The sequence below is a fragment of the Lottia gigantea genome, assembly GCF_000327385.1.
Source record: "Lottia gigantea unplaced genomic scaffold LOTGIsca_12, whole genome shotgun sequence".
Taxonomy (NCBI): Eukaryota; Metazoa; Mollusca; class Gastropoda; family Lottiidae; genus Lottia; species Lottia gigantea.
In genome coordinates this window covers 2,127,730-2,199,818 of record NW_008707225.1, presented here as the reverse complement: position 1 = coordinate 2,199,818, position 72,089 = coordinate 2,127,730, and the positions used below count along the sequence as shown (strand labels likewise).

At 30.5% G+C, this 72,089-nt stretch overlaps 7 protein-coding genes across 7 annotated transcripts; 2 read left to right on the top strand and 5 right to left on the bottom strand.

Moving 5' to 3' along the window:
• Window positions 1-18,595: 18,595 nt before the first annotated feature.
• Window positions 18,596-21,595, bottom strand: LOTGIDRAFT_110690 (hypothetical protein; the record flags this gene model as incomplete). Its single annotated transcript, XM_009048157.1, has 3 exons — window positions 18,596-19,188; window positions 20,617-20,811; window positions 21,118-21,595. The coding sequence occupies 3 exons, from the start codon at window positions 21,593-21,595 to the stop codon at window positions 18,596-18,598; spliced, it is 1,266 nt and encodes a 421-aa protein (XP_009046405.1).
• An 892-nt stretch (window positions 21,596-22,487) lies between these two features.
• On the bottom strand, window positions 22,488-24,079 carry LOTGIDRAFT_110834 (hypothetical protein; the record flags this gene model as incomplete). Its single annotated transcript, XM_009048156.1, has 5 exons — window positions 22,488-22,536; window positions 22,790-22,884; window positions 23,281-23,368; window positions 23,523-23,595; window positions 23,941-24,079. Coding segments are annotated over 5 exons (444 nt in total), but the record flags the coding sequence as incomplete, so codon positions are not given.
• A 2,460-nt stretch (window positions 24,080-26,539) lies between these two features.
• On the bottom strand, window positions 26,540-32,299 carry LOTGIDRAFT_212469 (hypothetical protein). The gene is made up of 10 exons (XM_009048155.1): window positions 32,250-32,299; window positions 31,530-31,637; window positions 31,114-31,262; window positions 30,627-30,764; window positions 30,300-30,389; window positions 29,935-30,063; window positions 29,562-29,756; window positions 28,763-29,141; window positions 28,312-28,436; window positions 26,540-28,107 (listed from the first exon to the last, which is right to left on the bottom strand). The coding sequence occupies exons 2-10, from the start codon at window positions 31,612-31,614 to the stop codon at window positions 27,316-27,318; spliced, it is 2,082 nt and encodes a 693-aa protein (XP_009046403.1). The 5' UTR covers window positions 31,615-31,637; window positions 32,250-32,299; the 3' UTR covers window positions 26,540-27,315.
• Window positions 32,300-34,915: 2,616 nt separating this feature from the next.
• On the top strand, window positions 34,916-40,810 carry LOTGIDRAFT_110878 (hypothetical protein; the record flags this gene model as incomplete). Its single annotated transcript, XM_009048154.1, has 13 exons — window positions 34,916-35,050; window positions 35,237-35,750; window positions 36,157-36,240; window positions 36,369-36,541; window positions 36,747-36,864; window positions 37,339-37,480; window positions 37,718-37,826; window positions 38,013-38,142; window positions 38,526-38,681; window positions 38,834-38,982; window positions 39,270-39,396; window positions 40,006-40,193; window positions 40,511-40,810. 13 exons carry the CDS (start codon window positions 34,916-34,918, stop codon window positions 40,808-40,810), a joined length of 2,325 nt encoding a protein of 774 aa, XP_009046402.1.
• Window positions 40,811-41,538: 728 nt separating this feature from the next.
• Window positions 41,539-47,294, bottom strand: LOTGIDRAFT_206064 (hypothetical protein). Its single transcript, XM_009048153.1, has 15 exons — window positions 47,229-47,294; window positions 46,729-46,883; window positions 46,402-46,450; window positions 45,508-45,669; window positions 45,149-45,255; window positions 44,740-44,796; window positions 44,427-44,495; window positions 44,097-44,220; window positions 43,860-43,925; window positions 43,614-43,669; window positions 43,452-43,528; window positions 43,119-43,176; window positions 42,859-42,923; window positions 42,522-42,588; window positions 41,539-42,014 (listed from the first exon to the last, which is right to left on the bottom strand). Exons 2-15 carry the CDS (start codon window positions 46,750-46,752, stop codon window positions 41,886-41,888), a joined length of 1,110 nt encoding a protein of 369 aa, XP_009046401.1. The 5' UTR covers window positions 46,753-46,883; window positions 47,229-47,294; the 3' UTR covers window positions 41,539-41,885.
• A 1,138-nt stretch (window positions 47,295-48,432) lies between these two features.
• Window positions 48,433-56,985, bottom strand: LOTGIDRAFT_185711 (hypothetical protein). Its single transcript, XM_009048152.1, has 19 exons — window positions 56,902-56,985; window positions 55,749-55,976; window positions 55,448-55,505; window positions 55,204-55,290; window positions 54,898-54,975; window positions 54,549-54,799; window positions 54,206-54,350; window positions 53,628-53,786; window positions 53,388-53,503; window positions 53,061-53,184; window positions 52,726-52,896; window positions 52,312-52,418; window positions 51,797-52,102; window positions 51,526-51,613; window positions 51,246-51,332; window positions 50,931-51,086; window positions 50,557-50,622; window positions 50,053-50,070; window positions 48,433-48,939 (listed from the first exon to the last, which is right to left on the bottom strand). The coding sequence occupies exons 2-19, from the start codon at window positions 55,967-55,969 to the stop codon at window positions 48,850-48,852; spliced, it is 2,328 nt and encodes a 775-aa protein (XP_009046400.1). The 5' UTR covers window positions 55,970-55,976; window positions 56,902-56,985; the 3' UTR covers window positions 48,433-48,849.
• Window positions 56,986-61,374: 4,389 nt separating this feature from the next.
• Window positions 61,375-62,253, top strand: LOTGIDRAFT_111068 (hypothetical protein; the record flags this gene model as incomplete). The annotated part of the gene is made up of 3 exons (XM_009048151.1): window positions 61,375-61,416; window positions 61,629-61,727; window positions 62,107-62,253. Coding segments are annotated over 3 exons (288 nt in total), but the record flags the coding sequence as incomplete, so codon positions are not given.
• Window positions 62,254-72,089: the final 9,836 nt, after the last annotated feature.

The following is a 72,089-nucleotide window of genomic DNA, read 5'->3' as shown; positions in this document are numbered from 1 at the left end:
ACGATGAGACGTAAAGTTTTTATACACCTTCAGGCAATTTGAAATATCACATTTATCACATCATATTTTTTCTTTCTTTACAATTTTATTGAAGTATGATAATTTGTCGACCCCTAGTCTCTTACCTATTGTACATAAACAAATCATGTCTCAAATATAATAATGCTTTTTTAATTATGAAATGCATGGTATGGTTTCATACTGATGTGTTATGAAATTAATGTTATTGATAGAAAACAGATCAGAAAAAAAAGAATTTATTTGCGGTTCTTTAAAGGTTTTGCATTTTGAAAATAAAACATGGAATTTTTATTAATAATGAGTATTGCAATTGGAATTTGAAATGAAAAATTCACTGCGTTTATGTTGGCTACAAGACAAGTGTTTTAATTCGTAGAAAGCCTTCTCAATAAGAACAAGATTAAAATTATGTCATAACTATAGGTAAAAGATATAAGATATCAGAGTAAGTGAGGTAGAAAATTGACATGACAAGTGATAAGTAATTGGGTGTAATTTGTTTATATTTAATGACTGACAGACTGGGTAGTATGTAATTATACTGATATATAATACTGATGTTACTAGTTACTATTCAGTAGACTACTGTATACCTATTTATTGATACAGTTGGTTACAAATAGAATCATATTACATAGGGTTACTCGTTACATTACATTGATACTTTCAACTACATCTAATTACATTGAACAATATTTTCTTAGCACACAGAAATCAGTATGTGATGCTAGTATAGAGACCTATTGATAGTTTCAGTTGATCTAGTCTAATTAGAGAATTTAAATATTCCAAGCCTATCAAATTCGTTTGGTTTTCTTGGTCTATTTTCACAGTAGTGATTTTTCTGGTAATTTTAGGCCAGACACAATGAATTCTTGCTATGTTACTTAAAATGATACTAAGTCTTAGAATTAACATAAAATTTAAGAATTTTAAACTTGGCGAATAAGAGCCAGTAGATATACCTGGTGTCATAAATAACATAACAGGATCCTTATATTACTCGATAAATCCAAAAAAAACTTACTAATTATCCGTAAATATGAAATTTACTATTCAAAAACGCTTAATATCAAGATTAAGCGTTTTTCATTAATTACTTAGTTTTATGAATTTTCCAATTTTACAGATTTTTCAGGGATTCTGTTGTAACTTTATGATACCAGGTAAGCTAACTGATGAATATATACTCATATTGACCTTTTCGAGAACTTAAATTTTATGTTCATTCTAAGACGTAGTATCCCTTTATAGGGATATACTCCTCCAAAGTTTTGCTTTCACCTAAAATACGCATGCAAATATGTTAGAATATAGCATACTTCCATTGGTTAGAGCAGATAATCTTCATTTACATATTATGAACCCTATTCGGGAGACAGTTTTGCTTCATTCAGTGTATTCCAACAGAAGGTATAATTATAGGTGAAAGATATTAGATTTTAAGATGTTTAAATCGTTTTCTTACAGACGTGTGTTATGCCCGATCCTTAATAATTAGTTATACAGTACATTCAATGTATGATTGAATGAACACGTCGTTATTATTTTACATCAACCGATCTATGAAGCATTTGGACACGAAAACAACATAAAGACAAATCATCATTAATTATTGGATATTTTACTCAATTATAGACTTTTAGACGGTAGATTGTTGTTAATTTTACGCTTACCGGATACTAATTTGAAATTAGACATGCGTAATGATCTCTCCGAGTAGCAGATCCTGTCCTTATGACGTGACAATCTTTTTTAACCCTCCTGTAATATGACGCCCCCTAGTGTTAGAATCAAAGATATAGCAATCTGGAACATAAAGAGGTATAATTACGTATAGTTTGGTTATAAATTGATCAATAGCAAATCTGTCTGGACATTTCAATACGCAGCACGACCATCCTTGTATCACACGGACAACCAAACTCACATGATTACTTTCAATAATATTAGAACCACTATCCCTTACGTCATTGTAGGGAGTTCTCTGAATTCGTATAAATTGACCATGGTTCACCCTATGGATATCATTATTTAGAGGGAGTAAATTAGGCTTCTCGATACACGGACCAATGGAGCAGAAAGGACAGAAGAGACAGTACTGGCAATGTCAAGAGGTAAAGAACAAGAAGAATTTGTTAGTCCCACTGTGAAAGTAATGATAGCCTAAACATACGGTTAGTGTTGTATTAACACGGGTTGTTTCACTAACAACAACCTGTCAACTTGAAACTAGAATTTATTTGTAATACCTAGCAGGGGTTGTTTGAACATTATTATTACAACATTGAAAAGAAGTCTGATACAGGAGCCAGTATACCGTAGTCCACCGTGAGAAGTCCTCTATTATCAAGTCTTATTTACTCAAACAATATATACATGTTATCATTGCCATGAATAGAAAGTAATTGCTTATATTATTCTCTATGTTTATAGGTATTCATTGAAACCTTTCCTACTGTTAGTTACTATCATTAATAACAAATACACAGATGCTTACAAAACAGGGCTAGGAATCATGTATTAACAGTTTTAAATTCAGAGTATAGTTATATGTATACGTCCACGTGAAAATGTGGTCGTAAATTGCAGTGGCCTATGCCTGGTGGTCCGTCCGTACGCCCTTCCGTCCGTTTACATTTGTTGTGGGCACAATAGAGACTTCAGTTTTCATCTGATTTCGATGAAACTTGGTGAGCATTGGTATTGATAAGATGACGATTTGTCAATGAACGGATTCTGAGTTATTGCCCTCGAATTAATAATTCGCGTCAAGTTTTCGTTTGTGGACACTATAGAAACTACAATTTTCAATGGATTTTGATGAAACTTGGTGCGAGCATTGGGATTTATAAGAATTTATGGAGTTTTTGTTGAACGGTTAAACAGATGAGTTGTTGCCCTTGACTGAGTCAAAACGTATCAAAAGCACACAAAGGTTTGTGTGATCAGATATATATTTTATGTATTGGAAAAGCTTGCATTTGACTAAAAGTTTTTGAGTTATTGCCCTTGACTTAAACATGTCAAATTTATTTATACGCTAGAGTCCATTTTTCATTCTATTTGAAACTTTGTGGGATCATAGGAATTAATAATGTCTTGAATAAGGAGGAGTTGATTACTTATCTGAGTATTGCATAGAAACTTCACAAATTAATCATATGGTTCATGTTGCTCCTTATTGAGTCTAAAAATTTAACAAAGCTGCTGTGTGGCGTATGTCTACCTTGCCTGGCAAGCGATCTTAAAACTGTATAAGAAAGATCGTAACTCTGTCATATCTACCAGTGTTGAATTAAGGATATAGCCTTCGAAATATTTACTTTTACATCTGATAGAGCTCAAATTTAGTTGAACAGGAAAAAGCTTTTGGAAACAAACGTATGCTTGGTGTGGCGTGGGCTTTTTATGCTACAAGGAAACAGGTTTTCAGAGTCCGAAACTCTTGCGATTATCGGAACCATTTATTTGCATCATTCCAATTTGCAGATATCTGTGATTTCTGTAACCGTATTTGACGTCACTAACACAAGCGCTGCTAATTATAGCTAACCATTCAAAGGGTCTTTGCGATAGCTATGTCAGAAAAGCAGGTTCCACACACGTCTACATTTACGTAAATTTGAAAGTTAAAATCAATGATATCAGTATCTCCCATAAACATCAAAAGTTTAGAAAACATCTTTAAGTTCAGAAGTGGTTAAAACATTACCTACTGATAATATTTCAAAAATTTACCAAATTGGAATAGTTAAAATTAAATCTTCTTCAAATGAGTAATCACGTGACTGAAGAGTATTATTTATAGTGATGGGTACCCATATATACAGGTAAATTATATTGAATATGAGTAGATTATTTAATTATAATTAATACATTCTACCTTGTGAAATATAACTCTCTATAATGGTCCACGTGTTTCTTATATCCATGTCTCTTCTATAATACAATTTGATTAAAAAACGTGACAAAACGCGGAGAAGACATCGTGGAATACATTATACTCTTTGATTAATATCAATAGATATAGTTATAGTTATATGATATTTATTTATTTAATAGTAACATATTGCTTATAGACTTGTATTTCAATATTTTACCAATTTGTTCATTAATATAACAATATCTAACGTTTATTTGTAACAAAAGAAAGAGTATTTGCTGATCGTATTAAGAATATTTAATATCATATTTGGTTTAAGAGTTCATGTACACTAATATGAATTAAGGTGGGATACTTTTACAAATAGGCAATTTGGACTGGATTACAGTGGATGCATAAAATTAATAATGGAATACGTATTTTTTGACATGAACACTCAATAAGTGTATATGGTGATATATTAATTAGAAAAGATGTCATAGGTCAGCCACATGATAAATTTGTAGCAGTCAACAATTCTTAACAGGTATCCTTAGATGTATTTCGTGTCGACATTTTTGTATCCACCACATTCGTTTGCCATATTATACCCCACATTGCGGTGAATTAATGCAAAGTTTATTTTTCTTGCATACTTAAATTATATTTTAATCTGCATAGAAAAAAATGAAATGTGTTCTGTGGGAGATGAATTTTTCTGTTGCCCCACAATTAAGTTAATATATATATATAATAATTGTCTAGAATGAAATATGAATGATCTTTAAAATCATGAGGAATATTCTGAATATATATCAGTTAATTGTTCAAAATTAATGCTTTTTGTCAGTTTATATTGAAGAAACCACTAACTTATAATTTCCTTTAAAAAACATTAACCTCAACCAGTTATTAAAGATGAAAAACAATTCATCATATAAAGATTACTAGTAATTAGATCTCAATTAGAGGTTTCCTAGCGAACATGCCACCCGCATCCTTTTCAAATGCAAATCTCTGTTCATTGACATTTCACATAGAAACAATATAGAATTCACGTTAGCATTGTTTTATTATACCGGCTTTTAGTGATGAAAAATGATTTTTATTTTTTGAAAGGAACACTACCTCTTAGAATGGATATCAAATTTCAAGTCTCAAATTTGGTCAATGAGAGTATGTATTTATTAGTTGGACTTATCAGGTACTATGACTAAAGAACAGTCATTATATAGGACTATATTTCCACTAAATAATTATTGAAGAACGCTTCAAAGCACTTTTTAAAATTACTTCGTTTAATGAATTTTTACTGGATTAATTGGATTTTAGAGAGATTCTGTTGTATAGTTATGACATCAGGTAAGTCCACTGATAAGAAACTAGAAATTTTGTGTCGTTCTTACAAAGCAGACACGAACTTAATTGACTACCATTGAACTCGCTTTATCAGACAAAATCGTGAGTTTATTGAAAAAGTTATTGATATTATAACTCATCGTTATTCACTAATAACTAATCATTATTCACAATAAACTAATCATTATTCACCAATAACTAATCAAATTTTAAATTTTTTAAGGCGCTCAAAAATTTTTAAGAAGGAAATTTAGAGGATATTTTTTTTCAATTTGTTGGCGGTCAACTTAGTTCCAGATCTGATGCTGGTAATGAGGTCAGGTGCGTAGTTGTCTGTAAACTGTTGTTTACAGGATGCAGGTGAAATATTTAATAAATATCAAGCGGATGATGTTTTTTTTAAGAAAACAATACGTTTATTACTTGTAAATGATTATATTTGTATATAGAATGAATATTAGGAAGTGCATTGGAAAAAGTTATAACTAAAGGTATACTCTGTTGTTTTCTTTCTTTGTGTTGTATTTCAAAAGATCGTCCCTGTTTAATATGTCGACTTTTTTCAATTGATCTTTAGTTGACGAAGTATTATATCCTTTATTTGAGATATATATATATAAAGTTGAGGACTAGACAAAGATTTAAATAAATATGTGTGTATACATGTATGACTATAAAAACTGAGAACAATCAAGAAACATCTGTAAATTTATAATTGATAGTTATGTTTATCTGCCGACTCTTACCTCATATAGATAATATATGCAGTCATTCAATGTTGGAGAGTGGATACATATAAGTTTTGTCTAGTCCTCAACTCGCTGACCCTTACTTCTGATTGATAAATTGACAGTTATGGGTAATCGATGTTGGGGAGTGGATACATGTAAGTTATGTCTAGTCCCCCTCTTGCTAACTAATATCTCTGAGAGATAACATTGACAGTTATTGGTTATCGATGTTGGGGAGTGGATACATGTTAGTTATGTCTAGTCCCCCTCTTGCTAACTAATATCTCTGAGAGATAACATTGACAGTTATTGGTTATCGATGTTGGGGAGTGGATACATGTAAGTTATGTCTAGTCCTCCTCTTGCTAACTAATATCTCTGATAGATAATATTGACAGTTATTGGTTATCGATGTTGGGGAGTGGTTACGTGTAAGTTATGTCTAGTCCTCAACTTGCTAACTAATATCTCTGAGAGATAACATTGACAGTTATTGGTTATCGATGTTAGGGGAGTGGATACATGTAAGTCATGTCTAGTCCTCCTCTTGCTAACTAATATTTCTGATTGATAAATTGACAGTTATTGGTTATCGATGTTGGGGAGTGGATACATGTAAGTTATGTCTAGTCCTCCTCTTGCTAACTAATATCTCTGAGAGATAACATTGACAGTTATTGGTAATCGATGTTGGGGAGTGGATACATGTAAGTAATGTTTTGTCCTCAACTTGCTAACTAATATCTTTGAGAGATAACATTGACAGTTATTGGTTATCGATGTTAGGGGAGTGCATACATGTAAGTTATGTCTAGTCCCCAACTTGCTAACTAATATCTCGGATAGATAACATTGACAGTTATTGGTAATCGATGTTGGGGAGTGGATACATGTAAGTTATGTCTAGTCCTCCTCTTGCTAACTAATATCTCTGATAGATAACATTGACAGTTATTGGTTATCGATGTTGGGGAGTGGATACATTAAGTTATGTCTAGTCCTCCTCTTGCTAACTAATATCTCTGATAGATAATATTGACAGTTATTGGTTATCGATGTTGGGGAGTGGATACATGTAAGTTATGTCTAGTCCTCCTCTTGCTAACTAATATCTCTGAGAGATAACATTGACAGTTATTGGTAATCGATGTTGGGGAGTGGATACATGTAAGTTATGTCTAGTCCCAAACTTGCTAACTAATATCTCCGAGAGATAACATTGACAGTTTTTGGTTATCGATGTTGGGGAGTGGGTACATGTAAGTTATGTTTTGTCTTCAACTTGCTTACTAATATCTCTGATAGATAACATTGACAGTTATTGGTTATCGATGTTGGGGAGTGGATACATGTAAGTTATGTCTTGTCCTCAACTTGCTAACTGATATCTCTGATAGATTACATTGACAGTTATTGGTTATCGATGTTGGGGAGTGGATACATGTAAGTTATGTCTAGTCCCCAACTTGCTAACTGATATCTCGGATAGATAACATTGACAGTTATTGGTTATCGATGTTGGGGAGTGGATACGTGTAAGTTATGTCTAGTCCTCCTCTTGCCAACTAATATCTCTGATAGATAATATTGACAGTTATTGGTTATCGATGTTAGGGGAGTGGATACATGTAAGTTATGTCTAGTCCTCAACTTGCTAACTAATATCTCTGATAGATAATATTGACAGTTATTGGTTATCGATGTTGGGGAGTGGATACATGTAAGTTATGTCTTGTCCTCAACTTGCTAACTAATATCTCAGATAGATAACATTGACAGTTATTGGAGAGGATACATGTAAGTACAAGAAAACGTCTCGAAGCGTTTTGAATGTTTTGCGTCGGCAGATAGCCAATACCTTTTGTCGGTATTATTCAATTTTATGGTTATGAGAATTTTAAACAATGCTGTAGAAATACGTGGTAAGTCTTTAAATCCTTCAGAAAAAAACAAACAAAATATATCAAGGCCTTCCATGAATTGGACGTCGACACATCCACCCTAAACTGTCATATGGTAGAATCAGGGGGCACTTGAGATATGGCAGATCATTTTAACCATATATCAAATGATCCGATATTTCACCTGGTCGTACGGGTAAATTATAAAATCATTAGTAGAATCTTAGAAAGTTGCGAGTTTTGTTACCAAGCATCAACAATATCATGCAGATGTTAGAACCACAAATATCATAGATTAATTATTATTATATGGGTAGGGTAACGCACTCATTTTTGGTTTCGCAATTATATAAGACCAATTAGCGTGTACTAAAACCTGATTTCAATTTTGATCTGTTATTTTCTTGAATTCGTTTAAATTTAGTTACCGTGGGCCAACACAAACGATCAAAGCTTAATCACTGGTATAACTTTTGCAAGGTTGAATTTGTAATTGAATGGTTAATATTATAGACCAGGGATACCTTCATTCAAGTTTACCTCGAAGATGTAATTTTTTATTTGAACAATTACCTTGCCTTAATCTTGAACAACTGTCTAGCTTGGTTTATGTCCTGTTTTCTTTTTTGATGACATTTGCTGTTAATGTGTTGGTTCCTCGTGTCTTTATTTCATGTGTTCTAGCCCATCTAGGAATAGGCCCCTTCGCTGCCCTCTGTAAAATTTCATAGACTAAGAGCTAATATCTTTCGTTTTTATACTCTGCATTTTTGTGTTTTGTAATTTCATGTTCCTTTAACATTAATTTTGATTGGTCGAGAATTTAATTCTTGACCAATCAATATTCCTTTAAACAAAATTTTGCGGGAAAATGAATAAATAACCAGACGCAAATTTTAACTGCTACCCAATTTACTTTCTTTTAAATATCAACAGCCTTGATAGTTTTAAATCAATAATGAAAAAAAAATCAACATTTTTAACGAATATTATTCACATTTATTCGAAAAACAAAACAAGTACCACTAAACAAATGAGTTATGCCCCCTCTCAGTTCGTCATTACCAGGAAAACCTCCACCGAGAACTTTACAAAATGGTAGATGATTCGGTTTAGGGCAATGAACGTGAAAAGATTTCAGTTTTTACAGACAAAGCAGCATGTTTTGGAACTTTATGATGGAGTTTTCTTCTATTCTGTTGACTTTTTCTATACCATCTGTATAAACACCTTCTAGAGGTAAACTTTTTGTGTGGTCTCGCCTCAGTCTTGGTAAAAAATATCACCATTTTAGTTTGATGCGAAGCAAGTTGCCACAGTTCAATTCAGACTGAAAATTTTAATTTATCACACAATATGTTAGTTTTAGCTAATAAGTTAAATTTTGATTCGCATTTCATTAAAATTCGATAGCAATTTAAAATATACCAGTAGTAAACCTTCAAATATACAATTCTTCCATTTGAATCGCCAATCGCTGTGATGAATTCTAATTTCGGCTAATCGGGTCGCAAAAGGGGTGTTTTGAATCGCAAACTGTGACGCGATATCACATAGCTATGTCGTTTACTTTAAATTTAAACGATTCATAGAGCACCTACAGTATGGTGGTTAGGCTATATCTGCTCGTGTTAGTTACAGTTTGTTGGAAATGAGTTTGTTTTTAACATAACTATATATAATAGGTGTACAATATGATAGACCTCTGTGAACGGTACATTTATGAATATATACCGATTGATTTTCGACCTTATCAAAAGGATAGTGGTGCAATCTGATGACAAATTGACATCAGTCTTCAATGTTGTCGCATGCATGTCCATATTAGCTGAAGAGTTTACGAGACTTCACATATAAGTTGTTATCCCAATGTTGGTGTTAGTTTCTTTGCTCTCTCCAATCAGTGATAGATATATTCCAGCCCTATAGTGCAGTCAAATCACTTGAGACAATATTTAGATTTTAAACAACATTTGAAAAATTATAAGACGTGATTGCATTCGTTAAATTTTCACTATAATTTCATTGACTTTGTGTAGATTTAAACCATTTAGTTTATACAATAAGAAGAGTTGTTATAAACATGGTGGAACATTGGAAATAGATTTGTCAGATTTAACGACTACCAGAAACAAGTTTTAATATATTTACTATAAACCAATACGTCTGCTGCACATTTTGTTTATAATTTCCATTAAAACCAGACTTGGAAATAATCAGAATGAAATTGTTTTAATGCCATTAGATTGTTTTCTACAACATTCACCTCTATTCTGTAAATATATTTAATCAACATTTCAATCTTTATCAAATTCTTCCTTTCTTTGCCAAAACTTACTGTGAACATATTTTATAGGATTTCATTGCAAGTCTACAGACTTTGACCCTTCCGGGTTTTTCAAAAAGAAGACCTTTGTCTAACCAAAACACTGTAAAACGTTATGTTTCCGTATGATTTCTGCATTAGCCCATGCAAACTGTAGACGACGAAAGAACTTTTCCTGTCAATTTTTTTAAAATATGTTAACTATGAAACCAAACTTTTGCTGGTAATTTCAATAATTCAATGACCACAGTCCATCATTAATGGCTTGAATAGCAAGGGACGAAATATTAATTGGGTCAAGATTACAGACGCCTCAAACTGGATTCAGAATATTGTTTCAGTATGTGTTCTCAAGAATGGTGGGAACAGCTATATCAAATATACATTTATAAGCAGCAAATACAGAGATTTCATGTTTCCAAAGTAATCTTACGTCTTTTTGAAACTATAAGTAATTAACTGTTGTAAAAAATTTATGGTCGACATCATGTAATTTACATACATTACATAATTCACCTTGAATGTACTTTGAAGCTTTCATATTGTGAAATATAAGTTACATGTACTTTCCTTTATTATGTTAAGCGATCGCTCTGCCGGTCATTCTGCTTTTTCACTATCACTCATGATAATACAGTATTGTGTAATCATCAACTGGGCTAATTCAATTTCGAAGAAGAAATACAAGAAAAAAAATTGTTATATAAAACAAATAATTATTAAATTTATTTGATTGTTACAACATATTGCTGTAATCTTAATTTAATTGAAAAGAATGTTAAGCCAACGTCCCACTGCTTTGTCATCAATAAAACATCATTAGCAGAATATAAGTTAATAAGTTATAGAAATTGTAGGTGTAAGTCCTAAGTGTTTGTTTTTGTGATTAAAATAGCCATTTACCCGACAATTACATTTCCAAAGCCTACATATTTTGAAGTTTTCCCTTCCCACATAAAGGTAATAGTAAAATTAATTACAAACATGTTTATATTTTCATCCTCCTACAAAACAACGTGGAGGTTAATTTTCAATATCCATTGTAGTAAAGTTGTGGTCAGATAACTCTGAGAAAAAAAATATCTAAATTAAGAAAGAATCGACAAATAACTGGGAAGACTCGAGATTAGCCTTGAAAACATTTTAAAAGAGTTAATTTGAAAGAAAACATGGTTAATATAAGAAGAAATCAATGAAATGTGTGTAGTGTTATTTGTGTGGATGTTTACTGTTTTGTGTTCTAAATATGACAATTCCATTAATGTTTTCATTCTGACTGATCGTATCAAGCTATTTCTTGACAAGAGCTATTTTCTTAGCCGGTAACAAAGTTAATTAAATGTAAGAGACGTCAAGAAGTCGTGAAATATCTATAGAAGAAGACATTGTTTGTAAATGGTAGTGTAACGTGAGACATTACACTGTACAGTACAGGTGTGATATCCAGTAGAAATGATAGCATATCTCAACATTGATTGATACCAAATACAGATCAATACTACTTCCAACCTATCTCATTCCATTTCCGCTCATTAGGCGCAAAACACATCTTCTGCTTTCCTCATCTCTCCTGGGCGTCATGGCGGTCGTCTATTTTTACAACACGTGATACGGATATATTTCGCCTGACCGGTAACTGGATGCCTCTCCAGATTAAACAAAATGGCGGTGAGTGACGGCAGATGTAATTAGGAATCAATATAAAACGGAACCAATATGTTAGACGAGTCACAAAACTCTCTCGAGATTTCTTAAATTTACACAAACAGCGGAAATGTTTGAGTCTTGTTGTATGTGGCTGTTGGTAATGGAATGAAAACCGCTGTCAGGAAATGAACACAAAAAGATTAGTGACATGATGGCCTGCTAAAGAAGAATGAAAGAGTTGGTTATGTGCACAGAAACATGCAAGATCATAGAGTTGTGGAAATAACCTGATAATGAACGTAATCTACGATCTTTTTCTTACATCTTCCTTTGTTAACAGAAAAAAAGCTGTTAAATTTGGACTGACAATTAGACTTGTTTTTAAGTAAACAAAGCTTTTGTGAAACAGGGACATTGCTATCCTTATGGTGGGATATTTCAAGAAAGTCCAAGAAAATACGAAATGCAACAGTAATATTTCGGTGTGTGGTAATTAAATCATTGCACAGGCTATTTCAATTTGAATAATTGTGTGTCTCTGTAAATTTCTGTATCGCTCTACTGATGTATTAAGTACTATTGAAACAGTGAAAATATTTTATTATTGTAACTTCATTTAGAATGAGGAGTTTGTTCAGATCTACCACGAATCTCGTAGTAGATCTGAAATAGTTCTTCGTCAACTAGCAGTAAGCGTATATAATGTAGATCTATGCAATAAGTGATCCGACAGCATCATTATTTTTCTCAGAAGGGGCATGTTGCATACCAAATTGCAGTCGGTAATTTTGAAATTATGGAGCTGCCTAGATTTTCTTTCGGGTAGGCTGATGTCCGCTTCGGCGAGACATAAAACAATACCGCAGACGTTTTGTATTGAGCGACGTGCGTGCTCTCGGAGCTTCTTCTGAGTCTTGATTCTTCTTTTTGTCGAGTCCATCTAATTCTTTTGTAGAATTTTTCTTCTGAAGTTCTTCTTCTGTAGAGCTCTATCTGCGTCTTCTTCGTGACGATCTATCAGAGACTAGCTCCCCCAAAAAACAGAAGGTTATGCTTTCAGTCATTCCTTATTCATATATAAGGTAATAAACTGGCTGTCTACCTAATAAGTATTGGCAAGAAGTTTTATTGTGCATTTTAACTTCTTTTTTCTCTTATTGGGTGAGTGCTTCATCAGAAAACAAAAAGAATGCACATCAGTTCATTGTATTTTAATTATTGACATAACACTTTCAAGTTTTGATTTATCAATGCCGACCCCCTATTTTTACTCGACTTCACCTGAATACAACTTATAACTATTTATAAACTTAACAGTCATCACATTCATAATGGTGGAAATTAATTGGGGTCATTGGATTAATCTGGAAAACGTGATCTATTGATGGTAAAGGAAGTTGGAAGATATTTGAAACGGTGCGATCATATTGTTATTTTCTCGTAGGGTTTTATTCGATTGCTTGTTCACCACCCTTTATTGTTCGCTATGGTCTTCTTCAATAATATCACAAATTTTCTTCACAGCTCTTACATTTGATTAGAACATTCTGCCAATTTCATTGCGCACATTGAATACTTAAAACATTCATGGTAAAATAGTATCATAACGCCAACTTAAAAATAGCAAGAATTATTATTTTTATTCAGCGTAGGTGCCACTATTATAGTCAAACGTAGGCGTACAGGGGTCTAGTAGAACGATTACCGTTAATTAATGATTCGCAGGAAATCTATTTTTAAAGGACAATATTCCGGAAATTTCAACTTATTGAAAGTGAGAAAAATACATGTTTCTCATCACAAAAAACAATAACATCAATCAATGAAAATATTAGCGATAAACAAAACAATTCTTAGGTGGAAAAAAAAACAGTCTTAATTTCAGGATTATTCATGAAGTATCAAAGCTAAAATCATTATCTCATACATATATTAGACGCCTTTTCACCAAAAGAGATTCATAGGTTGAACCACTTTGAAACGGCAGCATGTTTAAAATCCTTATCAAAAATTTCAATGCCGATTTTGCAATGCCGAGTATTTTGGTAATTTCAGTTTAATTTAATTTCATCTTTAAATGAACAAATGGGCTACGTGACGACCATTTTCAGTAATTAATGCTCTTTCCATGCCAGAATAATTTTCAAGATTTTTTTCTCAACTTAAAATTCGCAAGTCCTGGATTGCAACCAGGAGATGGGTGAGGATAGGTCATTCATCTTTTCACATTAGATACTCCAAATTTCTGAATCCACAGATAATTTTGTCTTAGAAAGTGTTTATGGGCAGATTGTGTTGAAAATTGTTCTGATATTAACTCCACTTTTTGCCATCGATAGTTAGTGAAATGACAATGATAAATTTCGGCATTGAAATTTTTGACAAGGAATTTTAAACATGCTGCATGCTGTGGTTCAACCTATGAAACCAATTTTTTTTTGTGAAAAGAAGTCTAATATATCTACCATTATGGGGTTATGATCTTTGCTTTGATACTTCATGAATAATCCTGTTTTCGTTTTTTTTTCTGGGCCACCCGATATAGTGTAGTATGTATCAAATGAAAGGATGGTTTTAATTAGATGTTTATAAGTAAAGTTGTAAATAGGTTAAGGACGACAAGATGATGATCTGTACAGAGTTTACACACCTGTTGTTACAGTCTTTCAATGCTAATCGCTTTAATCCGCATTACGGCTCCCTCAGCGGGAACAAGCTGACAAACGAAGCACAATATTTGAACTAGAAGTTTCTATCAAAGGCCCAGGTATTTACCGAGCAAACTGTTTGTATCGTGGTTGACTTTCGTCAAGCAGGCTGAAATTGAAACCTAATGTATCAACTTTGCTTTAAATCTTTGGAGACGAATTACCATAAAGCTTCTATTCACCAAGAGCACGTTTCTTAACACCGTCTTCATATGCACGTGCTCCGTTAAAAGAAACCGAGGCATCTTTTTTGTAAAGATTTTGTCACATCTGCATGGCCCGCGCTTTGTTGAGAGAAAATATTTATAAACCTACGACCAGATAGCACGTGAAAGGTGTTCCTAATCATTTGTGAGTGAAACTTGTTACCGTCTTTCGACCAACCCTTGACATATTACTGGCTTTTAAGAATTAGTAAATGTCACAACGTTTCTTGCTATCTATCATTCTACTGTTAAATTCATTCATTTCTCTTGTTAAATATTAGAAAGTTTTCGTGTGGTGGCAAAACATGTATAATTAGTCAACATAGTGTTAAAATAAAGGATAAATATCGCCGACTTTTTCTTATCAATTTCAAAATGTCACAAAACTTTATTATTAGTATTCACAAGAAACCATAACAAAGTGTAGTATCTTATACATAATAGAGAATTCCTTCCCTCGAAAATTCTCGTACTTAATTTCCAGGATGTGATATGCAGAGGCATTTAATAATCCATTAATAGATTTATGATTTTAGAACTTCTGCTGTTCTACAAAGTATCAGAGAGATGAGGTATAACCAAACACCAACACCATCGATGATTTCGTCAGACGTTTGTTCAAGCTACCAGAACTGCTAGAAGAAGCATTCTCCTTTGTCGATGATATTGAACGACTATATTTGGTACACACCAATTTCAAAACGCCTTGAATTTTCCAAATATTACAAATACCTCGATTAATCCGAATTAAGCCCACACTCAAGATGATCACTGTTTATCACGCCTTAATATTGACTGAAATGGAGAAGTGCAAGTTTCAATACTATTGTTGCTCTGTAAACGTGATAAGGAGAGGACAGTTAGTTTTATAGGGTTAGTATACCAACAAACACCCCACCCTGTTATGTGACCAATAAAATATTATTTCTTACCCATCAATAGATATCAACTTGTCACCTGTAAAGATTATTTCAAATGATTGGGATGGTGCTCTTTCTGTTCATAACAATAATTCATATTCCTACAGCCTGTACTAAGCATTTTCGTTAAATTTAAAGAGGATCCTCTTTGGTCATCAATGGAATACATTCGACTCTTATATTTCATATACATAGTTTGTTTTCAAATGCTCGTATTTGAAATCACACTATCTGTCCTAGACACGTCCGCAACGGTCTCTCTATTAGCAAAGGTTGGGTATTGTGAGAGCTACAGCTCCTCTCAATGGTATAATTTACTCTCCCAAGTAATTCGTATGGTTTCTGTGAACTAAGTGCCTTCCAATTTAACTACACAAGAGTAAAGAATGTTACTTGTGAAAGGAATTAGTACTTTTTTTTTCCTTGCCCAAGTTTGAAAACTTTGTGAAAAGATGTTTCTTTGCGGCTTATACGAAGAAAAGTTTTATAATGTTCAGAACGTGCGACTCTTCAAATCTTGTTATTAGCAGGTGCGCGTTACCAGTTAGCGTATCGTGCTACGATTTCAGAACTGGATTAACACAATTCAGTCAGATTTAGCAGTCGTCTGTCAACTCTTGTGATGAGCTCTTAAATTTGGTTGTTCTATTTCTATGTTAGTTTAACAGTGACCATTGTATAATGAAATGGTTTTGAAAAATCAGTTATTTTTCTGTAATATTCTCTAATATTGTTATAACATATGGCTACAAATAACAAAGAAAAATCCGTTGTCAAGCACCAGATTAAATACACCAAATATATTTAAACGTGCCCAGATGTAGATGAATTCTAATTGATGGAAAATGGTTTCAAGGTATATGGTTAAAATAAAAAGGCCACACGGTGAATTGGTAAGAATGTACCCGAGCAAACTATATTCAGAAGTCTCGTATTTACAGCCACAGGATTCAGCATATTGAAGATTTGATTAACCGAATGATCAATATTATAGTTTACGTGGAATTATGATGTGTCCATTATTAAGAGCACTGAAAATATTACGTAGGCCTAATTTGGTTGCTTACTCCGTGTTATGAAACGTTGTAACCATCTATTCAGGAAGGTAAATTTGTTAAAAATAACATAATAACTCACTAGTTGACCCTTGAGACTTCTGTTTAAATCTTTGATTCTCTGTGTAGAAGGAGTGTATCTATTTCACGACTTTAAACAAAGATTACGTCATTTAAGGATTACAGGGTTCAAGAGTGGTATCAAAGATATTTCGGGATCATCTCATCTTCTTGAAAATGTAACAACTTTGACCATCGTATGCACACCTAAGGAAGTATTTGGGTGGCATGTTAACATTGGGTATTGACCAGGTACTGCTCAACTACAATACATTCAATTACAAGATAATTATTCACACATTCCCTGTACTTTGAACAGCCCGAAACATGTTTGAATGTAGAAATTCCCCAAGAAGGCAACAGATGATTCAAATTCTTTCGCGTTTTCGTTTCTGATACAGGTGTCTTCGTATTGTGAAATCGAAATTTTAGTCATGCCTAACAATCCTACCACTGACCACTACTTGCCTGTGTCCGTCAGATTGTTACACGTCAATTTAAAGAAATTCGTTAAGAAAGTAAATCAAAGACAAACAATTCACAATCCTAAAATTTTAAGGTTATCACCCGTTTGGAAACTTTGGTCACACCAATTTGTTTACTTTGGTATAGATACACTAACACCTTTTAGAAATAAAATAAACCTTGATTAGTCATACAATAACTTTGGCTAGAAACCTCTATCTTATTCATCAGCCTAGCAGTGGCGTTTTTATGCATCATTAGGTGATGGGGGGGGCCAAGCTGGGAATTGTCAAGGGGGGTGAAAATTCCTCATTCGCAACACCAACAATTTGCTTTATTTATGGCAAAATCTCCTAAAATTATTAAAGATCACAGTACTTCTTGGTTTTTGTTCCAAGCTTTAACAATCTACAGAATAAGGTTTTAAAATTATAGTTTTCAATAAACGGGATAGTAGATAAAGTGTTGCTTTTTGTGCATTTTTTCAGCGTCTAGTTTTTTTTTTCTGGAATCTCACATTCACTTAAAATGTAACTGTAGGATGCTAATCATCGTGCTTTCTGGTAGAGTGTTTAGCCTGTCACAGTAAACAAGACTACAACTAACTGTTTTTTTGATGTAAGGTCCAGCTGGTCATTTGAACAAATGACTGAAACATTCAATACTTCTTAGTTAAAGGTTATCTTGTTGATTTGTAATATTTTACAAGACATCTACGAATCAAGTCTGTATAATTGAAGTCAACTACATCAAAGAGACCTTCACATATTTATTGTTTTATAAGATACAAAAGTCAGAAAGAAAACAAGCAAACCAGAAAGAGAAACATGTTGACAAAAAGTTTTAGTGTGTCATTGATACATTTTCATTTTTACCACTCAATACCTTTCACTTAAACAACTCAAGTCATGTTACATATTTCTTTTTAAAATTCCTATAACCACTGTCTTTATCTGATTTTTCATGACAATTTCTGTTTCTTTGATTCAGGTTCATCTAAAATGGAAATTTCAGTTAATCCTAATGAATAATAATCATAAACTGTGACAAAGTGTATCAACAGAATCAAATATATTGATACCTTATCCTAAATATATGAAAGAAGAAATACAAATATAGTGAATTTTTTTATGGACAGATATTTTACAAAAAGAAAGGAACAACAAACATTTTATATAGCTGACAACTTATGATGTCTAGAAACCTTTCTACCAGATGATCAACTACCAAGCCTCTGTGCAATGCTGTTAACCCATTTATAGCTGAGTCAACTGGTTAAAAACTCTTCAACCGTTTTTCATCCCTCTGCAATATCTTGACTAAATTCAACTTCACCTACCTGTAACTAAGGAGACCAATTCTGGAAACAATCTAAATTTTATACACATCATTTCTTTGTTTGGTGCCACATTTCTGACATATCGCACTTTACACTCGGCTGGTAATTTCATACCAATAATACTTTCAGCACGTTCTATAACATCTTTCTCAGCATTTTCAGTATCTTTTGTAAAACAATAACAATGTACCACTGGAAGTTTCTCTGGAGCTATGGCAATTTCTTCATCTTTAAATAAATCCTTGAACGCATCCATAAACTCAATAGCTAAAGCTGGTAGGTTCATAGTTAAATGAAATTCATTTTCACAATCCTGATTTTCTAATCGTTTCTTAAAATCTTGTTTCACCACATTGCAAATAAAATCTCTTCCATCCATATTAAAAGTCTGTATTTTGTCAGGTTTAACTTTATTTAAAGTTATATTGTCATTTAAAGCTTTGTACGAATCAGGATTTAAATCATTAGCTAGAACTGTTACACCTTTTTTAGCTGCAGGTATAGAGAAAGGACCTACTCCAGCAAATACATCATATAACACATCTGTTTTCTCTAACAAATCAACTATATACCTATGTTCACCAACTGCAATAAAAATATTAGTTATCTATCAAAAATTATGATCAAATTGTGAACATAAAGACTTTATTCAGAGATTGTGATTCTCTTTCTGAAGATGTTAAGTTATCATTTAATTTTTGAGGATATATGATTTACATTTGACGACATACAATAATGATATCTTTTCTGAGGATATGATGTTATTCAAGGCTACAAAGGTCATAATTATTTACTAACCCTTACTTTGGGACAGTGAGTTTTAATAATTATATATATAATATAATTTTTTTATGAAGTATAATGTTATAAATTATAGAAGGATACATATATAAAACTATTAAAGGAGAAAGAGTATAACCTGTCATTTACAGACTCAGAAATTTTTAAATTTAATTATCTGAGGACAAAAATATTTTAATTATTTAAGGATACAAAATAGTAAAATAAATATATGAGGGCATAATGATACAATTATTATTTGAGGTTGAGGACATTATTTTTTTACTTAACAAGGTCTGTAAAAATTGTTTCATGGCACAAGTTTAATTTTTACGATGATTTTGTGGGGAATAATTTTCAATATCAATTGTACTTAACTATTTCATAAAATTCATTTCAATTAATTCAGTACAAAACACACGCCAAAATTAGTCTCAGCTATACTATACTTCAGCTGCTAAGACTAATAGCATTAAACCACAATCTTCTTCTTTCTCATTTCTACACAATGGCAAAAACAAGCTGTGATAGAATAGGTATCTGTTAATTTTCTTATGTCAACATCACATTGTCATCTCATTTTGTTGAGTATTGTATTTGTAACTAAATATTTCCCTAGTTTTTCTCCTCTAAGGCACACACAATTCACAGATGTTGCTACCTATATTCAATGTGTGGTGGGGTCATTGTTCATGTCACTTGTTAACAATATAGTAACAAGTTTTGTATGTATAAGGGCGATGAATCTAATTGTATCCACATCAAAAATTGCAGGCTAGCATGTACTAATACTTGTAAACTGAGACTCACTGTATTTAGAAAATGAAATTGACCACGTATTCTAACTTTCTCTTTTACATGATAACGTTCGTTTGTCATCACAGCTGTAGCAGGTAAATAATGACAATTAGTTAGAAGGTGTATTGAAATAAACACATTTTAATAACAAGATCTTATTGAACTAAGTTTAAGTTGTAACATCAACCTTTTAACAACTCTACTAAATATCACAATGCGAGATGAGGAATGATCAACTTGTTAGTTACACCTATCTTACTTTCCTGAACTCTTATCTGATACAAAGTCTATTTTAACATACAAGATGTGCAGGATGTGCTATATACTCTGTAAAATTCATTGAAATCATTCCAAAATATTGCTGTATCGTACACAGTATTTTCTTTTTTTTAGATGCATTTTGAATACAATACAAAACCAAAATGATAAACTAACCTAATCTTGTATTCCAATAGACTTTAGAAAAATCAAACTGAAAAGAACAATCATTTTCTTTTGAAACAGTCACATAATCTTCTTCTCCAGCTAATAATTCCATTTGAAAATTGCGATATGTATTATCAATAGAATCTAGTTTATTAATTACTGTTCTTATACCAGAGTGAGAATTCTTATCTAGGATTACCTCTCCTGAAATATAACAAGTATCATGTAAAAAACAACTTAAACTACCGTACTGCATGAAGGGAAGCAACTCCATTCTAGATTAGAGACAATGCTGTATGGGGTCCACAGAATGCAGATGGCCTGAGATGAATGTTGAGCATTCAGAGGGTTTAATTTTTACTGGCCTTCACTCATTTTCATATGTCAATTTTTGGCCACTTCAACATGATCTTGCTTCGTAACTAGGGTAATACCATTCCTCTTCCATTCCTGCTAATCTAATAAATGAACAGAGCTCTGAAACTATTGATTGAAGTTATTTCAACTTACCAATAATATGCTTGTAATCTAAAACTTCTCTCTTTAAATTCAAATGTGCAATATGGCCAATAATTGAAAATCCAGACACACTATCAATTATATCATCTGGTAATATAGCACGAATAACCTCTTTAGCACTTAAATTATCAAAACTAAGTTCTAAATCATAAAATTCTAATTTTTCATAATGGATATCATTTCCTTTAAAAATACTTTTCTCTTCTTGTGTGAAATCATCTGCAGTCGTTATTTCAGGTTTAAATAAAATCAGTTTATGAGTATTTTTATCTGGGTCATTGTCATCTAATTCTATCACTGGTTTTACCTTTTGTATCTTTAACATTCTTTTCTTTAAAATTTTCGTTTTCACTTTGCTGATATCTTTACAGTGCAGTTTCAATGCCGAAACTTTACAAATTTTCCTAAATGCAGATTTATCTAATGTTTTCATGCCTTTTATACCTTGTGGTAACTCATAAATTTCCATTACATCATTTTTTTCTGCCATGGTGAAATAATTTATCCAGTGAAAATATTTTGTAACAAAATTGTTTTTAGATGAATGAAGGATTCCTGTTTTTGATGTGATTGTGCTGTTTCTAATTGTTATAAAATGAGTTTCTGATACTTTATATTTATACGGCTGACCTTGATTGACAATTCGTCTTTCTGTTACCTTTTTAGGTAAATTGTACACTAACACGTTTTTCAAACGATGAAATAATCTGCTCATCTCATACAATTCACTTATCAATTGGTGATGAAAATTGCAAATATACCGAGAAATAGATTTAGGTAAGCGTGTTTATATTTTTAAGACTAATCTGTACTCCGCGACAAAAGATTAACATATTAAGAGTAGTCTCCCTTAAGTTTCAGACCACACTTAAAATGATAATAGTCCATGCCACAGTGATTTCTATGATGCACTGGCCTGGCCTTTTTGTATATTTCATAGTGCAGAAGAATTAAAATGCAGATCTAGACGATGCGTTTCGTTTTTTTTCTTCTGTGGTGAACATGAAATCCATGATCCAAAGTGCTATATACATTCTTGATCATCAGATTTTCCAAACTCTTCCAAAAACAAAATCATACCTCCTATTGTGGAGAATATCAATATAAACATTGTTGAATATTAACATTCAGTCCACAACTAACATCTTTTGATTAGTAATGTCCATCAGATGGTCTTCAAACCCATCAAAGAGATTTATCATCCAAACGACTAGCATTCATTGATCTGACTCATACTTTTATATAGATATCCAAAGATATGTCAAGCAAATACATGTTCAAGAAAGCAAAAAATAGACAACCACTGTCATTATACACATGGTTTATTTACATAATATACATACAAAATGAATATTTAATGATTAGACACTTGGTGCACCATAAGCATCTGGCATTCTTTCTATAGAATATCTGAAAAAAAAATGATGCATCAATGTTAGAAAAAAAAATAACATCTCAAACAAGTAGGAAAACTTCTTTCAGCTTTAATATGAGTAATGAGAGCTTTCTGAACCTGGTGATAGACACTCCAAAACTTCAGCTAAAAAACTATCTTATTACCTATCTCAAGATTTTAGTTATCAACAGATAGTCACAAGCAAACCATAGTCCTGTCCAGCAAAAAAGCTTTGTAATTCATCAAATAATAATAAAATAGACTTACTTCCTTCTTGTTGTGTACATTATAGGAACTCCTGGTATTTTTCTTATTCTTCTTTTTAAATCTTTATCATTGGTAGCTACTATATAACATTTATGCTATAAAAATATAAATAGACATGAATATATTTTATGAACATCTTTTTTAATCTTAAAGAAAATCATCTATCTGAAATACATTTTAATTAAATTTCCCAGGCAATTTTGACGAAAGTTCCATAATGCCACACTTTGTTTTTGATCTTTAAGACATCAGGATAAGCCAAAAGTATTAGAATTTGCAACATTAACAGCCCAAATTTTTAAAAACTACATCAAGTGTGATAATGTTTAATTCATAATAATTCTAAGTTAAAAGATAAAGTAAGCAATAATTGTGTCAATTGCAGGAATTTCTGTTAATAATTGTAGGCACCTATAGTAATCATATTTTGTTAAGATTGTATTTTGCATGGTTTTGGGTCAATTGATAAACAAAGTTAAAAATGTATCTACCTCTGTTACTCTCTGTACTAAACAATCATCAGCATAGGTACCTTTATGTAAACATGGTAATCTTTTAAATCTTGGATCTTTGATAATTCTAAAATATAAAATAAAATTTTCTTTAGAATGAATTACCATGGTACAATATTTTCTGCTACAAAAACATACACATCAACTTTGGCTGCAGTTAGTAAAACTAAAAACTTTCTCACTTACACTTACAGGAACATTGCGAAAACCAGTCTCCTTACCTTAATGCTACTTTATATTTTCTGCCTAATTTTTCCAATTCTCCCATCACACAATCTGTTATATACGGTATGCCTGAAAACAGAATTTGAAGTGGTTAATTCACATGAACAATGCAAGATGTTTCATTATGTGACATCTTAAAGAGCAAGTTACATTACAATGAGATAAAAATTGTGAATATGTTTTTTTTTTTTACCACAGATAAGATCGTTAGTTGTCCTTTCCATGCAATTATGGCACTTTCTAGCAGCAGGATCAAGAGTATGTGCCAGGAACTATCATCACAATGTACAACAATTTGTAATTACACCAAATGCTATTGTGTGTAATACACCATCAATATTGAACAAAAGACAATGAGAATTTAGAGAAAAAATTATCAGGCAAACAAAATATGGTCAAAATATACCAACTTACATTTAGCGTATAAACAATCCATCATTGATTTAAACACATCTAATTTGGTTTTAATAGAAAAATTAATAAAGTTGGTATCCAGTAATACATGATAAGGAGGACCTAATTGTGTGTTGTAATTAAAAAACAGTGCTGATGATGATTTTGTCCTAAAATAATAAAACAAACATGTGCCATATTTTGTTTAACAAAACATCTAAAACTACCTAATCAAAAATAGGAAAACAAAAATGAACAAAACAAATTAGCCCTTGAACTACATGTAGACAAATCAAATGGCAAGTCATTTTGCTTGTTAACTGACTATTTCATTAAGATTAATTTCATTCAATATCAATATCAAACTAAGCATCATCAAGCTTAACTAATAAAAAGTTTTTAACTCACTGTTGCTTGATTTTCATTTCTGGAACTTTCTTCTTCTTTTTATCTTTTATAATTCTATCATCTTTTTTACTGACAAATACAAAAAGAATTTTTAAAGATAGAGATGTAATTTCACATAATTATAGTTTGAGAACAAAAAGAATACTAATCAAGGCAGTGTTGGGTGTTACAGAAGAGACTCTCCTAAAGAAGCACTGGCTAAGGTCACATGAAGACAACATACTTCTTTAACATCAAAAAGTAACACCCTTTGTAATTAAAATGTCTGTCACTAAAATGATTAATATTTCTATTGATCATAAATAACCTTTGCAATAAAGACTTTAAAAATAAAAAATGAACCAATTTCTAAAAATCCCCAGTGTGCTTTATCAAATAAAGAATCTGTTGCAATGATTTATGACTATTAAGAATATATAAAGACTATAAACTAACATTCTACTATCTTTCAGACTTAGTCTTCTCTTTGTTGCAGCAAACTTTTGCTGCATTTGTCTTATTTTACCCTGAAAATAAAATTAATTCTTCATACTGGTACTCTGGTATCCCATTCCTTGATAATACAGTCAAGTAACCTAAGTTTGTGCTAACCTATTTTTCGTGCATCTCCGAAAATAATTAATAATTGACATGTGCGACCTCGACATTTGCTTGTTTTGATAAACATGGGTTTTCTGTACAATATAAGCTAGTAGAATGAATCCAGTAGTTTCAAGCAAGGTAAAATGTATTAATGTTTACTTTGACAAATACAAAATGGCGGATTTCAGTTATTACCAAATGTCACAATTTTTATCGGCCAAATTTCCTTATAATCCCACGCTGTAATCGGAATTCCAAAGGTCATCTGCTAGAATGTAGTATAATGAAAAAGGCCCGTGATAAACTAGCGGATTCTGTGTCAGTAGAAAAATTCCATGGAACACAATGTTATTCTTAAGTTGTTTCAATGACTTTGAGCAATAAATCACTCTTACGTTTTACTTATTATTTTTTTTTTGTCAGTCACTATTTTCTTTTTTAAATCATTATTCTTTGAAGGAATTGTCATTAGTTATAATGAAATATTATTAAAGATAAATACTAGAAGTTCATTATACCACTGGGTATCCATACAACGAGTTTTTCTTGACTTATTTATAGATCAAACATTGTACACGAAAATAGGTGACGCATTTTGCAGCCATTGTCGAGTTGGTTACTCATGAGTCATGAAATATGGGTCAAGGTGAGGAATTCATTAAGAAAATCAAAAAAAAATTTTGAAATTATTTTGTAGAATATCTAAGAAACTTCTAAGACATTAAAAAGAAAATTTGTGTTTTTTTATTCTGACAAAATTCGGTGTTGAATCCTTATACGCACTAAAATAGGTTACACCACTGTATATACCAGTATTTTGTTATATTCCAATGTTATAATACAATATTATAAACAAAAATCCTTGTTTTAATCATGTAATTAAAAAAAAAAGGCATAAAATTTCTTGCCATAAGCGAAAATTTCAATAAAAGGTTAACTAATGTGTTGGTAGAGAAATAAATTCAATAATATTGGATGATTTTCAGTGATCTACTCATTATTTGAAGATAATTTGACTCTCTACCCTAAACAAAACCAAAGCTCTAAATCTACTCATCAATCTTTGTGTAACCAGTCAACTACATTTAAGTTGTTGATTATATTCTATTCTATATTCAAGTGCTATATCGCCCGTTTAGTGCTGATGCACCTTAATACATTTCATTTTCATTCTTGTACTTGTAGTGATTCTAAGCTAATATAAGAGTCATTAGAGAGGATTCATTCTCATCCATAGCAAAGTTTGTCTGTTACGTGATATCTATCAATTTACATATAATCAATTTCATTGGTTAGTACAAAACGTATCTGGGTTCTAAACAGTTCCGAATACTTTTTTTTTTACCATTTTGTAATATTTCTATTCCTTTTTACACGCTGACCGGAAGTTTACAATAGGTAGGTTTAATTTAACTTTATCGTAAAGATCTTTCTAGGGGACATAATTATGCATTACTAAACCATTGGACAACAGTTAAATTTCTTCACGCAGAAATGAGTCTTAGGTTAATGTTTAAAATCTGTTCATTTGGTTTTATGTCTTAATCTAAGACTTCCACAAAAACCATTGAATTGAAATAGATTAACATACCTGTACAATTAACATGTTCAAATCTAGACAACACAAAAATTATACCAATAACCATTTATTTTACCAAGGTTATAACACAGAACAAATAGATTTAACAGTACATAATAGGAATAATTTCAAGTGCAATATAACACCCATATTATAATAGCTCTATCTTAAAAGATACATGGAAGTAGGACTGGACAATATATCCTGATCATGATAAATACTGGTCTAGGATTGATAGCATTAGTAATATCGACCCATTCGAAAATACTGAAATATCACCTTATCCTTATATATATAATTATGGTGATTTCCATGATATACTGTTCACTTTCTTTGTTCAGATATGATTGTCTATACAATTTTTAACAAGTCACTTTATGTAAGAAACAAAAACAAGTATGCATTGCTTTTGATAGACAATCATAGCTTTCTAATATATAAAATTTTGTTAGAGAACAAAAATAATGTTGTCAAAAACCAATAATAACCATGCCTAAAACAAATTGCGATATGATTATAATATATTAATGAAAAATATTTTCATTTGAATCTATAAACATGGAAGACAACAGTTTTGATTGAAAGTGATTGCTATATTGCATTTGTTCATATTGGTAAACTGACTGCTGTTACTGATCAGAGAATACAGCACTAAATAACCAAAAGCCCTAATGGAAACCAATGTCTATGTAGGTAACATAGATCCTATATATCACTGGTCCCAAATGTGTAGGTCTATATAAGAACCATAACCATCATTGTTTCAAAAATTTTCAGGACACCTCCCCTGCAAATTTTCAGAACTGTTTCATCACAATGCTGTGCTATTATATCCATCCCTTATTTACAGAATTGACTTTATCGATTTCTTTAGGACTAAACTGCAATATAGTTGTTATAGCTTTCAACATTTTCTGTTTACCTAATGAGTCCCCACTGATCATGTATTTATAAATAACATTTTTTAAATATTCCAAATTAGCCCCTTCCCTATTAATATCACGTTCATGTTTATGTATTACTTCTCTTAATCCTTCTAGTTCATCATGGAGTTTTTCTTCCTTAGCACTTGCTGACAGCTGTAGTTCTCTCAAACTCATTTCTAATTGACGCTTTTGTTTCCTTAATGATGCTACCTCTACATCTTTACGTGCCTGTTCTTGAGAGAAATGCAGTATATTTGTCTCTTCATTGGCACTAGTTTTAAATAATAATCTAGACACAGCTTCCTCTTCTTCTGAATTCTGTTTAGTAAGGGCATGAGAACTAGAATAATTTACAGGTTCCTGGTTGGGAGAAACAAAGTCATTAGCAAGGGCAGTGGTTCTTAGAGTATTTAAGTCTTTTTCTTTCTCAGCCAACATTGAAACAGTTCTATCACGTTGTTTCTTGACAGCCATCTCTAACTCAGCTATTGATTTCTGATGTTCTTGTTCCATTTCAAAAATACGGTGTTTATGTTTCTCTTCTATTGACAAAATAGTTTTACTTAAACTTTCTACTTTTAATCTATGTTTCTCTTCACTTTCATCTAAATGAAGGTAGGCAGTCTTTAACTTTTCCCTTAGCTCTGAAACTTGATCTTTTAATACATCCATTTCTCTGTTATTGGAATTGTCCTGCAACATAAAATATTTGTGTAAATTAACGTAATATCAAGAAATCTGATAGGTAAATATAATGACAATAAAATGAAGGTGTTTGTATTTTTCACCAATAAGTCTCTGAATTGTTTTTTTCTATGGAGCTGATCTCCTTAAATTTGGTAAAAGCTCAAACTGAAATCTCATTATACTATTTGTTTGATTGTTAAAAAACCTAACCTTTGTTTTATTTTTAAGAACTGATTGTGCTCTTAGTTTATATCTCTCAAATTCTTCTTTAACATGTTCTAGTTCCTCTTTATATTTCTGACACATGGTTCTTTCTTCTTCTGATTCCATTAATTCTAGAATATAACATAGTATATAGATTTAAGTGTCATAGATTATGTGACTGACACTGTATAATTAGGTAAGGAATTGTACAATGTATGGCTATTTGCTATTGATTTTTGACATGGATTTTGAATATCATAGAGTTGTGAACAGCTGTTTCATATTGATCATCTGTTTCATACCAATAAAAACTGCTACTGAATCTTTGCATGTTGTGTACAATGACAACATATTGCAAATGCAACTTTTAACGAATTTTAAGATTTTGTTAGTGCGAAAGAACCCTTAAGGTAGAGTCACAGCAAGTCCAATGAAGAGTTTTATGTGATAAACTTACCATTAATATCCACAGGTTTTTCTGAACGTAAATTAGCATCCTTCAATAACTTCTGTAGTTTTTTAATTTGTTCAGCTATAGATTGTGAATCTAAATTACTATCATCTGTGGTAGTGTTTGTATCAGGAATAGAGTGAGCAGCACGAGCTAAAGCTGAATTTTCAATGTCTAACTGACTAACTCTCTCTTTTAATCTATGAATAGCTTGTTGATCTTGATATCTCAATCTCTCATAATTACCAACTACTTCTGATAGTTCAGCCAATTTAGTTTCTAGAGATGTTACTCTTTCTTCACTCTGTACAGAAACTTGAACAACTCTTGTCTCAGCTTCTGATGCTCTTAGAATCTCTTTCTCTACTTGTCTTTGAGCTTCATTCTGTGAAGATCAAAATGAGTTTTCATAACATAAATTCAACAAGAGAAAAACTCTGATCATGGTTTTTTGTTCAAAACCTCCATGGACTATTGGATACAGACTGTTAGGAATAGTTATCTGTCCTATCTGGTAGAAGAGAAACATCTAAATTTCATATCGCAAACAAGGGAAAAAGATCACTGTTTTGGCATATTTCTATTGGAAACACTCAACTATGGACGTACATAATACTAAAGTTAGTTCTAGTTTTCTAAAATATGAAAAACTGCCATAAACCTTCCAAACTATGAACTTTTTGGCTTTAACTGAACACATTTTAATCAGAATTAAAGGAATAGAATTAAAACCCAATAATTGTAAGCACCAAAGAAGGTCATGTCTTCAAGAACAGTCCATATATCAACAAAGCAAAAGCCTTACTTTCATAGTAGTCATTTCTTTCTGTAAATCTAATAACATAGGTGATGGTTGATTTGCTTTCTCTTCAGCAGCTTTTAATCTATCTCGGACTGATTTTAACTGAGATGATAAATTATCTATCTGTTTTTCATACTGCTCTTTAACCGATGGTACACTAGCTACTTGTTGTTTCATTGATGTTTCTACTTCATCTAACTACAAATATTTTGAAACAGTTCATTGAAAACTTTTTCCAAATGGAAATATTGTAGAATCATTGCAACAGAGATGGGAAAAACTATAATTAAATAATTCTGATGCACTAAACTCTGAACTTTATGAAAAAAAATATAAATGTTGAAAACAGCAATAACTCATGTCAGTAAATACTAACCTGCTGTTCGAAATGCTCTTTAGCCATTCTCTCAACTGACAGTAGTTTTTGTAATTCTCTTATCATCATAGCATGATCAGTCTGTTCTTTTTCTCGTTCTAATTGTTGGGTACGCAGACGATTTTTTATCTACAAATAAACAAGTTCATTCGTTGCAGCTCTCAAGAATCTATCTTTCAGAGCAATTCACAATTAAACTGTTACTGGTATTAAATATCAAATGAATAAAATAAATATATATTTTTTTTTAATTAAGAATAATTATAACAATTGTTTCTTTAGAAATTTAATCCTGATTCAAGAATAATTCATAAGTTAGATATAAAAAAAATATCAGATTTTTAATAAATCTTTCAATAATCTACCTCTGTATATTTATCATTCCATTCTTGAACTGTTTTTTCATGTTGCTGTAAAGTTGAGGAGAATTTACTTTGTAATTCTTCATATTCTCCCTAGAAACAAAATAACTGATTGAAAGTCAAATTTCAACAACACTTAACTAGAAATAGTAATTTTCCTCCTTTAATTCAAATTGAACTTTGGAATGTCTATTTTGCCCAAGTTTCCCACAATCATGAACCCCAACCTTTTAACCATATAAACGAACCAGATTATCAAACTATCATTCTGTTAAAGAAAATCCATGAAGAAATTCATATGGATAAATATTCTATAAGAAAGAAAATTACCCTTAGTTTCTTTTTATCAGCAACAAAATCAGCCTCAAGACGAGATTTCTGAGCTGTTACTGTAGATATTGTGTTGGTCAATGTTTTCAACTGATCTTTAAGAACACGCACCTCATCATCTTGGCTAGCATCTTCAGACTGAAAATAACATGACAAACATGATACTAGATCAGAAGACTATTTACTGTGCAAGTAGGAATGGGATAAGTTGAAGAAAGAAACAGGATATATTAACAACAGAAAGTCTATAAGCTTGGAAGTTTTTAAATGCAGCGATTTTATTGAATAATACAGTAGAATACAGCCAACTAGAGTACTCACACAAACAGTCATAGCCCTCGACACTCATATTGTTTACAATCTTATTGTTGACATCAAGGTATTAGATGCAGTTCGTAATACCTTGATATTGTAAAGGTGGTCTACAAGGTGCTATTGTTTTTGTAGCAACTGAAAGTAGGAGAGGTAAAGTTCAAGGTAATCTTACATTGGTATTTAAAGGATCTTGTATGGAAGAACCATCTTGTTGCTTTGTCTCCTTTTTGTCTGGTCTATTACTCTGCTCCGATAGGACTTTAACACTGGCTTCTAATGCTTCCTTTTCTTTAACAGAACCTTTATATGCTCTTATCACATCTAAATAGAAAAATTTTATCAAACATTCATGGAATCTGTAATACAACAAACTACTCATTACAACAATTTCTAACATAGCATTAAAATAGATAGAGAAAATTAAATTATCACTCAGAAAGTAAGGAAATTTAACTTGATGTAATGATATTGCTAGTTCACTACTCGAGTTGACATGTAATCATACAAGCAATGCAACATGTGAAAATGTAAACATTTAACATTAGAGATTACAATACAAAGAAAACTTTTTACGAATTAGTAAATTACCTCTCAACCTAGTTTCATATCGTGTCAACTGTTCTTTCTGACTTTCAATCGTTTTCAACAACTCATTTTTGCTGCTTCGATCCATATTTTATGTAGCATATTTGAGCTCTGTAATATTATAAAATTGAAAATTCCTACTGAACATTCAACTGATGCCACTTAAATCTGCGCATGCATTCAAAACTTCATAGCATCATGTGATACTGTAACAAAACAAAAGTAAATCGTAATTTATTTATTATTATGTTAGAAAAAACACAGCTTTTAGAGATTTTACTGATTCTTCTCAAGCTGAAAACTGTCAAATATCCATCAGAGACTGGTTTAGGACTTACTACTTCTATCTAAAAAAAATGGTATGATTATGATGGTGATTCTTACTCTTAGGATTACCAGTCATGCATTTCGGGACAATACGTACTGGCTTAACTCTGAGACACTTTTTTGTTGTTGAACTCGGCAACAATATGTGCAGAGTCAACTCGGAGACCTTGTCTGTCGCCGAGTTGACAGAGATGACAGATGTCGCCGAGTCGACACTACAGACGACAAGGCCTACTCTGATTCTTATTATTATTTTTTAAAGTGGTCCGAGTTGTCTTTTGCTTTGTTCGAGATGATTTGTTTTAAACTAGAACAACAGTTGCTAAGATAATCTCAGATGTCAAACTGATTGGAAATCATAGAATGTGATATTAACTCAGAAAATGTACAGCTTACTCAAAATCAAAATATAAATATTGACAAAATGCACCGGAAGAAGAATATTCGTCAACCCGGAAGTGAGAAAAAAAAGAACCGCGGCAATAATATCAAGAACAAAAAAATAAAAAAAAGAGATTGAAATAAAAAGATAAAGTGAAATGTCATAGATATCTAACGTCTCGGCGTCTATCCAAAATTATTTTTCATATCGCAGACATTCTTTCATATTTGACAAATCCCATAGTAGCCTTTCATCATAATCTGGACAACCGGAAGTCGAATACATGTGTGTGGTGTTTATGTTTTGATTGATACTGCTTATTTTTATTCTTTGAAAAAAAAGTTTCAGGTATTACATCAGTGTCCAGGTCCTGACAAAGTCAAAAAGACTAGTTCTGTATATTTGTAATATCCTGATATAGATTATCATAGCATTACTAATCATATCCACTCTAACTAAAAATATTCCACTATCACCCCATATCACATTTTTGATGTTTAATAGTGATGAGAACATACTCTCATAAAAGCAAGTAAAGATCTTTGTTAAAACAAGAAAAGTAAAACATAAAACTTCCATTCATTTCATTTTATGATAAAACAAGGTGCAAGTTAAAGGTTAAGATAATTAGATATGTTAACTAAGGATATCTGTGGTGGCCCATGAGCGCCATAGCTGTTTTATTATTTCATTTATGAAAAAAATATTCTTTTTAATTTGAATTCATTTTTATTTCACTTTCATTTTGATTTTGAATTCATTTTACTTTCATTTCGTTTTTTATTTTACTTTTATCTTTATTTTACCTTCATTTCGTTTTTTCATTTTACTTTCATTTTGTTTTTAAATTCGTTTTACTTTCATTTCGTTTTTTATTTTACTTTCATTTTTATTTTACTTTCATTTCGTTTTTTATTTTACTTTCATTTCGTTTTTTATTTTATTTTCATTTTGTTTTTAAATTCATTTTACTTTCATTTCATTTTTACTTTTTATTTCACTTTCGTTTTGATTTTAAAATCATTTTACTTTTTATTTCACTTTCGTTTTGTTTTTAAAATAATTTTACTTTTACTTTCATTTCACTTTTTATTTTACTTTCATTTTCGTTTTGTTTTTAAAATCATTTTACTTTTACTTTCATTTTCGTTTTAAAAAAAAAATTCTTCTTCATTTACTGCGCCATAGTGTCCAGATTATCCAGTCACACTTTCTATCATCCAAGCAATGACTAGTGTGAGCAGGAGTTATTTCCCTTGAATGTGCTCTGGCGAGTAACCTCCCCCTTAACGGAGCAAATAATTTTGTCTAAACGAAAATGGACAGATTTTAAGGCCCAAATTGCCAAACGTAGAAACCAAAGGGCAAGGGTACTAGTGATGGCGAAACCTTGGAATATTTAACTGTTCAAAGACTCTCAGAACATGTTGAGGGTAAATGTCAAAAATATCGCCGTCTTGGTCCCCTCACAATGGTGGAATTTAACGGGGAGATGTCATTAGATAGTATTAAACTAGGCTGCTTGTCAAAAACATTTTGATATTCCATCTTCTTACAAATGTGATATCATGGCAGGAGATCGAGGGCCATCTTTCTCAAATATTGATCAGATCAGATCAAATCATTTAAATTACTTCACATCAGATTCGTTGAATCTTCTCAGACATGAACACAACAAATGAATATAATAGGAATATGCCTTCTTGTAGTGGTATTTCTACTAAAAAACCTGTCGGCACAAATATTTTGTCAGTTACACCATCAGCATCTGTTGCACGACCTCAAGCTTTCCCTGCCTCCATTTCCCTTGCAAGCATGCTGAATATTGGGAAATTAATACCCCCAGCACCCATAGATTAAAGATAGCTTGCGTTACAAGGTAACATACGCCCACTGGCAGCTGTCAGAAAAAATAAAACAGTCTTTTTCATGTGGGCGTATAAAAAGGAGTTTAATTCTCGCACGACCACATTCAAGGGGAATTACTCTAACACTTGGATGATAGACAAAAGTGTGACTGGATAATCTGGACACTATGGCGCAGTAAATGAAGAAGAATTTTTTTTTAAAAAACGAAAATGAAAGTAAAAGTAAAATGATTTTAAAAACAAAACGAAAGTGAAAGTAAAGTGAAATGAAAGTAAAAGTAAAATTATTTTAAAAACAAAACGAAAGTGAAATAAAAAGTAAAATGATTTTAAAAACAAAACGAAAGTGAAATAAAAAGTAAAAACGAAATGAAAGTAAAATAAAAAACGAAATGAAAATAAAACGAATTTAAAAACAAAATGAAAGTAAAACGAATTTAAAAACAAAATGAAAGTAAAATAAAAAACGAAATGAATTTAAAAACAAAATGAAAGTGAAATAAAAATGAATTCAAATTCAAAAGAAAGGTATTTTCATAAATAAAATAATAAAACAGCTATGGCGCTCATGGGCTACCATAGATATCTCTGTAATACTATCTGTGGTAGTATCATTTCTTTCTGAAATAGCTGAAAATATAAGAATCAAAGCTCTTCTTTTGGTTGCATTACAGCTTTTACTCTTTCAATCATTTTTTAAGTGAGCACATCTTTACCGTAGTTCAAGTCATCACATGATTGACCTGGTTTACAAAAAGTATAAAGTTTACATGATTTTCTTTAGTATTGATGCTTCAATTTCTTTTTGCAGAATGGATGAAGTTCTTAAAGATGAACGTTTTTCACACATTGCCAAGGATCCAAGATTTTGGCAAATGCCAAAGAAAGAAAAGAAAGTTAAGATTGATAAAAGATTTCAAGCAATGTTTAATGATAAGAAATTTCAGGTAGGAGATGTTTGCTTTTATTGGCAACACATTTATTAAAATATTTCCTTCATGTCTCAAGTTGAACAAATTGAGTGCCTTACCTCGTAAAAGATTAAGCTGATCAACAATAACAAGGTGAAAAACTCATGATTACTTCTTTATCTTAGTTATTTAAGTTAATTATTATTTTTCATATACATGTAGGTGAAATACAGTGTTGATAAAAGAGGTCGACCAATAGATATTAGTAGTAAAGATAATCTAAAACGTTTCTATGATTTATCTGATTGCACTGATGAAGATGAGTCTGAAAAGAAATCGAAGTCAGAGAAAAAATCTAAGAAGAAGAAAGATAAGCAGAATAGATTGGCAAAGTCCAGTAAAGTTTCTGTTGACAGCTTGGAAACAAACAAACAGCTGAATAAAACAAAAAATGCATTCGAAATTGACAACAAACAAGACAAAAAGAAAGAAAAGCAGACTGATAATCATGATGTTTTTTCCAAAAGCAAAAAGAAAGCAAAAAAGCAAGATATTGAAATCAATATAAATGAAAGTGAGCAAATTGATAATCTTGAAGTTGATTTAGAAGAAAACATGAGCAAAAATAGTGAGAGTGACAATGATAATTGTAATGACAATGACAGTGATAATGTTAATTCTAATGGCAGTGACAATGAAAGTGATAGTGATGAAGAAAGTGACAGTGACTATGGTGGTATGTATTTTTATATTCATTTAGAATTGCTGAAAATGTTCACCACTCACTACTGTAAACAAAAAACAAGAAAAGTACTATTTCAATTAAGACACTTAACTTGGTAATTCAAAGTCACTAAAACAACTTTTTTTAGACAAATTCCAAAGTGTGGAACATGGTCCTTTGTTGCATTCAAGAAATTAACTCAAAATGGTTACATTTGTAACACCACCCAGCCCTATTTTTAGGGTAGAGCCAAGCAAGTGAATATTAAGCCCCTGCAAAACTTCTTCAGTTCAACTGAGATAATTTGACACCTACTGGAATTTGGTCCAAGTTTGTGGACTTTTGAATTCACCTGGTGATTCTTATTAGTGAATAAACAAATTGCTATGCTATGCCATTTATAAATGATATTTTGTAGATTCCGATGATGAGCTAGATCCATCAAGAGGTGTAGGTCAAGAAGAAGAAAGTTCCTCTGAAGAGGAATTTGAATTTGATGCAGGTAAAGACTGCTTATATAATATGTAATATTAAATTTAAGGGTTTGACAATGGAGAAATCTTGAAACATCTTAAGTTTAATATGATTATAACTAAATGGTTCTTCTAAATTATTATTTTGTTTATTCAGATGATAATTTTGATCATAATTGGATGGAATTAGAGAAAGATATACCAGAAGTTAAAGATTGTAGTAATAGATTAGCTGTTTGTAATTTAGATTGGGATAGAATTAAAGCTGCTGATATTTTTATGTTATTTAATTCTTTTAAACCAGCTAATGGATATATACAATCTGTTTCAGTAAGTTCTGATAATTTATGATATTTATGTTGTGTTAGTTTGATGAAGGTAATGAGGAAAACTTTCCTTTTCTGTAGATATCTACTACAATACAATTTGGCATTCATTCATACTTTTTTTCATGGACCTTACTGATTTTGACATTGCTTCTTGATCTTTTAAACATGTTCAGGGATGTTTATTTGTGATGCACCTTATAATTCAGATATACCCATCAGAGTTTGGAAAAGAAAGAATGAGAGAAGAAGAGTTTGAAGGACCTAAAGAATTAGTAGAGAGAAATGATAATGATGTACCACAAACATCAGAAGAAATATTAGAAGGTAATATTTATTGTCATTAGGATAACTACACATAGATTTTTGCAGTATACTGATAATTTACACTCAGAGGTTTTTGTTTCATCAATATCATTCTTATCATAATGTCAGTCTTACACCTTCCTTGTGATTTTCAAAGTAATTTCTTTCAAAACGATGCATTATTTAAAAAGATTATTTCCGTTTTAAGGAATGAATTTGAATTAAGATTAAGTACAGGCATGTCGAAATAAGATATAAAAACTTTATACTAAATATGCCATTTGTATTGTGAAAGAAGCTTGCCTCATAACAATTGACAATTGATCTTATATGCCACATGAAATGAAATTAGAATGTTGTTTCGAAAAACTCAAATATTTCCTTGATTTAGGTTTCAAAATATTTATAATTACCGACTTCCCATTGATAGAAAAATACTTTATGCTTCTATAAAATTCTTTTGGTTTTTCATTGTAGGAGAACAGTTTCACAGAGAAAAGTTACGTCAATATCAAATCAATAGATTACGGTATTATTATGCTGTTATTGTGTGTGATAGTATAGATACAGCTATTAAGATATATGATGAATGTGATGGCAAGGAATTTGAAACTAGTTGTACTAAAATAGATTTAAGGTCAGTCATTATTTAGTATTTGAGGACTGCATTTATATATTTTGCTTATCAAACAGATACTCAAGATATTAAAAGTTATAAAACTATGTCTGTTCAGAAATTATTATGTCATATATATCGTTATTGAGTAGAAAATCAATACTTAATCTACAGAAAAACAATTCATCCAAAAACACATTGTGATGACAGGTGTTTGACTTTTTGTGCATTGATTTATAATGTTTGTATATTTTGTAGGTTTATACCAGATGATATGGTATTTGATGATGACCCTAAGAGTACCTGCAAAGGAGTATCGGAGTATAAACCTAATTACTTTTCTAATTCAGCTCTGGGTAGAAGTCAGGTATGATCTGGTTCTGAAATAACTTTCATTCTTCAAAAATCTAGATGAGGGACCTCTCCCTTTCGACATAGATGTTTAGGCTTAGAATTGAGTATGCTTAAGTACATATGATTGTTATAGCAATTTGTAACAGGCAGCTTAGATTCCAAATCTAGTCATTTTATTCTTTATTCTGTATTAAAATAGGTGAAACTGACGTGGGATGATACAGATCAAGACAGATTAAAGGTTACCATGACTAAAATAGATCCTAAAAAAATAGATGATTTAGAAAAAGATTATGAAAATTACATAGCATCTAGTTCTGATGAGGAAGGTAAGGCTTGAAATTATATCAAGTTTTAAAACTCCATGTTAAGCTGACAAAAATTTGTTGATATTTAACGAGGTACTCCATGCATTATATCTTAAAAGAAACATAAAATTCAAAATCTCAAATGTGGCCGATAAGAGTATATTCACACAGGTATTGTGTTGTATAGTTAACACCAGTTAAGTTCAATGATGAATATATAGTCCTATTCGCCAAGTTTGAGAATTTAAATTTATGTTTATTCTAAGAGGAAGAGTGTCACAAGCTTGATGGTTAACTTGTTAGTGCAATTATAATACAAAATGATGTAGTACTGTGATAATTCAAATCTTAGAATCTGTTATCAAAGATAGTCCTGTTTTTATTTTGTTATCTATATATTATAGAAGCTGGTGAAGCAGGATCTAGTAATTCTGATAGTGATAACAGTGATACAGAAGAGAATAGATTAGAGAAATACAGACAGCTAATACAAGATATTGATGAGAAAAAGAATAAAAAACAAGAAGAAGATGTTGAGATGGAGATAACATGGGAACCAGGTAAATTTCAGTGTTGTTGATGTTGGTTATTTACATGACATCATTTGTAGCCTCTGATGTGATCAAGTTCAGTCTAAAAGTGCAACATTTCACAGAATGTAGCTTAAGTAATTTTCATTGTTAATCAAATCATGTTGAATTATATTTTGAAGGGTTGAAAGAAACAACTCAAAGTCTAGTCAATCAAAGTTTAGAAAGTGATATTAAAGTAACACCATGGCAGAAATTTCTAGACAAGAAAAAAGAAAAGAAGAAAGAGAGAAAAAAAGAAAGAAAACAACTGAAAGAAAAAGCCTTGATGGTAGGAATTTTCTCTCAATATAATTAAAGAAGTGATAATCTGCCTTCAAAAACACTACATTGGTATTATATACATGCATAATGAAACTCAATTAATTTTCTTAAAACTTATATAGAAAGTATATAGAAATAATAAAACAAAACTTGATTGTGGTATTTCAAGAGTTTCATGCTGTGTGATCTTCAGATCTTCTTGAGACTTTTTGTGAAGTTTTTTGTAAAACATGACCCTGTAAGTGCTGATGAATTGGAATATTTCAGGAATCTGGTGTTATACCACAAGAAAAGGATGCTTTTAGTGATGATGAAGTACCTGAAGGAGTTGATATGACTGATCCTTACTTTAAATCAGAATTAAAAGGTAAGGATTCTGAAAATAGATTTCTTGAAAAGTCAGAAAAAAACAACCTTTCATGTATAGGTATTTAATGTAAGTTGATGGTTTGAAGGATAAACGTCTGTCTGATAGTAGTCTCCTTTTAGCCTCTTCTAAATTAATTTATTAACATTTTCTATTAGATGTGAAGAAAGTAAAGAAGAAGAAATGGAAGAAAGAAGAAGTAACTGAAGAAGAATTAGCAAAGAGAAAGCAAGAAGAGGTAATATGATGATATTTGTATATTTCTTAAGAAGACTTACTTTTTAATGATCTTTGGTAAAAAATATTTATGAAGAGATATCAAGTTCCTGTTAATGAGCTTTGTGGAAAATAGACTTGTGCTATGACAAATGTGCTGGGACGGTTAATTGAGTTTGTATCATTTTAGCTTAGCTTTATTTTACAAATAAGAATGAAAAAAATTGTACAAACTTGGTTAAAATTGTTATAGAGAAAAAACTCTCCTTATTGAATACTACGTTTCATTCATTAGCCAGGAGCAAGAAGTATAATTAATAACATTATTTATTTATTCATAAGATGTTTTTTTTTTTTTTTTTTAAAAACTTTAATCTATTAAAAGACTCCTTTGACTTTAATATTGGCTATATTATATTACTGATGATATATAACAAGCTAAATGAGCATTGCCATTTAACTTCACTGATGATATATTACAGGCTAAATTAGCTTTACTAATGATGGATGATGAAGATGATAGTAAACATTTTAATCTTGAGAAACTAGTTAAAGATGCTCAAAAGAAAAAGAAAAAGAAGAAGAAAAAGAAGTTAGAAGAAGATGATGATAATGATAAAGAAGATGATTTTCAAGTAATATTTTATTTTATCTTCGGAAATAGTATGAACAAGGGCACTGTGGATTTTACAGCCATGACATTAATAATCAAATATTTCAATACAAACTGATAGAGGAGTTGAATTGATGAAAAGAAGATAATTGTTACTGCTATACCAATCAAAATATCATATGGCACCATGACTTGCTATACCTTATTCTAATCTCTTAAGTATTGAAATGGAATACATGTGTTGATAATGCATGTTATACAGTTATACCAATTCATAGCATGTTATTCCGATAGATAGCAATAATAAAATGCTTATAATCTATAATCTTTTTTTAATAGGTTGATGTTGAAGATCCCAGATTTTCAGCTTTGTTTGATTCTCATCTGTTTAACGTGGACCCGTCAGCTCCAGAATTTAAGAAAACCAAAGGATCAGAAGCATTTGTGAATGAAAAACAGAAAAGACGACAAAAAGAAGGATATTCTAAACCTTTAAAACGTAAAATAAATTTAGATAAACAATTAGAGACTGTTACTGATGAGTTGCAACCTCCAACTAAAGAATCAATATCACATTTAGTCAAATCAGTGAAAACTAAAACTCAAAAGTTTCAAGCTAAAAGAAAGAAAGTGTCTTGATATGTGTAAATAATTCAATTAAAATGTATGATAAACAGGTTTGTGTTTTATACATCATTTGATTAATCGTTTGAAAATGAATTTATTTATCATTATAAGAGTCCAAGGCACAAGTATTTTCTTGTCTGATGGTAAAAGTCGCTGATAATTTCCAAGATTCAAAGGGATATATTCAATTCAATAATAAATACCATACCATATAAGACTGCCATCAATGCAATAACATTATTCCTTTCCTTTCAAGAGTAGTTGTTACAGGTATTATGATATCATTGGTTATAACTGCATGTAACAATATCAATAAAACTGGAAGAGACACAATCTAACTTGGTGTGGTATGATATTATTAAAAGTGATATGGATAACTAAAAATGAGCTCTTACCGTCTGTTAATCAAATATGGAGATGATTGTATCCTGTTCATTAATAAACTACCAAACTAGAGCTTGATCTTAATTTTTTTTCATAATTTTAGGAAATCTAGGAATGAACCAGGGTCAGTTTAATGAGTTTTTCGAATTTGAAATATGTAAATATAAATAGTATGTACTAACATGTATAATATTATTCTTATATATTGGGTGTTCGACATGCTATTTTTTTTTCGGGCCAGTACGTTTTTCATTGGATGACATCTTGAAGTATACTTGTGAGAATTTTGAAAGAGATAAGTTTACCAACAACTGAGATACTACCTGTCGAACAGACTGTGGGACGTTTTTTTTTTTGGAACACCTGATATATTACTTCAATATCATACAAACATAACAACCAATAATAAATATTAAAATTATATACAACAAACAATTATAATACATCATAATTTGGTATGAGGAGAGGCTAATTCCTTATCAGGTCTATTCTGTGGTTCAGATATATCATTAATAATGATCATAAAATAAACAAGAACAAATATTTGTAAATTAAAATGATCAGACGCTGAAAACCAATGACTATATTTGTAAAAGATGTCTAAATAAAGAGAATTAAAAGATTACACCAATAAGAAAACATGTTGACACACTTCCCTACTCTGTCAAACCCATGCTAAACTATTGTCTATTTATGGCAGTCCTTAACTTTGTTTACTTTTTGTCTTAGAGCCAGAGGCAGTAGATGGTGACTTGGCTGGAGATTTATCTGCTGTTTTATTTTCTTTATCAATTTTACTATATTCTTCTTTTATTAATTTATCCAATTCTTTCTGAAAAGGTAAGTTTAAAACAATGGCTGAATCACCTTATTTCAGCATTCATTTCATGTTAATGTTTTCAATGCTAATAATCTTTGGGATATTTTTAATACATCAAAAGCAAATACATCTTGCTCATGCAAATTATAAGTCATTAGTTCATAAGAGTATGTACAAAATAATTTGTTTAAGCTCTGTAATGTAGTAAGTTTTTCTAGCAAAGCTGAAGATTCTTTCCAGTTTGTCAACTGTATATCCAATCTAGAACAATAATAACAATATTTAAATATTTGGTATTGATATTATTGAGAAATGATCTGGTTATCATTGGTAATCCAGAAAATATCATTGGCAATTCTGTCGACCAGTGTGAATTTTAGAAATTCAAGTCACGAAATTTTAACATGTAAAGAAATTGTAGCAAATTTATATTAGAGTTCCAATTACACATGACTGGCAAATACAGATAAATGAATGGAATAAAGGAATCTTTTGTTGTAAAATATAATGTAGACCTACCTTCCAACCTATTTTATCAGCTAATTCTAGACAACCATCATCACATGTTGACTGTTTAAACACATCTCTAAAATCATAATATCAAATAGTTTATTGAATGAAAATTCCTTGACTGTATCCCTACACATCCTTTAATTAGTGTGAAAATAATAACTATTATTATTAAAATAGATGAAAAGATAACCAGCTGTAGAGAATGTCAATAATTAACTTGATTTATTAATCAATGTATTGGTTTAAAAATATTCCTTTAATAAAATGGTAGTTTACTATATTGGTATTCTGTATGGTAACGACAATGTATTGTTTATAATTGATGTTTGTGAATTGTTTTTACCTGTAACAATCCTCGGAATCAAAATCAAAGTTATGACCAAACATTAAAGCTGCTAGAAAATTACCCTGAAAGAGAAATATATCTTAGTATTATATTCCATGTCTTTTTTTACTTAAGACTGACAAGTTATCCTTGGGTTTGTTATAAATTGAAAACAACTAAATTATAACCTAAGTAACATCACTGGGTTTACTCAGGAAACCTTATATCAAGTATCTGCAGACCTTACATATTTACTTGAGATTTAGTAAATAACTTACTGAAGAATCATCTGTTTTCTCTAAATTAATATATAATCTAGGACATTCTACAGGAACTCTAAGTGATAAAACATGTAAAATATTGGAGTAAGATATACAGTATAAACAATGGTAGCCTTGAAAGGATAAAATATCCAGATATCACAGGCCAATTGGAATATCAAAGCAATGGTTATCAAAGATATAAACTAAGAACAGAGAGAAAATGGACAAATTTTGGAAATAACTGTTGCGGGAATCAGAAATATGAACATGTCAGCCATCCAATATACAATATTGAATAGATATTAGCAGTTGAATCTTAATATAAAATTATTGATATCAAAATATTACCTGCTGGTCAATGATGCAAAGGGTTGAACTTTTAATGATGTTCCCATTACTATTAACATATCACATTTACCAAAATCCTACAATATAATTAGAGTATGAATAATTCTAATGATATAAAGTTTGGTTTGATAGATTAAAACAAGTTTTATACAGTTTACATACCTCTGCATAACATTCAGCAAATCTTTTTGGTAGAGCTTCACCAAAGAACACTATATCTGCAGAGAAAAATAACTGAGGATTAATTTAGTCCTTTAACCCTTATTTCTACCTCTCGGAAAGCTTTCAATAGTATTATTCAAAATGAAAAATAATCACTTTTCAAAAACTATTTACTGGGAACTCCTCCATCCCCCTACATGGACACCTACTAATGTCTATAGAATTTGGTATGAATATATTTTGTACCTGGTTTAACTACACCATCACATTCAGTTTCATCACATTTTGGTATTGTATCTTTAAATATCTTCTCTACAAGTAACAAATAGATAAGTTAAATATTTGATATAGTACTGCTACTTACACACTAAACTAAATCGTAGTGTCTACAGCCAGATTCATCAAACTCTTATTTTGTTTAATTAAAACTATGCTTTGGTTTGCCCATTTTTTTAATAGATATTTTAATGATACATCACCTACCTTTTATCCATTCCAATGTATATTGTTTATCACATATTAAACAATGAGAGGAATGAAAGGTACCATGAGCTTCAACTAGTTTCTCTCCTGGTAGACCAGCTACCCTTTCTAATGTATCAATATTCTATAATCATTAAATATTCAATTATTCAATTATTGATTACTTTCCCCTTCATGGAATCTTTTTTTTAATTTGATGACTTCCAAAATTCCAGGTTCAAACAGTGATGAAATATTCATACACTAAAATCATATATAAAATAGGCCAATATGATAATAATCATTTATTTTAAATATATTTAATATGTACATGTATATATAATGTCTTACCTGTGAATAGTGACGTAATAACAGACCTTTATCATGTAATAATCTTATAAAATAATGACAAGGTGTTGGCTGAAAAATTAAATACATCATTAAAACTAACATGAAGTGACAAATGTCATTCACAATAAAAGTACTTGTATATGAGCCTCACAGTCAATAAGAATCAACTAGTAAAGACCCTCATCTTTGGAACTATTTGAAGTGTGTTCCTGACTAAGAAGTTTCAGAAAAATTTTATTTAAAAAAAAATGATCAGAATTTTATCAAAAATGAAAATGAAATGAACAAAAATAATATTGGAGTTAAAATATACCTTAAATTTTCCTGGAAAAAGTTCTTTAGCCAAAACAAAGAATGGCTCTGGATTTTCCTGAAAATAGATGATATTAATGACTGTCATTTAAAAAGTATTTATTTCAGCATATTTATACTGTTAAAGGACATTAGTAGTCTAAGAATAAACAAAGTGGTCAATACATTGTATTTTGTAATGAATGCAATATTGGAAAAGAAAGTATGAAATGAAGACATTTTAATGGTAAAAAAATGTTTGAAGAAATTTTTTGTGAAAAGGATACATTGAGACTCTACACATAGACAAAATTGTGCAGATTATATTGTTCATTATCTTGTTGCCATGGCAACTTAATATAACAAATTTGGCAAATTATTGCAGACAATTTCTTACAAAATTATTGTACAAAAAATGTTTTCATAAATACCTTAAAATAATCAATGGTAAAAATAGCTTCTGGACATGGTAAATTATATTTCTCTAAATTGTCATACAAACCAGTTCCTTTGCTACGGAAATCTGGTATACCTGCAGCTAAAATATATATTTCACAATTATTATATTGTCTTGAAGATATATTCATGTCTTTTATTACCTTTCCAAACCTAATTTAAATAGTTTTCAGAAAAAAAAAAGTATTTAAAAACTACTAGTAATTATACTATAAACACAACATACACAATAACAATGCAACGTTCTGACTTTGATTGATCCTCCTGTTTTTATAAAGCTAATTGTTCTGTGTTTATTATAATCAATTACTAAATGCCATAATATAATACTTACAAGTAGAAATACCAGCCCCTGCCATTGTTATGATATTTTTGCATTTTTTTTCTTTAATATATTTAGCTATTCCTTCAAAACTAACTTCATCTAGTACTTTAACAGCTTTATTCTCAGTCAAACCCAATGATTGTTTCATATAACCAGCTAACCAGTCTAAACCTATCATCAAAATATTTTTACACAGTATATATTTTTTTCAGTTTTCCTTGCATTCCACCTGATAGTTGAGAGATTCTAGCCTTATTAACCCCAACCACCTAAAAAATTGTGTAGGCTACAGTAATCGTATGTAATGAACATACCAAAATCACATTGTGAAATAACAAGGTGACAAAACCAGCTTTTTCAGATCAACATTAGGTGGTTTTGCATGGATGTACCTGAACTGATATAATATCCCCAAACCATACAATAAATTTCTCTTGGCAAGGAACATTAAGTGTGTGGACATGTCAATTTCGCAAATATCATCTTTTTGAACCAGACCAGTTGAAAGCTGGGCTGCACAGTTTTCAGAATTTGTGGTTTAAGCAATAACTGAATAATGGAACTAGTGGTTGCCTAGCAAGATACGCCCACTTCCCTGATAATTTTTCAGTATATATTAAAGGCAGTCGACAATCTTTGTCAAATCGTAACAAAATTCTAATTTGCACAAAATATTTTCCAAAGTTAAGGGCAATAACTGAATAACCGTTCATGTAGAGATCGTCAAATTCGAACTTCAACATGCGAATGATCATTCTAAATTTCGTTATAATCAGATAGAAACTGTAGCCTCTGTTGTGTTCACAATCCAATTGTGGACGGATGGAGAGGGGTGAGAACAACATAAGAGCACTGTATAATGTGGGTGTATAAAAGTAAAGAAAAAATAAACATTGTATCTACCAGAACTTTCTGTTTCATCTTTTTCAGTTTCTGATGTCTGGTTATTATCCTATTGGAGAAAACAATTAATATTCTTCTCATGATTTAATGTAGGTGTTTTAATTTAAGTATTTTAATGTAAGGAATAGCAATTGTCTGAAGTGTCCAGTCATATCAGTTTTATTCATTATTATTATTGCTTGCTACAGAGTAGTGTCTATCATGTAGTAGGATATAGGTTTATAAAGCATAACTAACTACACAAAATTCAGTTTGAACAAGGCCTATACATGCTGTACATTTAAAGTACCTTTATGTAAACTAAAAGAGCTTTTCGTTTCCGCTTACCTTATTTTCTTTAGATTCAGCCATGATTGGTTTTATAATTGATTCCTGTAAGAGAATATTTAATTCTGATACAGCCTATCATAGAATTTATTATCTCCAGGAAAATATGAAGCCTACAGAGAAGAGAGTAAGCTTCTGTCTGACTGCACTGTTTTCTGAATTGAATTTTGACAATCAATGATGAAAATGTTTACTACTGGAAAAGTTGTTATTTGTTAACATGATTTTACAGAGGGGAATTCTGTCTGAAAAGTGGGTCATTTTCACATGAATTTTCTGGAAGGATAGAGTATCTATTTAAAATGTAAAATCACTGAACCTAATATTTCTATTGATCTGAAAACATTCTAAGACAAATGGCATAAAGTAGAAAATTTAATTTGAATATTTATGAAATGAGAGAACTAGAGAGTAGACAAAATTAGGATTAGAATAACTTTTACCAATTCATGTTTAATATTACCTAGGCCTAGCCTGTATTGATGGAGTTTATTACTTACCTCTCAATAGCTAGCCTCGTATTGTGTCTCTATGCACGTTGCCACATCTTACACATAAACAACAAACTGTCATTGTCAAGGTGGTCTCGACCGTCATCAGTCTGTCAAAATCGCAAAATAGGTTTCTTAGTCATGAAGCGTGGTGTCATGAAATCAAAGAGATCGATGGTAGTCTTTAGTTCAAATGGCTAATTAATATTAAGGACGGACTAATCAGATATGTTTAAATTTCAAAAAGTACCTTCTTTTTCCACTGCTGTCAGTGTCTTTGCTGAACTACTTTTACTTTTTGTTATTACCGGAAGTGGAATGAAAGTAGTCTCTGTTGTTGTGTCTCTTGGTATTGTATTGAAATACTTTTGCGTGTAAATCGAGTACAATCCATGGAGTTATTCTATGGTACAATCACAGAGTAGAAATTTGTTTTGAATATTCATGAAATGAGAGCAAAAATTCAATTCAGAGCTCAGTGTAGTCAGAGAGTAAACAAAATAAGGATTAGAAACAGATCAATGTCTGCTATAACTTTTCATATTTACCAGTTCACGGTTAATTAATATTACCTAGGCCTCGCCTGTGTTGATGCAATTTATTACTTACCCCTCAATGCCTCAATAATAGCTAGCCTCGTATTGTGTCTCTATGCATGTTGCCATATTTTACGAATAAACAACAAACTGTCATTGTCAAGGTGGTTTCGACCGCTATTTGTCAAAATAGGTTTCTTAGTCATGAGCGTGGCGTTAAGAAATTAAGGAGATGGTAGTCTTAAACCCTGCCAAGAGTTGCTGTGATAATAAATGTCCATTATAATAACTACAATATGTATACAGGATGGCTGTGATTTGGACCATTTTCAAGGGTCCATAGTTAGGCTACTTACATCCTACCGGTACTCCAAATTCAACTGAAGACCTTGAATTTAAACTAAATCGATGTTATGTGATATACATCTAACCTTTAAAGTTCTAAGTTTGAGGGTTATATGTGACCACTTATTACTGATACACTTAGCTTAACAATTCCCATTTCTGAGACTAACGTGTGTGATCTTATGGTGAACGTATCCTTTTAAAGATTAAATTGGGAATTGCTATTGGGTTTTATATTGGGCTTTTAACACATCCACTACTGGTATTAAGGTTGAAGCTACCTGTGGTCAATTTAAAATGAACACAATTTTAACAGATATTAAACAAAACAATTTAGTACAAGCATTTATTTAGAAATAAAATTATTTTATCAGATTAAGTTTATACAATATATGACATTTAATTACATTAACAACAATAAGATATCTATATCCCAAACTCATGGAAAATAAAAGAAAAAAATGTGCACTGATAATGTCATTCTTGTCAAAAACAACCATTGCAAACATTTTGTGGTTTATAATATTTGCTTTTATCTATAATTTAATAAAATGTACTTCAAGACAATAGCCAAAGTATGAAAAGTATGTGTGCGTATATTTGAAATATAGTGTCAGTAAACCACTTCAACATTGTCCATAAATAATTCTAATGTTAACAGATAATTAGCACATAGAAAAGGAATTAAATTAATATTTGTATTCTGACTAGTTCTTAAAGAAATATCTGTCTATAACACCACATTACAATCAAGATGAGGAAGATGCAGCCAATTTTTTCAAATGATCCATAAATACTTGTAAACTAACATCATCTGTTAATACAGGAGCTCCAGAATCCTGAAATAATAATATACTTATTAATTTTAAATATTAAATAATATTTACAAAAGCAAATTAAAGACTCAGTCAAATTGAATAATTATTGTGCATGCAATTCATGTACTTTTATATATTATTATATTTATATTATATTATATTTTAAAAAAGGACTTAAGATAAGGTGAAGGACAATGATAAAATATAAAAATATACACATTTAATAGAAGAAAAACATTATATTTCAATTTCCAATATATTTAAAATAATTTTTTAAAAGACCAACAGTAATATTATCTTAGACAGTATGTTATGTATAGGTCTTTTCATCATGTAAATTTTGAACCACACAATCTTAACCACACAATATTATTTACAATTTCATGTATAATTTATTTTCTTCAATTAAATTCATTAAGATTTGACTGACTAATATCACATTTAAACCATAGCCCAAATTTAACCTTTGATATTCACAATTTTAATTATTTTCTCATTAAATTCATTAAGATTTGACTGACTAATATCACATTTAAACCATAGCCCAAATTTAACCTTTGATATTCACAATTTTAATTATTTTCTCATTAAATTCATTACGATTTGACTAAAAATATCAGGTATAAACCATAGTCCAAATTTAACCTTTGATATTCACAGTTTTAATTATTTTCTCATTAAATTCATTACGATTTGACTAAAAATATCAGGTATAAACCATAGCCCAAATTTAACCTTTGATATTCACAATTTTAATTATTTTCTCATTAAATTCATTAAGATTTGACTAACTAATATCACATTTAAACCATAGCCCAAATTTAACCTTTGATATTCACAATTTTAATTATTTTCTCATTAAATTCATTACGATTTGACTAAAAATATCAGGTATAAACCATAGTCCAAATTTAACCTTTGATATTCAGTTTTAATTATTTTCTCATTAAATTCATTACGATTTGACTAAAAATATCAGGTATAAACCATAGCCCAAATTTAACCTTTGATATTCAGTTTTAATTATTTTCTCATTAAATCAATTATATTTGAATTAATATATCAAGTATGAACCATACACCAAAATTTAACCTTAAAACCCAAGTAATAAAATAAATTACAAAAAAATTCTACCTCAGATGATGTTACAATCTAATAGGGATCATAGAAAAAAATACATTAAAAACCATGTCCAAATATGGTTAAGAGAAATTTCCTTCTCCCAATATGATGGATAGATGATTTGATTGATAGTGTATAGCTGGCCAAATTTAGATCCTGTCATGAAATTAAATTTACAGGGAGGCAGAATCTTCCATTTTCTCCCAAGAGCCTCATTGCAGTGAGCTAATTCATGTCAGTAAAGAAGCTAATTTTGCCAAAAGTTATGCTTCATTTTTAGTATGGTATAGAAAATGGCCAAGGGAACGATGAGAATGGAATAATAGACATTTAAAAAAAAATATACACACCCCATCCAATGGCTGATTGAAAAAGAAATTGATTACAAAATACAAAAAAAAATAGGATAAAAAGTTCAAGTGCAATATAAAAAGCTTATACTAGATATTGAATTGCAAAAACTAAGCAATACTTAATTGTGCTGGATACAAAATAAATATAAACATAACTACATACCTGACCAAATCCATACATGTTATTATGTGTCTGTGAGGGGTTAACTTTAGATAGTAAAAATCTGGCCTGAAATTACAATCATTAAAATATTAAAATGAAAAGAACCTCCACACTGTCACTGTCTATGACTTGAATGACTTGAAATACTCATGCTTTTTTTAAAAATTGGATTACATTATATGAATTTCATTAGCTTATCTACATTAAAGCTTGTAACAGCTTGATGCCATTCTGCGATTGTTTATACAATATTCCTTTTACACAGCAAATTACATTTGTATACTATCAATTGACATGATGGTACACAAACCAATAATCTTTGAATGTATGTCCTCATCTTAATAGTTATGACAGTACAATTATAAGACAATTACCTGAGAACCATCCCATTCTGTAACAATGTATCTTGGCATAGGGAATCTTGTCTGTAATATTTCTTGAGCATCGTCTACTGGTGCTTGTAACAATTGTTTAAAATTCTCATATTCTGGTAAGTCATGATATCCTTGTTTTCTCCATTCATGTATTGTCTACAAATAAACAATAAATAATATACATGTATTATATAACACTTAAATACATGATCAAAACCAATTATTACTTATTTCAAATGATCAAATATATGATTTATTTGTGTTACTGTTAAATAATATTTGGACAAAACATACTATATAAATTGTATAACATACCTCTCCATGATATATTACTATTTGGAAAAATGTGTCCATTAATAAAATACGGTCTGCTGTTATACTACTGGAATCTAATAATACTGGCTGAAATTAGAAGCGTTTGAAAAGAATAACATTTTTTCCTTTTGGACTTTCGCGATAGTAATGTCATCTACAGTTTAATAGCATTCTATAATTTCAGAAACCACAGACTGCTGATGAAAAAATTTGAATTATTCCATAGAAGTAATAAATTGTTTGATACTCAAAGTTGAGTGAATGTGAGTATGGTACTAACCTCTGGGGGACCATGGAAAGAATATGCATATAATATAGGTTGTATCATAATTAAAGACTGAGTTAAATCTTCTGTATTTAACATGTGTCTACAAAATACAATAGAATAAATAATATATATATTATATAAACAGTATTTTTACTTATACTCCATAAATATCTCTACATGAAGTGAATTGAGACAGTTCAATTACTATAGGTGACCACTATACAAATGGCATTGAGCAGAGTTTTTCTATAAAATCAAATGTATAAAAGAAAAATATACTAACCTATAATATGAAGTTTCATCAGGACTGTTATTAAATACTTGTAAAAACTGTGAACGTCGTAAATGAAACATAAATTGTGGATATAAGGAAAAGTTTTCAGAAAATCTAAATGAGTTAGGATCATCTTTATTGTAGTCTCCAAACTTCTGACACAGTCTTATTAACATTCTATCTAGCCATCTCAATACATCTGGTCCATCATCAGTTTCTGCTCTATAAACAGCTAATCTGGACATTAACACAGCTGCGGCTTCTTGATCAAAACCAGCTGCTATATGTTGTAGGCTGGTACTAGCATCTGCCCAGCTGTAAAATCATAAATTAACTATTTAGAGATAACTCATGGAAAAAAAAATAAATGGGGTGAAAAGAAGTTTTATGACTTTTGCTCAGCACCATACTTCACAAATGAAACAAAACAATGTACATAGACAACTATTTAAGAATCACAAATGAAAGATGAATGGAAAAATGAATACGCCATTAGTCTGGTTGAATATAAACAATAATCTTACTTTCTAGCTATAGTTGTTACACGAACACGTCTCTGACCACTACTATGTTGATATTGTGTTATAAACTGTACATAACCTCTTCCACCTTGTGGTATTGGTGCATTGTGCTGTGAGAAATAATCAAATATTTATGCTATTTCAATCGTAGAAAAAAATTCTTTGTAAGATTGAGAGAAAATTCAACAGCCCTATGATTTATTAACATTAAATTCCATTTTAATTTGTATAATGGGATTCACTTTTGTAGACATTACAAATATTATTTCATTAGGTATCTATTATAGGTTATATGATTATTTGGTAACTAATGATAACAACACTGTCTGATTACTTCAACAGAATAATATGCACAATGTCAAGATAAAGTGTAGTCCAATACTGACTAAGAAACCATAATTACTCCACACGACTTACTTGATTCACTACTTCAAAGAAAAGCCCTAAAGATGTATTTGGATAGAGACCACATAATTTCCATTGACAGGTACCACCAAGACCTATTTCAGTATCTGAAACAGCTGGTCCTTTAACACCTAATGATACTAATGGTCCCATAGCACCTGATACTTTAACTTCTCTAGAACACTGAAAATAGAGTTAGAGAACTACATCAAAATACATAAATAGATACAGACACCTAAAAACAAGGATTTTTGATGGAACACTAAATATCTAGGTCATATCGGAAACAGATCTTGCTTCCACTTGTGATTGGACTTATTTAGATATTCAATTGTATGATTACTTACTTTAACTTCCACTGTTGCACCAAAAGCCATTTTAAATTCCCCTTTACTGTCTTTAGAGAACACACGTTGAAATGTTTGTTTAAATAATGATGTATTAAAAGAATCTCCCATTACCAAATGACCACTGAAAAAAATAAAAAATTTATGGAACTAGTAGCATTATAAGTAATTTTTTTTGAATTTCTGGTACATCATAGACCTTCCCTCTTTAAACCTTCATCAGATAGTCAAACTTTTCATACAAATGAAAGTAATCCAATATCTTTTATACTTTATCAGAGCACAATACCTGTGGATCAGAGAGCTATATTTAATAATAATACTTACCCGGTATATTTAGGACAGAATTTCATTTCATGTAAACCAGTTTGATCTAAAGCACAGGAATATATATCTATCACGTGACCATTATTAGCAGCACGATTTGATAGAGCTTCATAATGCTGTAAAATAATACAAAGAAATGTTTCATTAACACAAAAAGGGTAAATCTTGCTAGACAAAAAAACTAAAAATTGTATTGATGGAGATTAAGCATTCAAAATATTAACAAATAATAAATTTTACCTTCATAGCCTTCTTCATGTATTTACAATTATCTTTTTCTATATCATGATGAGATCTGATGGGATGTTTTAATTCATCCCCTACTACCATACCAGGACCTTGTGTACAGGATCCTCCAGCGAATAACATAATTCTAGCACCAGTATTAGGAAAAGTACACTGTAATAAAATATATATATCCATATAATTACAGATTCAACAAGTAGCTGTCAAGTAAGATTCCCCAATTACCCAACAACTTTTCAGTATTTCATGAGTTGTATTGTAATTAAGTAAAGATTGATGGTGTTCAGCTTAGAATTGTTCCAACTCATTGTGGATATAAACATACACGCCAAATTTGATTAAAAATAACTGACAACGAAAGCGGCCTATACTGCGCTCACAAGCCAATAGTGGATGGGACAGGGGTGATGACAATTTACATCCACAATGTGGGCATATAAAAATATAAAACCTTAAGGAAAAGACTACATTGCCTATATTATTCTATAATTTGAGCTAGTCAATTTCAGTTTGAAATTGCATTGTAGCCACTTATCAACTTAAAAAATAACAATTGAATATAGAATACTTACCTCTAATAGACCAACAGCTATAGATAGAGCCACACCAGTAGATCTTAATGGTCTTTTACCTTGTGAAACTGGCCATGGATCTCTCTGTAATTCTCCTAACAGATCAGTTAAACTCATATCACATTTATGTACTGGTTGTAAAAATCTACAGAGTAAAAAAAGGCAGGCTAAGTGAAATCTATTTATTACATATCTTACTGTTTTATATTTTAAAATTTAGAGCTCAAAATGTCAATTCATCCTTTTAGTTAAAAAAATGTCAGAGTAGCCACTTGCCCTTAATAAAAAATTTACACGAGTTAATAGCAAACACAATCTTAACACCAAATTAAGTGTAACCTACCTGTTAGAAGGGAGTTGCTGTGATTGTGGATTTTGAGGTCCACCTCTATTTTGTTGTGGTTGAGCAGCACCACGACCAATACCCAACATATCTTGTATCTGTTTAGCATTCAAATCTTTAGTTCCTCTAAACACATAGCTTTTAGAAACTCCTTCACTTCCTAACTCATGAACTTGTACCATTTTACCATAAGTTATTAAGCCAATGAGGGCATTAGGTGGTAATAAACTCAAAGACATCTGTAGTGATTCCTAAACATAGTACACAATAAGCATGTTAAAAAGTCACTAATATCCATAAAGTAATATAAATTAGTGAATCTTTATCGTAGACATTTAACAATTTATACCTTTAAAGCTTGAAGATCTTCTTCCTCCATACATGTATCTAATACTATTAGAAATATAGGTGGTGAACAGCTGGCTCTCTATAATAATAAATATATTATACTTATAGTAACATAAAGTTTTATTGGAATTCATGTAGCTATATTACACATACTGATTCAATACCTGTACATTCAAATGTTGTTAATAATCTGGAAGTGACCATATTCTAAACTGCAAAACATTTTATTACTGCAAAATGATACAGAAAACTGAAATTGAGTTTTAACCATTAGATAAAAAATTATTTAGAAATTACATCAACTTACTGTGATAGTATATTCTAGGGTAGAAAATTGAGGTATAATTTCTGCAGGTTGACACTGTTCTGATATAGCTGAATATTGTGGTGGAAACTGGAGTATAAAAATATCCAATTATCACTTCATTGAAAGTTGACCTGTCAGTATATTCATTTACAAAATACAAATATCATTATATTTATACTATCTGAACTTATCATATTCTCAATTCATATCTAAACGGCAGTTGCAGTACAGTAGCAGTACTTACCGGGTTTCTCTGATAACAGAAGTTACAAGCCCACATTTTAGCTCTGTAATCAATCTGACTGAAAAACAGAAATAGTTGGTCTAGGTATTATATAAAAATTTAAAGATTACTCAATTTATCTTTAAATATAAAAAGATTTTAGTCTGTTGCTGTAGAAATGCATCATTAGTAAAACCAAGTCATTAAAATGATAACCTACACTTAATTCCATAAAAACTATTTCTAATAATAACAGTTCAGCCTTGTGGTCATAGTACTGATATGGCACAAGAATATAGATATATAATATAATTATACTTACCAGTAAGGGTTGAGAATAGCTCGACATGTTGGTCTGGTACACAATATAGGATCATATTGTATAGGAGGTAAATCAGCTCTATCTTTTAATGGTGTATATAAACATCCTAATGGCACCACCATTCTGGTAGCTTCCAACCGACTTGATGGCCAGACATTCCAACTGAATCGTACACCATCCCGGTCTTCATTCTGTTGTATAAATTCTTGGTAGGTAGTCATGGCTTCACTGAAATAATGTAGTATAAGGAATCATATAATATGAACTCTAATCCAGAAAAAAACTGAACCCCTCGCCTGAGATAAACTAGATTGTACAAATACATGTTCCTTATGTATTATTTTGGGTTCAAATATAGCATTAAAATTTATGCTGTTATGACAAATTTGTATTTACATTCCTGCTCATGAAGTAACACTTTGTGTAAACCTGCCATTGCTCTGGTTATAGATATCCTTCAATAAAAAAAAAATGAAAAAAAGGTAATTCAATTATTTTCATAACCTGACTAAGCTTATAGCAGGACTACTAACTAACCTTCTCAATCACGATTTCTGATATAATTCCAACATTATGGTTTTGGCTCTGAGTGAATTAGCTTAGATTATTATATCACATCAATGTTAGTCAAGATTGAAGAAACCAGCACCTTTGTCTACATGTTCCTTTGAATGTCCAGTTCAACAAGAACAATAATAGTAAAATAAAGTTGTGTTTTAGAAAAGTATCAATTAATACTCATTGTTAATTATACAAAAACTAACAGCTGTTATTAGTATCCTCCAAAAGTATGAAAACACTCATAGTCATATAAAATATGCACGGGTTAGGCCTATATGTAAAACAAAATAAGGCAACAAAACCTATTTCAAAAAAAGTAACAGTGTCAATTCAGTCTGAAACTAGTTAGCCACGTACTCTATGTCTCGGATCGTCTCAGGTCAAATAACTCAAGAGGAAGCCACATTCATTTATTATTGCAGGATTAGGTCTACTACTGTCAGTCCAGTCAACACTGAACAGCTGAAATTGAGAAGATCAAAAATATTAGGCCTACGGTCGCCGGTAGTCTAGTAGAACGTAATTTCAATATAAAATCAAAAACCAGGTTATGAAGTTAAAAACGTACAGGTGAGGTAGCCTTAGACATTACCTTTATAGCCAAGTATATGTTAAAACTGTTTAGTTTAAAGAAATGACGATGTAATTTCTACATGAAACTTCACACTCTAGTCAGCTTTGATGCCACGTAATCCCAGCTCCCATAATGCATCTAAACGTCATCGGGGAAATACCTTCCGATTCTTAAAATAGAATAATATTTTTCAAGTTCGATGCATCTTCAAATCAACAGTTCAACTCTATGGTACAATTAAAGATTATACCTTTCATTAGTTTTATTTTCTACATAAACAGATCTTTTGTTTTTGATCTATGGGTTCAATAGGTTTAAAAATGATTTTGCTCTTACGCTGTCATTTTCAGTAGTCCGAAAATCTCTGACCCTTAGATTAGAGATTAGGAATTTAAGGTTGTAATATTGCGGTTAAGCAATGTTACGAAAGCACAGGCACAGGCATGCAGGCGTAACCTCTAGTGATAGAGCAATGTTTGTGAAGTTAGTTTAAAAGAATGATATAGAATATTTGAAATGCTAATCCATTATCTTCCGAATCTGGAATATATAAGAAGAATACTGGTTCCAACAGGAACATTAATAACCATGGAAATCATAATAAACATTTTCACTGGTGAAACTGAGGAATTGTCCTATATTAAATGAAAAGGAAAATGCGTATTTCATATAAAAAATATATATAATTTATTAAGTGAAAATAGTATACATGTATGATATTTTTGCGAGGAAACTCTTCAATTGCAAGTTATCATAAATAAGAAATATTAATTAAAGGAAATGTACTAAACCTATGGAAGGGGGATGGGGGGTAATCTACCACGGACTAAGATATCATTTAGATTTTTATTACGGGTATAGGCGATAACTAAATCATTTGTAAAGAGTGTTGGAAATTTTTCCTGCAATTCTTTGTAAAGATAGATAATTATTCGGGGAACTTGACCAGCTGTGTTGTTGTATTGAATAACAAAAGGTATAATTTGGAAATCAACTTGGATGTTCATTCCTAAAGGATGCATGGTTTGTAATTTGTTTATCCAATAATTTTCGCGAATGAGTCAAATTTTCTTTGTATCAATGCCAGGTTGTTCGTTTATCTGTTCAATGGGAATAATTTTCAGGTCTGTTAATTGGTGATCGGGTTGATTGAAGTGTTTTGAAACGGTTTTATTAATTTTTTTTAAGTTGATGTCAGACTTATGATGGTTGAAACGGACCCTTAACGAATTTTTTTTCTCCCCAACGTATTGTTCATCACATTTTGTGCAAGAAATGAGATAAATAATATTTTTGCTGTTGCAGTTGAGTTTTTCATTTACTTGAAATATGGAATCTGTGCGTCTATTTCGGAAAGAATTTGTTGGTAAAATGAAGGGACAGGTTTGACAGCGAGGGTTGTTACAAGGATAAACTGAAGAATTTGGTATTGGCAAAAGAATCGAATTATTTTTAGCAGAGATTTCAGCAACTGTTGAGCTTTTAATACCTCTCAAGGTGATTGAAGAGTAACAAGTTACTATTCAATATAAGGCACTGGCACGAGTTAGATTTACACTCTCTTTGCCTTGATGACTTTGATTGCTTATCGCCTTGTTAGAAAAAGACAACTTATAGGCTACATGTTGCACTTTAACAGAAACTAAATTTATTATCTGAGACCGTGTCAATGCTTACTTACTTAGCCTTGCCTACTACAGGAAAGATATCATCAGACTTAGTTAATTAAGGCACTAGGCATATCCTCATAAATATAAAGTCATAAACTTACAAAATGGGTTTTGTTTGTCAAAAAGCTTAAACCATGTCACCATTTCAAACACTTATAACTGGGAAAAAGGATAGATGTAGATCACCATGTATGGGATTTCTTAAAGTTAAAGATGCTTCCTATTGCTGTTGTAATATGTTGTGTTCTAGTTTATCAACTTTAAACAATCTTAAATTGAAATGTTGTTAGCACCTTTTGTTTTTTGGGTTTTTGTATACCATAATGTTTGTTCCAATACCATATCAAAAACAAATGAATGTAAAGTCTAATCTTGAAAATCAGATTCAATATATAAAAGATATAAAAAAAAAACATGGCATTCTTTTTTAAAAGAAAAAAAGTACTTTATCTTATCTGATAATGGAGGCTAAAACCTATGTCATTAAAGTAAATAACTAAGTTAACTTGACAGGGTTGTATATCACAACCATCTTCAATTATTCAGGTCACTGGTGATAAGAAATTTAATCAAAGCATTGTGTCTAAAGATTGAAGAAACCTATTGAGGTGAAAGAGAAAAATGGATTCTAAAAGTTTAAAAGATGAACCCCCAGATGAGCAGTTGATATTAAAAACTTTGCAAAGTTTAGTTGAAACAGAATGTGATATTTTACGAGAGGTCAGAAAAAGTATGTCAGGTAAGATAAAGGTCATTTACTTGACAAGAAATCATCTGATGCTTCTAACACATTTCAGATATAAAATCCTCATCAGGACACCTGGTTTGGAAATGGAAAATACATTATCATTGGTTATTGAGGTCTGTTTGTATGTGAGAAAAATTCTACAGTTCATGGGCTTATGTCACATTCAGTAATTAAAAGTAGAATATTATGTCAATGATTATTATGTTATTTTCTTTGTTATTTTTTAGAAAATGTACAAGACTTTGTAAATAAAGACATCAGTAAATTATTTAAATTAGCTCAAGTTTACAGTCAGTCCTTTCAAAGGTGAATTTAGTTGATGTTTTCTACAATAGCACACTATAACTCTATTTTAAAGAGTTAAAACAGAGGTGAATTAAATATCCAAAAACCATGCTGATATGTATAGATTTTGAATCTGGAGGCGAATGTATTGAGGTGTTAAAACATTATTCGTAAAATCACATTTTCAATTAAAGATTATACTTTTGTTTTAAAGTTTAGGAGTGAAGACTAAAGATGGGTTTGAAAGATTGATTAAACCTTATTACAGGTAAGATTTTTATTAGAAATTTTCTAATAGTCACATAGTTTTCCTTAACCAACTAGTAGGGCTCAAATTCATCCATGCAGATCACTTTCCAGAATGAGAATCCAGTGTCAAGTTCTCCTATAATTCAATAAAAATACAAAGACAAAGTTTTCACCTACAGGGGTTTTTGACATTGTTACATGCAGTTATTTCCAATGCACTTAAAAGGTCAATAGTGCCTGATGCCTTGAAGTCAAACCATTCGATATTTGTGCAGTACGGTTTTGTACATCATCTCTTCAACAAATCTGACAATTTATTGAGTTTCAGTGAAGCATTGTAGCCGTATATTTATCATTTATTTTTCTTGTTTATTCACAGACACAATGAAGAAGCCTTTGAAAACCTACATCAAACTGAAGTGAGTACATACATTTAATCATTTTTAGAGAAATATTGTAAAAAATCTGAGAACAGAGATTTTGATACAGAATTTGTAATGTTTTCACATCAAAATCATTAATTTTATGTTTTGTTATTGTAGAGAGAATGGGATGATATATTATTAGATATTGATAAATGTTTTCAACAAGATAATGATAATATTATTAAGGAAGATGATCAAGGTCCTCTAGATATACCAATAATTAACTGTAGAACTGATGAAGAAGTTAGACTAAAACAATACCTAACATCAGACACCTCCAGTCTATTATTAATATTACTGCGTCATTTTGCCTGACTACCCTGACGAGATCATGTCACACAACTTATGGCCAATCAGGTAAAAAACACTATGTCTAAATCTGAGCTGGGATCATTTTGATTAGTCATAAGTTATTACATGCCATTTATTCAAAGCATTATCAGATTGGTTTGAGTGTTTTTTTGTATGTTGCATTTTACGCACAGAAGGTCCATTTTCCTACCATATAATCACTCATGTTTTCAAAATTTGATCTGTTCGTGTTAAATAACAATTATAGTAGAAATCTCTTTTGGCCTGATGAAAAATGAGAAATGTAAAGAAATAATAATATACTATCCAAAACAGAGTGATCAATTTGTCATGTGTTCTGTAATATGCTGTAAATGGTGAAATTTAGAATCCTGTGTATTTTAGGATAGAATATCTGATGGTAGAAGTAAAGTGTTATTGATCTCGTTTGGTATGAAAGAAGGTGGTATTAAATGGTTAGAAGATATGAAATGTAGCTATGATATGTTGTTAGATCAGGAGAGAAAAGTAAGTCATGTTCTCTTTGTTTTATATTATGAAATATTTTATTAAACTAATATAACACCAATACCTTTCAGTTTATTTAAATTCTTGTTTTTGTTTTCAAATTGTAATTTTGTACATTCTGCCAATTCTTCTTTAAAAATATAGAGTAACACTAAACACCTCAATTTTATGTGTTATATCCAATCAGAGAAAAATCTCTATTATAATTGTTAATATATCTGAAAATGTTTGTTACTTGTTGTTGTAATAGAATTACTCACAAGAGTTTTATTAAATACAATTTTACAATGTCTTTCAGGTCTATCGTGCCTTTGGATTAAATAGATCAGTTTCAAAGGTATCAATTCTCTATTTGGTATTTTAATCTTATCATGTTAAAGAACTGGTCATATTGCTTTTTTCTTACAATTCAAAATATATCTGTATAAATATTATTATTAGAAAATGTTATATTAATCAATATTTGTTCAATACTTGAGTGCATGTATTTGTTCTAGTTTGCAGTTTTCTTGTTAAAGTACATGACAAGTTTGTTTATACTGTTAACAGGTTTGGAGTATATCATGTATGATTTATTATGGGGAACAAATGGCACAAGGTAGAGATTTACCCAAACCATACCAACATATCCATGATGATCCCATACAGGTATACAGTTATTCAATTTATATGTGCTTAATGTTTAAAATGGTAGACTGTGCTACCTTCCTTGGTTTGCCAATCCAAGCAGTTTATGGTATTAAAGTGACAGATTCACATCTGTTTCATCAATCTCACTTAAGTTTCAGAATTTTAAAGTTAATTTGAGTCTTCAAATCCATGTTTCCAGAATTCTTGAGACTAGAAATAGAAAGTGAAATTCCAATTTTGAGGTATTTTTGAAAGAATTATGCCATTTTTGTACATTTCTAATACTTTTTAAAATTATTTACTAATTAATGTTAGTAAATGTCGGTAAATTTGGCTAGATTACAAATGTGCAAGACCTGTATGTTGCTCCAGACTAAGTATCGAATGTATGTTGTAGATGGGAGGTGATTTTATAATTGATAAAGAAGGTAAAATGAAGTTAGTATATTGTAGTAAAGCATCCAATGACAGACCTAATGTGGAACATGTTTTAAGAACTTTACAGGTATTATTAATATTTATTTCACTATCATTGAAATCTTAAACAGTTTTTGGTTCACAAACATGCCTGATGCGCATTCCTTACACATAATTCTTGCCTTCCATTCAGTCATTTGCTGATTTATTCATGTGGCTTTAGCCAAATTAATTTTAGAAATTTTTATTATTTTCAGAATATCAACAGTTAAAAGCAAGTTAAGTTTACATTGAATGAAGATTTTGGTTGAAATGAGCAACACAATCAAGATTGGATGATAATATGTGAACACTGTTATTTAACCATTTACTTCCTTGTGGATATTTATTGGAACATTCTAATACATTTCAATATTATATTGTTATATATTTCTATATTACTCTTTAATATTATATCTTTTTAAAAATAAAATATATCTTTTTGTTACCTTGTACAAAGTATCTTCTGTAGGTCTCAGAAGAATATAATCAAGATTAGATGTTACTATGAAAGTTTGTTTTGTTTTGTCAAGATCTAAGGTGTTGCATGTGCTTTATATATAAGATATTTGTGATCATTTTTATCTTGTTTCATCAATCTGAGATTGCAGTCATAACATTTACTTTACATCATACAACTCCATTTCATCTATCTGTAACACTTTTCAAAATTATTATCCAGCAGCCAGTTCTCTGCCTTTCAGCTGCCAGGTCAAAATTAATTTTCATTATGGTACCTCATGATATTGACAATATTTGAGTCAGAGTGTTGCTCGTGTCATGACAACTTTGTGCATACATTGATTTTTTGTTTGTCATCTGTCATCCTGATCTACAACAAACCAGCACATTCTAGAGCAACTCCCCAGATCAGTGCTTGGATCTAACCAAGAATATCATCAACTCAATGATATCAATATTCTAGTAATAAAAAAGAAAAGATTAATATACATGTTTTATTTTTTGACATGTTTAATTCTTCTTATACAATGAGAAAAGAGTTTTAAAAAAGACTGTAGCAGGGAAAAAATATACAAAATATATGAATTGTGAGGAAAAGCGAGAGCTTGTGCTATATACAGTGTGTGTATATCTAACATAGTTTTCTCACAATATATTCTAATAGTGGTTACGAACTTCTAAAAGCCAGCAAACATCATCATTTTGGCTCTATGTCATACAATATATCACCTAAATTGTTTTTTTTATAATATTAGGAAGCAAATATAAACAGCTTAAAAATCATCTGAAATTTGTAATAATTGCACATTGAATTAGTCGAAGTCCAGGGAGTATCCATAAACATTTAAACATCATAGCTATGCGCACATCTATGCATAAATATTCTATGCTTTATTTATACGGACACCCAGAATTATTGCTAAGGATATGATCAGACACTTTTTGAGATTCTCTATAATATATGAATCAGATTTTAGTATAAAAACATAAATATAAATAGAAAATATTAAACAAAATGTTAGCCTAAAGTTGATAAATAAATAATAAACTAGTAAGATAAAATATAGACTTGGTTTACAAGACCATCACTAACTGTTCATCCATCAGTTTCATTTTAAAAATAGAATGTTTCTTATATTGATAGGACTAAGGATTTCATTGAAGAATTGTCATTTGTTACAACTAATTGTCAGCTGAACAAGGTTGACATCATACAATTCAAGATTCTTGATTGCGATCCTCAGCATTTAAAGTTCAATACTTGCTACTTTCTTGTTACCATACACAAAGAAAATTACTTGGCCCAAGTAAGGGTATAACAATAATAAATGTAGATATTGATGATCAACCAAACAAATTCCTGTTAATTAATCCAAGTAACTAATCATTTGTGAATATTTCTGAAAAGTGCACAGGTAAAGCTTAATATTAATAAGAATTGATATCTGATGATATATAATGCCATTTCTAACTGTAAATAAGTAATAACATCACAGCAAACAAATTCATTAACAATCTTGAAAATCAACTGGTGAAACTAAAGTTTGAGCTGATATCTAATGATTAAACAAAACATTGGAAGCATAAGGGAAGACTAACACAATAAGGGTATTCTCAGAAACGTCATACATAATCAACAATTCATAGAACTGATTGATCAAATTGACAGCTCTATTTAGTTTGACCAGAGATGGTCAATTCCAAATATTTTCTGATCATATAAATCTAACCCAGTTTGTTATGAAATATGCTATCAATGAATCACAGAAAAGGGATATTTATCTCAAATATGCTTAAAATATTTTAATACAACTTAAATACCAATGACAATCTTGAATATTGTTTATGCCACATATAAAGACAATAAGTCAAATACAGCCATAGTATCTTTGAGGAACTGTCCTTTCTGGCACAAAATTCACAATAAAATTTGGATACTTTAATCTATGAGACAAAACACAGACAGTATCTGCCATATTTGACTCGTCAAGATATACTAATGAAGAAATCTGAAGGCATTGGAAATGATAGGACCATAATCATATCATTGAATGAAATTAGTTTTAGGAAAACACTTCCGTCAGCAAATTCATACTTAAATTGTTGACAATTTCTTACATATATTGGAATTTGGGTGGGAATGATTTCACAATGTGTTGGTTGATGATTAAAAAAACTCATTCAAATTAGCCCTTTTTTTCAGATAGTAATATCAAACAGGTGGGCTGACTACACTGCTGACAATCATCTGTATATCTATACTACTGGGTAACTATTGTTTTTGTTTGTATATCTAATGTATAATAATATAAGTAAACTATTGTATAGTACAAGTATACAAATTATTATTTCTATAAACAAAATAAATGTACATATATTTAACTGTACAAAATTCATATTTATACATTCTACATAAGTATTTGTCTTGCATAGAATTTGTCTCTAAAAGTCTTACAAATTCAAAATGGATGATTTTTTTAGCGTAGAGACATTTCAAAGCAAATTAAGTACAAATATAAGCATTTTGTTAAATAACTCAGACTAAAAGCTAACCTAACATAAAAATACACTTAATCAAAATCACTCAAACAACCATTAACAGGCTTCCCATAACCAAAAAGCTTAAAGGGAGTTAAGTTTCATACTTTTAGCAATGGATTCTTGTTATTTCAAATAAAAATAGTTATTTCTCTGTTCACTGAAAGGTACGTTAGTATTTATTATAATATTTGGATTATTCTTCATAGTATATAAATATATACAATCATGATTTATCATATTAAATACACATATACATTACAACAAACATTATTTATCACAAACAATTTCATTTTCATCATTATTTCTTTTAATAAAAATGTTAAACCAAGATGCTAAGTCTTAGTGGATTTTCCAAATGGTATAAGCAAATAGTTTTCATTCAAACTGACACTTCGTGAATAAGTTAAGTCACGCTACATCTACAAGTTCATTAATACTACTTAGTCAATATTTCAATATTTATTGGAATGATATTTAACTGATCATTAAACAGAGAAAGAACTATTATTACGAGCTGTAGTAGGTCTATATAATGATATACATGTACTATTATATTAAATAATAAGCATTATATACACCATATAAGTATTAGAAACAGAAATGTAGCTTGGGTCATATTTAGCAGTCATGTCAAGCAAGTACATTTAGTAACAAATCAAACTTCTATTTGTACCAACAATTTGTCCTACCATTTTTTTGTTTTTGATAAATTAAGAAACATTGGTAATTCACATAAATATAGATGAGCCTTAAACAACTTTCAGTCATGAGCAAAAACTGAGCTTACATGTATTTTAATAATGAAGATAAATATTCTAATAAGTTCAAATGATATATCAACATTAATGATACATTAGCATCAACATTTAAGCAGCTTCAAATCTATAAGTCTAATCTGACCTAGGCTAACAGTCTTCATCATTGACTAAAGATAAAGCTTCAGCATAGCGAAAATATCAATTGCACTGAAAATTGTGTCATGAGTTCGATTGTAAAAATTGTCAATCTCTTGTCCCTCATCACTCCAATAATGATATCTGTCATACAGTCAAGTAACCTAATTTCGTGGAAACCTATTATTCGTGGATTTCCGGAAAGGATTAATAATTTACATGAGCGACCTTGCGCGATCTCCACATTAGTTTGTTTTGATAAACATGGGTTTTCTCTACAATATCAGCTAGTAGAATGAATCGAGTTGTTTCAAGCAAGGTAAAATGTATTAATGTATACTTTGACAAATACAAAATGGCGGATTTCAGTTATTACCAAACGTCACCATTTTTTATCGGCCGAATTTCCTTATAATCCCAAGCGGTAATCGGAATTCCAAGTGTCGTCTGCTAGAATGTAGTCCAACGAATGAAGTCACGTCATCAACTAGCGGATTCCGTGTCGGCAGAAAATTTCTATGGAACACAAAGTGGACCATATTCTTATGTTATTTCAGTGACTTTTAGCAATAAATCACGCTACGTATCTTATTTTGTCAGTCACTATTTTTTTTTAAATCGTGGTTCTTTGAAGGAATTGTCACTAGTTATAATGAATTGATATTAAAGATAAATACTAAGAGAAGTTAATTATACCACCCGGTATCCATACAACGTGTTTTTATAGACTTATTTATAGATCAAACATTGTACACGAAAATAGGTGACGCATTCTGCCACCGTTACCGAGTGGGTTGCTCATGAAATATGGGTCAAAGTGAAGGATTAATAAAGAAAATCGAAACAAACCAATTTTTATTATTTTGTAGAATATCTGAGGAAACATCTAAGACATAAAAATTTTTTTTCGTTTTTTTAATTCATTGTTGAATCCTTATATCCACGAAAATAGGTTACACCACTGTACTTCTAAACAAAACAACTTGAAAACAAAATACCAAACAATGACAGAAGTGAAACGAAAGGGGAGGGAAAAAGGGGGAAATCATTCCATAAGAAAGACGAAAAATGAGGAATCAACACTCACACTGTTATATCAATGTAACAAACAACTAAAAAAGGTTCACACAATAAATTTCCTTGTACTTGGTATTGAACAGAGAGCACCATAAAATAAAGACCAATCATTTCATCTAATGAAACAATCTAGACTTTATTCCTTTTTCTTGACCATAATAGGAATATTCTGGAACTGGAGGTCAGCTTTGCGTATTCTTTATAAGTTAGTGGAGGAGGTCTGTTCTGAGTCTGAAGATTCTGTACATTGATCTTTATCAAAAACTAAACTATGTCTGTTAGAGCCAGGAGGACTACTTAAATTACTACTGTTGGAATCAAATGAATGTCTCCAGTCTGGTTGATCAGGACTATCCTATAAAGAAGAAACAATGTTATTAAAACTCACAGATTAATGACATAATACACAACTTGTGTGCACTTTTGTGTGACAAGGGAGACAATTAGCATGTAAACCGCTTTCTGGGTTGTGCAGAGTTTAATTGATTATAAAGAGGAAAAGAAAATATGATTCAGGTAAGAATGGATGTGATTTTTTTAAAAGTGGCATCAAATAGATACATCAGTAGTTACACAGTCATTATGAAATAATGATAAACACAGTATGCGTGATTTGTGTCAAATAACTTTGTGAGTTGATGAATCATGCAAGAAAAAAATGTTGAAGCTGTTAATTAGCTTTGTATTATCATTACTAGTTCTCATTTCTATTAGCTTTATTAGTCTCAAATTAGCATTAAATATAGCTTTCAATTAAAATTCATTAGCTTTTATTAAAATCATTTACTTCTGGATATTGTTAAATTGGTTTTTACACTTTTCGAACATATTAGAATTATCAATTAATTTGGTCCAGTAATTAAAGAGATTCAATAGACACTATTCTAGAATTAACACAAAATCTTAGATATTAAAGCTAACACACAACTTGTTACAAAGAAATATTTAGAATCAAAACATCCACCAAATTTCTAATAAAGGGTGATTGAAAATTCAGAAAATCAAGGGATAAATTATATATCTGAAAAGGCAAGTTGAATGATTGAACCATTTTTTCACCAATAAAAAAGAAAAACACAAACACACACATACAAAGCCAAATATTAACTACAGTAGCTCTTTAAATTTGAAAATCACAAAAATTTCTATAAAACCAGTGAACTAAATATACACAAAAGGAAAAACCAAAGTTTCTATTTCTTACTATCTAAATATGGCTTTTTCAAAACTAAACATTGAAATCAAAAGTGAGAAACAAGCTGGGTGGGTTATACCTAATGGGTAATAACAAAATAAAATGGCTGTGACATGCAGATATTGTAAAGAGAAATTACAAGCCTGTTTGGGCTAACTCTTGGAAGGATCATAAGTTGGTAATGACCAACAACTACCACTGGAATTATAACTGGAAGCCTGAAAATATTTCTTACATGTCTACATCTTTATCTTTTCTTTCAACAAATGCTTGTTTCCAGCTTGGGAAAAAATATTTGAAATGTATTTCATCAGACCTGCTCCTAAATTCTATGAGTTACTAATTCAGAGTGTAATTTTCAAACTTAGTACCACATTTATCTTGATTGTCTAATTAACGATATGATTTTATAATTGAGATGATTTCAGTACATGGATATAGTTTCTCAAACATAAATTACGTACCTCAAATACTTCTTTTGAAAAGCTATCTGAGTTAGATTCATAATTTACAGGTGTTGTACCAGGTGGCATACTACGTACACCTGATACATTAGCTCCTGGTCTACCACTATCACGACTAGCATTACCTGTAAATACAATCATCATTATTACTATCATTATAAGACAAATAACCTAGAATATTGACAAGCATTTGCTTAGAATTATATGCCTAATATAGCTTGGTCAATATTGAAATATTAACATAATGCTATTGGTAGATAATATTTTAATCATTACTTTCAAATTAGAGGCTTAGATTTACTAAGTGCTGACTCATGTCTTTTTGACAAGTACAAGTGTTATTCATTGCTACCTTCTTTTTAAGGTAAGTTATGTGAATGGGGACATTAGTTAACATTATAAACAACAATTTCACAATACTTTATTATCCACTTAAGACTAGTTTATAAGATTAATCATAACATATTATATAAAGATACCAGAGGATAAAAGATTATTGTGATAAATTTTAAAAAAAGTGAGCAATTAATTATTTCTAGGATCTTTTGCTCATGTCAATCTTAATAAATGTATTTCTGTACCATCTATATTTGAAGTTAAATGATTAAGGAACTAGAAAGACAAACATTGACAGATCCTGTTATACATTGAGTACATTAAAGCTTATAGAATTGGTAGGTGCTGTTTCCATGAAAATAATTAATTGTCTCTGTCTGTTACACTTTTTTATTTAGAAAATCTTATAGTCTTTGCAGGGTTTTTGAAAAATGAGTCCATTTGTATTTTTTTTAACCATACCAAAATAATTTTTCAAGATTTAAAATAGCTTGCCAGGTAAGACTATATACGCCCACTGGCAGCTTTAAACAACTTCAGTCATACACTCTTTTGAACTTTTTGGGGCAATACTTAACAATATTACCAAATGTTGTCAAAATCTGGCAGGAATCCAGCCTTTAATTAGTGTTTACGAACTAAAAATTGAATGCGTTTTCAAGATTGAGGTCAATAACTATTGTATGAGTTGTAAATTTTCTGATTTTCTCTGGGGTTCATCCATGAGTGATAATAAACAATTTCAGGAAGTTAAATCAAAATCCGCCAAGAATCGTGCCTTCTAGAGAGTGTGTTTTCACCATCAAGGGCAATAACTAAATATTTTTCGATTTATCTGATTTACAAACACTCATACCAGGTTTCGTCAAAATCTGTCAATCATTGTCTTCTAGAGTGTTTACGAGCAATTGTGGCCGGACTGACCAAATAGGTTTATTAACACAACAAGTATATTATTATAACTAAACTAATATAATAGTAAATACCATTATATGCCATGCTAACAGGTCGACTACCTCTCATTTGGGCTTCATGTACAGATTTCAGATGTGGTTGAAACAAACTTTTCATTCTCATTTCTTCTGTTGTACCACGACCTTGTTGTGCCTAAAAATGTATAACAATGTAATAATTTCAACAAAATAGTGATAAAATAGCATAAAAGTCTTGTGTTTTAGCATACAATCAATGATAATCAATTAATGATACAGGGAAAGTGGCTAGTGCAAGTTAAAGATGGGTTTCCTTATTTTTTTTAGTCAAATTAAGCAAACTATTTGATTAATTGGTACTTCTAATGAATTATCATGTATTCTTAATCATATCATTATGTTCTTATTGCATATTATTTAAGAAATTTAACCAATCATAATTGTCCATGTATGTACAGGCTGTATAAACAAAAAAGACTTTTTGACATTTCTAATTAGAATTCTGCTGGTTATTCTCCTCCAATTTAACTAATTATGAATTAATTATGGATATGTGAGACAAACTGGTATTTTTGCAAGTCATTGGAACACCTCTACTTTCAGTATTACCATTTTCAATTTCATAAATGAAAATAAGGGAACCCATCTTTAGATATATGACACAGTTTCATAATAGTTTGACATTGTGAAGATGGTATCAAATCGTGTCTTTACAATATTATGAATTAACAGACCTCATGTTACATTAAAAGTTGCAGAGACACTTTACACTAGATATTAGTCTATTTTAGCACAACTGTTCATATTTTCTTACATACTTTTTTGAAAAGAGTTCTAGGTAATCAAATATATTACTTACTTTAGGTAAATCTATCAAAACCTGCATACTCTGATCAGGACCCATATGTGCTACATGGCTAAAATTAATTGGTGATGATATTAATCGAGATCTCCTTTCAGCTCTGAAATAATTTATATTATGTTTAAATGTCTTACTTTTAGTTAAAAAACCATAAAAAAAATATATACTCAAACCCAAGCAGATAAAAATTAGTCTAGCAACAAAATATTACACTAATATTTACTAAAATAATACAAAACGAAGCTATACTACAACTAATCACAAATTTGTTTTGATCAGAAAACCCTATATTAATTTTTTCTGATCAATTAGCAAAATGCTAAGAAAAATGCCATAGACAACTTGTAGCTTAGTACTTTAAGATATTAAATGCCTGTTATTAAAACAAAAAGCAAAATCTACTTCTATCAAATCCATTTTATACTAATTAATTGTATTAACATTTCTTTTCAACATGCATGGATAAGTGTACTTTCTGTTCATTTGTACCTTACCAGTATAGTACCATCTACAAAACAAATGGGCAAGGCAAGGAACAGGTTAACATCATTATGTACATTTTCATGCAGGAATGGAAATAAATGTAAACAGCAATAACAGTGTAGGATAAGACAATGACGCAAGGCAGTAGGGAAAGAATTTTCAGAATTTAAAAACAAAACAAACAGTCACATTTAAGATAAACAAATAATAAATTGGATATTTAGATTTACATCATGCTTGGTACAGGATAGTATTAAGTACAAATTTTAATCTATATTAAAACATTGGAATAGGATAACAATATTGAATGAAGTTTCAACAGCTGAAGACAATACAAAATTTAAAATTTTTGGATATATTGTTGCTAATTCATTATAATTCATACATGCATGGCAAAGGATTATATAAATGTTGTTTTTGTTGGGCTGGGTATAAATGTGGTCCTTTTCAAAACTTTAAAATTTATTTGTTTATTTATTATAGCATTGATACCCAGCCCAAAAATCATTATCACCAGTACAAAAACATAGCAAAATCACTACAGATATTTTCAAAAATGTTAACTTAGATTAGTCGACTTTTTAAAGGAATACTACATCTTAAAATGAACATAACATTTAATTTTTCAAACTTGGCCTATAGGAATATATATTCAACTTTGGCCCTATCCATTGCCATA

Bases quoted from the DNA above. Each gene is read 5' to 3' on its own strand.
- LOTGIDRAFT_206064 (XM_009048153.1), bottom strand. From the start codon at position 46,752: ATGGCTGAATCTAAAGAAAATAAG. The intron at 46,451-46,728 runs GTAAGCGGAAAC...TTTCTCCAATAG, and splicing joins CTGAATCTAAAGAAAATAAG to GATAATAACCAGACATCAGA. The intron at 42,924-43,118 runs GTAAGTTATTTA...TTTCTCTTTCAG, and splicing joins AGAAAACAGATGATTCTTCA to GGTAATTTTCTAGCAGCTTT.
- LOTGIDRAFT_212469 (XM_009048155.1), bottom strand. From the start codon at position 31,614: ATGGATCGAAGCAGCAAAAATGAGTTGTTGAAAACGATTGAAAGTCAG. The intron at 31,263-31,529 runs GTAATTTACTAA...TTTTCTATTTAG, and splicing joins ATATGAAACTAGGTTGAGAG to ATGTGATAAGAGCATATAAA. The intron at 29,142-29,561 runs GTAAGGCTTTTG...TGATCTTCACAG, and splicing joins AAGAAATGACTACTATGAAA to AATGAAGCTCAAAGACAAGT.
- LOTGIDRAFT_185711 (XM_009048152.1), bottom strand. From the start codon at position 55,969: ATGACTACCTACCAAGAATTTATACAACAGAATGAAGACCGGGATGGT. The intron at 53,787-54,205 runs GTAAGTATTCTA...ATTTTATTACAG, and splicing joins TAGCTGTTGGTCTATTAGAG to TGTACTTTTCCTAATACTGG. The intron at 53,185-53,387 runs GTAAGTATTATT...TATTTTTTTCAG, and splicing joins TTCTGTCCTAAATATACCGG to TGGTCATTTGGTAATGGGAG.